Source organism: Hydra viridissima, unplaced genomic scaffold (genome assembly GCF_058129835.1).
Source record: "Hydra viridissima isolate aposymbiotic clone 2 unplaced genomic scaffold, HvirCarnegie_v1 scaffold_1, whole genome shotgun sequence".
Taxonomy (NCBI): Eukaryota; Metazoa; Cnidaria; class Hydrozoa; order Anthoathecata; family Hydridae; genus Hydra; species Hydra viridissima.
The window spans coordinates 27,089,092-27,148,210 of record NW_028324300.1 but is presented as its reverse complement, the minus strand read 5'-3'; the positions used below and the strand labels follow the sequence as shown (position 1 = coordinate 27,148,210).

Here is a 59,119-nt window from a genome sequence, read left to right as displayed (position 1 = left end):
GATGATGGTTTTGTTTGAGCCTTTTATAAATGAGTACCTTAAGACGGAAGATTATGAAGAGATTTATTCCTATTCGCCTTACGAGGAGAGATATCATTACAAGATTTATAGTTTTGAAAATGATTTGAACTTTAGCATTATTCGTCGAAAGGATGAATTTGAATTGAAAACAACGTGTGGAAGGATTCATTTTGAAAAAAGCGGCATGGTGGAGAAGGACATATTCGAGTATGCTCAGAGAAAAATAAATAAAGTCAAAGAGCAGAATAAAAGATATGAAGAGTTTTACACGGATGAGAAAATGATCTAAAAAATCGCAGATTTTCCACGTATCATAAAATGATATAAAAATTTTTTCTTTCTATTAAAAAAGATAAATTTTGTGACGATTGAAAATTTTGACGAGAGCAATTTATTGGTTGGAGATATTTACGCAGCCACAAAGCCAATTCAGTATCAAAAGATTCCGTTGTATTATGAGTATGCAGCTGGAAAAGGTCCTTTTATTTTAAAAACTCCCGTTTTGTTTTCTCTGGATGTGTTTGAAAATCGCAGTATGGAAACGAAAGAGCTGACTGGATATTCCATGTCTTTTGTTGCTTTTGACGAGAAAAAGGGCATGACAGCAGAAGAAGAAAAATTTATGGAGGTGACTGAAAAAATATCAAAACTTCTTCGCGAGCAAATCATCAAAATGACGCCATTGTTGAAAAAAGGAGGAAGAACGAAAAAAAAAAAATGACTGAGGATTTGTCAATTTTCAAGCAAAAAGGATCAGGATCTCCTATTTTTTTTGGAAAGCTGTTTACAAAAGAAAAGAACATTACTTCATTGTTTTACAAAAAGGAGAATAAAAAGCTTGTAAAAGCAGATCCATTGGAGTATGTTCGTCAAAGGTGTTTTGCCATTGCGCCTTTGAGAAATGAATGTGCTTTTATTGGACCGCAGATCGAGTCCATCCAAGTCAAGCTTCCAGAAGTAGCTATTACTAAAAATGCTCCTTCTTTTCAAAGCATTATGAACGATTTGGATTTGGGAGAGGCTGAATCTGATGAAGAGTTGTAAAGCGATTTTTAGATTCTTTAAATCCAGGAAAATTCTTCGAATTTTTTAAAATTTACGCGAATTTAAAAATGATCAACGTCGAAGGAATGAAATTGCCAAACGAGGCTTTGACTTTTTGAATTTTCAGCTCATAAAGGCAGCAAAAAAGCTGAAAATAAGAAAATTTCGGGGTGTTTTTGTCAGAGACGAGTTGCCTAAAAAACCGAGAAGAAAAGAATGTGGAATTATTAATACGGGAGACTCAAGCACTAGCGGGTTTCATTGGGTGTGATGGTATAAAGACAACGATAAGAAATACAGTTTTGATTCTTACGCTCAGCCTCCTCTTGTTGAATTGATTGACTATTTGAAAAGCCCTGTTCATTACAACAGCGAAAGAATTCAATTTGGCGATACTTCTTATTGCGGTCACTTGTGTCTTTACGTTTTAAAAAAATTGGATGAAGGAAACGACTTTAAAGACATTGTTAATACCTTGTGGTAAGAAAGATGTAAGAGAAAAAATAAAATCCAAGACATAAAAATTGATTGACAAATTTGGTAGAACAGAATTGGGGCAGTATTTATACAATCATTATTCGACCGCCCTTACAAGCGATCTGTATGTCAGGACAGATGGAAATAGCACCATCACTGCAGACATTGATTTTAACTCTCAAAAATCTGGCAGAACCGACCACTTCTCACGACGCCGCCACAAAAAATTACGTGGACATGCATTCGTCAGGAGGAACTGGCACGGTGATTGGAGAAGCTGACTTGGATTTAAATTTTCACTAAGCAATCAATTTGAATGAACCGACAAGTCTTCACGACACCGCCACAAAAAATTACGTTGACGTCAGCTCGAGCATGCATGTTAAAACAGACAGATCAAGTACCATTACGGGAGATTTGGATTTGAATTCTCACAAGTTGATTAATGTGACAGATATGACTGCTTTAAAAGACGCTGCGACAAAAGGGTATGTGGGCACTAAAGTAGCATACGCCAATATCTTTTACACAGACATTAATATGACGGCGCACAAATTGACCAATTTGGCAGAGCCCACTTCGTCCTCAGATTCAGCCACGAAAAATTACGTGGACACACATGTGTCTTCGGGCGGAAATACTGTGGGAACAGCAGACCTCGATTTGAATTCTCATAAATTGATCAATGTGACAGATCCGACAAGCGAGCAAGATGGAGCGACAAAAAGTTATTCTGATTTTTCTTTGCAAAAATCCAACTTTTTAGGGTTTGTTCCGAATTCAAGCTTTTCGTCCTTGGGTCAAACGTTGCAAGTTTTAGCAGGAGGAGCAACCAGCGCGACAACAGTTTTCACTTACTCAGACGGTTCAGGAGTTCAAGAAGATTATGGCTGGCTTTGTATGGAACCGGAACAGGAGTTCCTGGGCTAGTTTTCCTTCGAATATTTACAGATGGTGAAATTAACGTTGGGAATTATTCAGAAACCACTGAAGGAGTAGGAGTGGACTCGACCGCCCTTGCTTGCGACTTGCCCTTTTCTCCTCTCGGCGGACCATTTTACTCCAATTCTTTGCAAGGATGCAATGTTTACAGCAGCACCTCATTGGGAGGATATTTTACGCTTGACATGCCGTTCAGGTCAAAAATTTGAATACAATTGTACAACAAAAATGCTTCTCCCATCACTTACTGGATTCAACCTTTCATTTCCACATTCACCACCCTACCTCCATCTTTGTCGTTTTACAAACTTTACTGCAGGACGTTCAGATATTTAAGCACCACTTATGGAAACGAATATGTTTTGCTGAACACCATAGGAAAAGGAAATAGTGTTTTTCTGAAATACATCAGAGCACACATTATCGGCGCTTCTGGAAACTGGTGGGAGTCCAGAGTCAGAGTGTATGACGGCAATTTACCTCCTGGTAATGGTACCGTTCTTAGTCCCTGAACATCATACAGCACAAACAATTACACCAGCTTGTCAGGATATTACGGTGACAGCAAATGCATCTTTTCCTCGTCTGGATTGGAAGATTTTTATTTTTCTTCGTGGGACGGATCAAACGCGTCTTCGTTCAACAACAAATCGACTGGACTGCTGTATCAATCCAATGTTTCCTTTGCATCCACCACCACCATTTCGTTTTCCAGAAATTTTGCAGAGGCAGATTCCATGCCTAGCGTTGCAGCGGGTAGAAGAATTGTCGTCACGCTCAACTCGGGAGACGCGGAAGTCGGACAATCAGGAAGCTTTTACCTTTACTCGGACAAGTGTATTATTACACCTAACTTGTGCGCATGCGCATAATTATTGTTACGTATATGTGAAAAAGTGGTTTAGCTGAAGCATAAAAAATGTGATGAAAAACGTTATAAATAAATTTCAACGCAAATAAAAATGAAAATTTTTGCATTGAAGAGTTTGATCCGGAAATTCAGCGAAATGTCATTCACGTCTTCCCGACAAAAGAAGGAAAAATTTTGCAACGACTGAGGACTAGAGAAAAATTATTATATAGATGGTTTCTTGAAAAGAAAAAAGAAGACGAAGAAAGAAGATTGAAAAATAAAAAAAGATCTTGTTAAAAAGTTGAGAAGAATAGTTTATTATGATAAAAAGAAGTTAAAATCGACAGTGTATTTTGACGAAAGTTTAAATCATCCTCCTAGAAAGGTGCGTTCCAGATGTGAAATATTTGCTCAAAGCGACATTAAACTAAATCGACTTTCTAAACAAAAGATTGTTTTTATGTTTGGAATTAAACTTGATGATGGAATAGCCTTGGTGAATTTGTGGCATAGTCTAGATTTAAAGCTGAATTATTTTAATCACAGCCTGCTTTTTTCAGAGTCTGTAGATCAAGTCTTTATGGATATTTATAACAAAAGCGACAAGGACGTCGTGATTAAAAAAGGAGAAAGTTTATGTCTCGTAAATTTCTTTTAACCATGAAAAAGAAATTTTATTTTTTCCTTAATAAAATGGAGTATAATAGTTATAAAGAAATATATCCAACTCTTCCAACAGCTCCTGTAGATGAAGTAGGACATCTTTACCGTCTTCAAAAAATAAGCGAAATCCAAAAAGAGATGGACAACGAAATGAAAAAAAGAGTTCATCTTAGCAAAAATTATCATCGCGTTTTTAGAATCATATCCAATGTGGACAATTCGATGCAGGCATTGTGCATTGCTTTGGGAACTACGGGAATTGGACTTTTGGCCACCGTTATTGCCAGTCCGATAGCGATTGCGCTCGAGGGTGTTGCTATTGGAATGGGTTTTTTATCCATTGTCGGAGGCCAAGTGAACAAAATGATTCCATTAAAAGCGGAGAAGCATGAAAAGATAAAAGTTTTAGCAGAGTCAAAATTAAACACCATCAGCGAGCACATTTCCAAAGCGTTGATGACTGGAAAAATAAGCGATTCAGAGTTTCAATTGATTCTTGGAGAGCTTCAAAAATTTAAAACCATGACAGAGGAGATGAAAACAAAAACTAAAAATGGAATAGACGAATTGGCTAAAGAGTCACTGATTCAAAAAGGTAGAGAAGACGCCATTCAAGGGTTCAATAATTTATTTAAAAAATCGTATAGTTTCCATGGATTCGAAGAATCTAAAAAAAATTGACGGATCATCCAAAAAATGATCCAAAAATAAATTTATAGCGTATTTTAAAAACTAAGACCCGAACAAAAGGGATAAAGTTGTGAAAGAAATTAATGATAGAAGAAAGAGAATTTATCAGAACAGCATCAATGACACTATTTCAGATGTCAATTTTCAAACTGATTTCAGCAAACTGTACAAGCCGCTCATCGAAAAAAATGAAAAGCTGATAAAAAGAATAGACGGCAGAGTGACAGAGCCTGTTAAAGTGATTGATGAATCAGCAGAAGAGTCTATTAATTTGGGTTATATTTCGTCTAAATACTTAAGCATGTACATCAAGGAGTCTTCCGATCGAAGAAAAAATAGATATTTCGAGGCGAATAAAAATGGAGGTAAAATGTACATTGGTAAATTGGAAATGACAGTGGATGGAAATGATATCACTGTTGGCGGAAAAAGTTATAAGGGGACAGAAGGTCTTTGGGATCTTGTGATGAAATCTGATCCTCAAAAAGAATATAGTCAAGTCACTGAGGAAGATTTTCAAAATTACTGAAAGATACTCATAGGCACTGGCGCTATACAGCATGGACCCACAGGGAGCAAAAAATTCAAACAGATCATTGCACCCATTTTTGAAAAATTTAAGAGTGAAAAGAGAGGTAAAAAAGGTTCAGGAGCCACCATTCTTCCCAGAGATCCGAATGCGCTCGTGCAAAGTATTACAGAAGAAATCATTGTTGATGAAGAAATTGAGAGATTTGCATTTCACGAATACGAACCGGTCAGTAACAATTTTAATACTGCTGGTGAAATAAGAATCAGCATTGAGCAGCAAGATTTGTTCACGCTTCCCTCTGAGGCGTACCTTTTGGTTGAAGGAAGACTGACAAACATATGTGGTTGCTCTTGCAAACAACGGCATCATGCACCTGTTCAGTCAGATTTCTTATCAATTGTCAAATCAAGAAGTAGAAACCATATACAGTCCAGGTCAAGCCATCACCATGCTTGGTTTTCTTAAATATCCGGTGGAGTATCAAGTATAGGAAGGAATGAATCAGATGTGGCAAAGAGACACCACTGCTAATGCCGATCTTGCAGGCAACAGCGGATTTAGATAAAGACAGGACTTTATTATTAAGCAGCCTGCAACTAAAGGAACATTTTCATTCTGCATTCCGTTGAAGCACAGTTTTGGATTTTGCGAAGATTACGAAAAAGTTCTTTACGGATTTAAGCATACGATTACTCTTGTGAGAAAAAGCGACTCTGATGCGATTTTTAAGAGCGCTGAAACTGCCGCGAGAAAAGTAGACTTGAGCAAATTGTCTTTGTTTATGCCTCATGTCACTCCCTCTTTTATGGCAAACAGCAATCTTTACAAACTCATTAAGTCAAAAGTGGATGTACCGTTGTCGTTTAAATCCAGACAGTGCGACACCATCGCCGTTCCTGTGTCCAATACATTCAGTTGGAGATTGAGCGCTAGATCTGCCAGTGAAAAACCTAGGTACATTATTGTTGGATTTCAGACCAATAAAGACGGCAGTCAAGATTTAAACCCTTGGTAGTTAAAAAAGATAAGTTACTCTCCTCCTACTTTGATAATTTCATGCTCTAATTTTCCAAATAGTCTTGGGGATAGTAAGAAAATCTTAGGGAAAAAAAATCTGTCATGCAATCGAAAAACAAAGCTGATTTAACCTTAATGACTTTATACAATTGTTTGTGGGGTTAGTTTACAAGAGTGGTAACAAACAGTTTATACTTACATTAGCAAACTCAAGGTTTCTTTTGCTCTAGAAATATTTATCATTTAGAAATTAATTTTTTCAATTTAGTTCTTGTACGATGTAGTTTAGCTCACAAGTTCACTGTCTGCAAAAAATAAGAGTTAATGTTTACGGTGATTTCCGTGAAACTTTTAGCAGGTGTTAATATGCACACAGTAGAGTAGCTATGCATAATATCAAAATCATTCAATTGACATTTATAATTGAAAGAGTGCACAAACTTGTAAAAAAAAACTTGGACAATAATGAAAAGGTTCCAAGAGGAGTTTGTGACAACTGTTGAAAGTTACTCCAAACATTTGACAAAGGAGACAAAACTTGGAAATATGGAAACTTGGATCTACTTTCAACAAGTCAACAGGAAACAGAATGATTGAGCCGTACTTTGGTCAGAAGTTTGCTGCTGAAGGAAAGAAACTTCCTGAATTTTTCACATTGTCAAAACTCAGCATTTCTAAGGAACATGGCACAACAACAGAGATCACTGATTGCAGCTGCAGAAGAAGTTCCAGAAACCTACAATAACCTTAGGAATTTGCTTGATTGGAGCTATACACTATTTGAGGCTCATCACTTTATGTGATCTCAAAGTTGCCTAACTCTTCTGTGGAATTCAATCACATTCAAGCTAACACCAATGTTGTTGGTGTGACATTGACTCAGAAGATCTTTCCAGCAAAGTAGTCTGAAAGTGGAAGTCTGAAGTAGAATCACAATAAGCCTCTTGAAGCTCAATCAAAAATAAGCAAGGCCAAAGAATTCAGCTATTTATTTGAAGCTTCTTTGGTCATTGGTGAAGACATGTTCTGTGTTTGATGCCACGCATGAAGCTTTATCTTCTTTTGAGCATTGTTAACCACCTGTTAAAGAGCCTGCTACAGTGCTGGCCGGAAACAAGATACAAACCTGCAAAGCTGAACATTCGAATGCAATGGGTCATGCAGTCAATGTTCAGGGAATGAGTGCTGCAGTAAGCTGCTGCAGAATGTTGGCATCCTTTAAAGAATATCTGAAAAGTTCTACATTTTTCAAGTTCAAAACTTCATTAAAACTTTCAGACTCTTCACAAATGTTGTCAATTCATGATGTGGACAAATTTTAAATGACTGTTTCCTTGAAAAATTTTTTATACTTTAAGCAATTATACTCCACTTGCTCATTATTATGACACTCTTAAAGTGTGTGCAATTATTTTTCCTTGTACTAGAATTCATCAAATTCTATGGCACTTTACTTGGATTATTTAGCAAAGAGACAATAGAAGCAATTCATTCAAAGTTCTAAGATTACAGGTAAAATTACAAAAGAAAAAAATCACATCCAGAGTATGCCTTAGAGCTTTTGCAGTTAACTGTTGAATACAACAGAAAACTTTTGTAAAGTCATTGAAGAAACTTTTCAACTGTATTTTAAGTACATGTACATAGAGGTTTTTAGTTAGAAAAAATCCTGCCAATAGAAACAAGTGTATAAAGTTGGAATCATTTGCACACTATCTTGAACTCAAATGACTGTAGTATACGTCTATTAAATTTTTTTTATGTAAAAATACATCTGCTGTTTTTGTTATTCCATAGAAAAACTTTATTTATTTGTACTTTTAACTTTTGTGTAACATTAACTTTGTGAAGGAAAAATGTAGCTCTCTTGAAACTTGTGACTAAATGGTGTTTTTTCTTAAAGTCTTAAAAATCTAATATCTCTTAGACAAAATTAAAAGATTTTGAAATTCTGCATAGCGGTTGCCCTTTGTGCATATTTATACCCACAAAGAGCTTTCTTGGGAATTGTCTTAAATATTAACACTGATTTTTTACAGGTGGTGAGGTAGCTTTAGTCCTATACCATTTTCTTGGAACAAACTTAAAGTTTTTTCTCTAGTTCTCAGTTATGCTTTTGATAATGCGGCTTTATGTACTTCTATCTTGTTCAAAAGTCTTTTTCCAGGTGTATTTTAAAAGTATTTAAAAGGTGGTTTTATAATAAGAAAATTTATTTAAACACCAGAACATGAAAAAAATTAAAATTTTTGAATAAATATTTGTAAAACATATTTGAACTTGAATACCTGGCAGCCATTAATGAAAATGTGAAGCTCAGAACATCCTTATTTTACTTTCTGAAAATAATTTATGAGCTTGTTTAATATTTAATTAATAGATAGTGGTTTATTTATTTCTTGTAATTTTATAGTCTAAAGTTAGGTTTTTTAATCTGGATGTTTTTTAATTATTCATATTTAAGTTTATGATATTTGTCAATCTTAAGTATCAAAAATATCATAAAAGGTTACCAATCTCTTTTTTGAATCAATGAAATGCGTGTCATAAAAAAAATAGTATTTTCAATTCAACAACAATATTGTTATGGTCATATCACAATGTCCTAAGTTGTTTTGTCACATTTTAAGAAAACTAAAAAAACTAAGTATCATCAATATTACAATGTTGATGTTACTTTTATAATAATACTATGTTGATGGTACTGAATTTTTCATAACATTTAGGTATTTAGGTGTTGACAAATAATAACAAAAAAAAAATAACTTTTTGTATATCATAGAGATGCAGAAGGATAAAAAGTAACCTTAAATAAAAGTTCTTCGCTCAAGTAGTGAAAATGTGTTTACCTTGAGTTATTACATCTTTGAAGTTTAATAGAAATCTGATCAAACTGACCCATCTACCGTAACTAGATTAAAGTTTTTTAATGCAATTAACACTGTGCACGGTTGTAACACGGTTGCATGTGCTACATGTTAGGGCAACTATCTTTTGGTGGAAAGTTATAAAAAAGGCTTTTAAAAAATACTTAAATAATAAAAACTTTTTGCCATCACCAAAAGTGCAACGTTTATGACAAAGTTTTCTTTTTAAAAAAATCCTAATTTTTATTATTATTCTCTGAAATTGTTTTTTCTTTTTGGTTTTGAATCCACAAACTCATTAGTAGCATACACTAACTGTATTTTGCCAATCAGCTCCTTGTGAGAAGATATTACTGCCAATAAGTTGCTAATAGTATTGCTAAAGTATTAAATTGGTATTGCGACTAGATCAAAGCTAAGTTGCACTTTTAGCTGCTCCAGTGAGAACTTGTTTTTTCAACTTGATTAGGTTTTCTATGAGGCTTTGTTCAGCTCAATTCGGTTGTGATTTGTGACTGCATCATTTCAAAAAATGCAACGTGACCCCTGAAATAACTTATAAAATAAAAGACAAATCAACAGAGTAAATGAAAAAACAGTTAAAGTCAAGGAAATTTTGAATAATAAATACTCAGAATTATCAGGATTATTATTTTAAATCCTAATAGTTACTAATAAATAAAAAAACTTCAAAAATAAATGTAGAAGCTTCAAAAATAAATGTAGAAATTTGTTCTGTTATTTTCTTCAGTATATTGCAACTTAGATGAATGTAATTTAGGAGTCTCTAAATCTTGAGGTATGTTTATTAGGCATAACTAGGCATGTTTAAAATTATGGTCTGATAAAAAAAAAGGGTAAATTTTTAAGTTAAACTCTCCACAAACATTTCTAACTACGTTTACAACTAGAAGAAGAAAAGTTTTTGTTGACCTGTGTAATAGCTATTATTATTAAATTATATTTTCTAGAAATGTTTGAAAAATTTGTTTGTTTTTTAGGTCTTTCTTTGCAAAGACTTAAACACAAGCAAAGAATTTGCTTTAAAATACATACAAACTGGGTTACTTAGGAACGACAACATTAAAGAGTTGGAGAAAATTAAAAAAGAAGTTAATCTTTATAAAAACTTTAATCATGAGAGAATTGTAAAGTTTTTTGGTTCTTTTCAAGATGAAATCTCCCTCTCTATAATTATGGAATATATCGAAGGAGTGAGTGGATTTTATAGTCAATTTTATTTAACATTTTTTATTATTGAACTTTTTACTATAATATTGTAGTTTTCCTAAATAGAAAAAGTTCTTTAATGTTGTATCATTGAGTTACATTTCTCGTTCAAAGGCTTTTGTCCAAAGTTAATGATACAATTAATTAAAAACAAAGTTTTAAGAAAATAATATCATTTATTTGGCTTTATGTTCTAAGTATTCAGTGGATGGTTGATTATTATAATGGTTTTATTGTTTAGATAACTTTTTAGAGATAAGGTTTCATGCAAGATTTTCTTGTTTTTCATACACAACTTGTCAATACTTCTCCATTACACTAACTACAGGCTAAAGGAAGTCTTTGATGTATGTTTGAGTACTTATGGTTTTTCCCTTATCCATGCAATGGTTAAGGGAAAAACCATAAGTGCTCAAACAAAGATTTTAACATGGTGGTAGGCATGTAGGCTAAAATTGGCCTCACCAGACAACTGTTCGCTGGGATTCTTTAACACCCACCCATTTCAAATTTGATTAGTTGCAGCCAATGTGTCAAGTATATCCAGGAATGCTGTCCATCAAAAGGTCACACAATTGTAATTACTTTTGTTGAATTTGGTCTAATTCTGTTGGCAAAAAGCTACATTTGTTGCTTTTGGGGTTGTCTTAAGCTAATTTGAAACCCAGCATGATACAAGCATTTGAAGATAAAGATTATTATGAATGATTCATTCAATGTAATCATCGAACAACAATATTTTGACATGTAAGTTGATGTAAAGAAATTAGAGGATCATCGTTGATGAGTTGCCATTTGGTCTCCATGTTCTGTGGCATGGTGGTTGTAATTGGAGCTCCAGGTCTTCAAGGTCCTCTATACTGTGTTTAAATTGATTAATCCATCTCCAAATGGTTATGTACAAAAGAGCACCATCTGAATACATATAAACCAAATCTTTAAGTGATTTTACCAGTATATTGCGAACCAATATGTACACTCCATAAGACATTTTCTTTTTTTTCTTTTGAAAGTGCTTTTGCTAGAAAGTCTAAAAAGCTAACTTCGTATGCATTCAAGTTTCAAAATAAAACTTGAAATGCCCATTTGTTTGCTTTATTTTTACGTCATATGATTAGTTCTTTGAGAAAAACATCTGGATACCCCTAAGTTAAATTTAAAGTTTTTAAGCCTAAAATGTTGTTTTTATGATTGGAGTTTCTGTATTTACAGATTGATTTCTTTGCTTTGAGACAGCAGCAAAGTTGCACTTTTAGCAATCTTACTTAAATAGTAAAGTAGAAAGAAGAATATCAGATGTTGAGTTAATGTATTTCTTTTAAAAGTTTTTAGAAATAGTTATTTAAAAATCGCACTTTCTTTTTAGGGGTCTATTCATGATAAAATATTAAAAGATGGTGCTTTAGAGGAAAAAGAGACATCATCTTACATTTATCAAATTCTTGAAGGGATTGTCAACTTGTGTAATTCCGGAAAGTTCTAGAACATTTAATGACGTTAGGGATTTAATAGCTTTAATAGTTTTTACCAAAAAGAATTGTAAATATGTGTTTGTGGTGATTTATGACGGTTTGTGGAAGGATATTTTGGGAAAAGCATTGAGTATATATGGAGGAGAAAAATTTGTAAAAAGACAGTTTTAGGAGAGAAGATTATTGCTATTTATTAATTTGTTGATTGCGAGAAAAAACTACAAGCTAACCGGGCCATGGAACCAAGTATGAGATTATTTGATATGTTTGAAACGTATGATGGCACTTCGGATGCTGCTGTCTGGATTCAACGAACGAAAGTGATTGCTGAAATTCAAAACTTAAAGCTTGAGCTACTTTTTCCGATTCTTCTCAGAGAAGCTGCTTATGCAGTGTACGATGCTTTAACCGCGAAAGATAAAAAAGATGAAGTTGAAGTCGAGCGTGTGTTATTAGCGGCGTTTTCTGTAGATGCCTACACTGCATATGAACTGTTTACAAAACGAAAATTATGTAACGGAGAAAAAGCAGACGTGTTTTTGGCTGATTTAAGAAGATTAGCCTATCTTGCTAAATTATCAGAGGAGTCTGTGCGTTTGGCGTTTGTTGTGGGTTTGCCAGAAGTCTTATCATCAAGATTTCGAGCCATAATGGACCCGATTGATGTAATGTTACCTAGAGTGAGAGCTGCTTTGAACTGTGCGAATGTGATTGACAGTGATGCTGTTAGCGCTGTATCTAGACGCCATGCTACAAAAACGGCGTTAGTGTGTTACAACTGCAAAGGTTTGAATCACATCGCAAGAACTGTTCGCTTGCAAAGAACTTGTCTCCGAAGACCGTTAGATGTTTTAAATGTGGTGAGGAAGGACACATTGCATCAAAATGCTGGAAGCTGCAGGAAAACGATTGCAGGAGCGAGGAATCTGCGCTACCTCGCTCCTGAACAACGGTGGAATAAGCGCATTATCTGTTATTCGTTTGAAAGTTAACGATATGGTAGCGATGGCTTTAGTAGACACAGGGTGTTCGAAGACAATTTTGAATAAAAAATTCCTGCCCAAAGGCCAATTTATATACTCGAACTCTCAAAAGGTAGTAACGTTTGAAGGAAAGGTTCATCAGTGCACTGAATCAGCGGTCGTGATTCTTGTGGTTGATGGCATTAAAGCACGTGATGAAGTTATTTTAGTGGATTTCCAACCTTTTGGAGTTGATATGATGCTCGGAATGAGTTCCATTAAATTACTAGGAGGAGTATCCATTTCTCCTTTGGGAAAAGCGAAGTTTGGGTTGAGTTACTGTGGGGCAGCAGTTTCGAACAAGGACAAAGTCAAGAAAATTGAAATTAAAAAGAAAGATCATGAAGCAATTTTTAATGGTGTTGAGTGGAGAGTCAAATGGAAATGGAGAGATGGAGAAGGCCCCAACCGATTGTATAATAAAGTAGCACAGTACAGAATTCCACCATTCGCTAAAGCAGACTATGAAAACGAACTGCAGGATTGGATTGATCGGAAGTGGCTGTTAGAGTATGACGAGAATGAATTGGGGCCGCCCAAAGGGCAGATTCCCTTAATGGCTGTTATTCAGGGAAACAAAGACAATAAAATCCGACCTGTTCTGGACTGGAGAGAAGCTAACAATTTCATTGAGGCGTACACGAGAGATGCAGATGTGTGTGGCGAAAAGCTTAGAGAATGGAGAAGAATGGGTAACAAACCAGCAATCTTAGATTTGCGTAAGGCTTATCTTCAACTAAAAACTGATAAATCTCTTTGGCCGTTCCAAACCGTGATGTTTCGAAATAAAAGGTATTGTTTGACACGACTTGGTTTCGGATTGAATGTTGCGCCAATGATCATGAAATCCGTTGTGAGTGCCGTCATTGATCAAGACGAATTAGTGAAGAGTGGAACGTCCGCGTATGTAGACGACATTTTCGTAGACGAAAGTGTGGTGAGTCTTGATTATGTCAAGAGGCATTTTTTGAAATATGGTTTAGAGAGTAAAGAAGGTGAGCAGATTGGTGATAATGGAGTTCGAGTGTTAGGATTGTGTGTGCGCAAGGTTGGTAACAAACTGATGTGGTCCAGAGGGAATCGAGTTGATGCTATTTCTCGAAAGTTAACCAGGAGAGTAGTGTGTTCAATCTGTGGACAGTTGGTGGGACATTTACCTGTGTGTGGTTGGCTACGAGTGATCTGTAGTCTCTTAAAGAGGAAAGTTGTCAGTCTGACGAAGGGTTGGGACGATGAAGTTTGTGATGAGAGCGTGAAGTGGGTGCTCCAAGAAGTATTTGCTGAGGTGGAACGTTGCGAACCTGTTTGTGGTGATTGGGCTGTGCGTGGTGATGAGGGAAAAGTGTGGGTTGATGCTAGTTCTTTAGCAATTGGGGCTCTTATTCAAGTTGGGGAAACTACTGTGGAGGATGCAACATGGCTGCGAAAAGAAACGTCTGATGTTCATATAAACATGGCAGAATTAGACGCCGTGATACGAGGAATGAATATGGCTCTGATGTGGAAGCTGAAGAAAGTAACTGTTTTTACCGATTCCGTGACAGTATTCCACTGGGTTTCTGACGCCCTTTCAGGAAAATCAAGGTTGAGATCAAAAGCGACGGGTGAAATGCTGATTCGAAGAAGACTGAGCGTGTTGCAACAGCAAATTGAAGAATACAATGTTAGCGTTGAGGTAAAACTCATTCCTTCTAAAGATAATTTGGTTGACGCATTAACAAGAGTTCGCAGCAGATGGCTCAACAAACTGACTGTGTCAGAGTGTCAGAATAGTTGTATGGGAGTTGCAGCTACGAAGGCTGAATCTATATCCGATATACATCAAAGAACTGGACATTTTGGAGTAAAAGGAACGTTAAACTTTGTCCGTAAAACAATTCCGACTGCTACTGAAAACGATGTTCGAAATGTGATAAGAAATTGCGAACCATGTCAGTCAATAGATCCAGAGCCAATACGGTGGGTAAAAGGGAAATTGGATGTTGAAGGAAACTGGGAGAGATTGGCCATGGATATCACACACTATGGTACTGACAAGTTTTTGAGTCTGATTGACTCAAAAACTTGTCAGTACCATAATGTGCGGACCTTCAAAATACGCGTTGTGGCGACAATTATCAAGCTCATACGGAAGTGTTGCCATAGTTCGAATAATCCGTCTTATTTTTTGTGAACGTGAAGCACCGTCGGAGATATTGACTGACAACGAGCCGACCTTTAAAACTAAAGAGATAAGGAGTTTCCTTGATAGTTGGGGAGTGCAAATTAGATTTAGAGCCGCTTATTATCCAGAAGGAAATGGAATTGTGGAAAGAAACCACCGTACGATCAAGAGAATAGCAGAACGATCGAAAATGTCGATACCGGAAGCTCTGTATTGGTACAATGTCTCAGTCGACAAAAATGGTGCAAGCCCGATGGGCAAAATATACAGCTATCCTATTGGTGTGAAAGGATTGGGAAGAGAGAATTTTCCTATACGAAATGACATGGACGAGATATATCAAATTGGCGATAAAGTCTGGCTAAAACAACCAAATGCGAGGTGCCATACTATTGGCAACCAGCTACGATAACTCGAAATGTGTCGAACCAAATCATAGAAGTGAAACACATTAGACCTCGAAATGATGCTCAATCCTGCATTATCCCTGACGTGGAAATAGAGATGAATACTGAAATAGGTAAAGAGAACGCTGAAAATCAAGGAGAGCAAATTAAAGAAGTATTAGAGACGAACGAGGAAAATATTGAAGCTGAAGATAGACCCCAAGAAATCGACACGGTTTTACGACGGAGTGGTCGGGAACGGCGCGTGCCTTCGAAATACTTTGATTGCTATTTGGATGATCCGTAAGGATCAAGGAGGAGTGTAATTCCAGAAAGTTCTAGAACATTAAATGACATTAGGGATTTAATAGCTTTAATAGTTTTTACCAAAAAGAATTGTAAATATGTGTTTGTGGTGATTTATGACGGTTTGTGGAAGGATATTTTGGGAAAAGCATTGGGTATATATGAAGGAGAAAAATTTGTAAAAAGACAGTTTTAGTTAGGAAAGAAGATTATTGCTATTTATTAATTTGTTGATTGCGAGAAAAAACTACAACTTGCATGCTAAAAACATCATCCACAGGAATATTAAAGGTTTTTTCTTAGTTTATGATAGTAAATGTACGTTTAACTAAACGTAAACTCAAAGTTATTATGATTAAACGTGAACTTAAAGTTAAAATTATCTTTAGTACTGGACACAAGTATTAAGTTTAGTACTATATGCTAGAATTGTAAGTATTGGACACTACTAGTATTTTAAGGTACAGTATATTTGTTTGTAATACTAAATGTACGTTTGACCAAATGTGAACTCAAAGTTGTATAAATTATCTTTAGAACTAGCCACTAGTATCAAGTTTAGTACTGAAGACTAGTAGTATTTTAAGGATAGAAGTAAAGTATTAGTTTTGATCAAGTAAATGGAAAATGGTATCGTGTGCAGAAGATTATTAAAAAATTTTCTAATGAAATAACTTGGACATTTACAAGTAAATTTGAATAATAGGTATTATACCATTTATACACCAGGTAAATGTTTATTGAAAATGTAATTTTATTGTGAATTGCAATTAATTTGTACTTACACAGGTGCCAATAAACTACTTTACTCAGTTGGTAACTGTAAAATAGCTGATTTTGGCATTTCGAGGTGGATACAAGTAAAATTATTTCAAATAAGTATACTTTTTTTGTACAAGTTAGTTTATTTCTTAGTAAAAATGTGTTTTTATTTTCTAATAAATTATATCTTTCAGACAACTAGTTCTGAGGAAAAGTGTAAATCTACTCATGGATCACTCTACTGGATGAGCTCTGAGGTTATAAGAGGTCTGGTATATGGTAGGAAGACTGATATTATGGTGAGTACAATTAAGGATCAATAATTAAATGTAAGAGCTACATAAGTGCTGTACTTACACGTTTTTCTTTTTTCATTATAGGTCGTTCGGATGTACTGTTATAGAGATGCTAACATCAAAACCACCTTGGTATGAATTTGAACCATTTGCTGTCATTTTCAAGATTGGATAAGGGCCAACAATACCCATTCTCCCAGATGGTTCCTCAGCTGCATGCAAAAAGCTTGTAGATGACTGTTTAAATAGGTAAAAATGACCGTTTCTTTTTCTTTTTTTTTTTTTTTATAAATTTTGAATTTTCAAAGTTTTTAAAATACTTTATCATAATTTTAATGAAAGCGCAAACTTTTTAATTTCTCATTTAGAGACCCAACGTTACGACCTACGGCAACAGAATTACTCTCTTACGCCTTTGTTCAAAGATGATGAGATACATATTTACTTACTTTAATGTAATTTTTGTTGTGGAAAAATTAAATAATTTACTCGTTCGCTTTATCATCACTGTCATCGCTGAAATTCTTATGTTCAAATTTCATTACAATAACTTCTTTTATTTTTGACATAATCTTGTAAATTATTTTGTACTTGCACGTTTTTGTTTTCTCATTCTTTCACAATTTCTTTTTGTCAGAGTTTGAAAGGCGGACAAGTGAAACTTGAATATTTGCGTATTTATTTGCAAGATTTCAAAATTGTCTTGTTTTATTTATTTTTGAAATACATATAGAAACTTGAAATTGTTTTGACAAGTTCACTTTTGATAAATGGCAAGTAAGCTACATATTTTTGTGCTCTTTTTCTTCTGTGATATCACGATTTATTAAATTGCACAACGTTCAAAAAAAGTTTACATTTAAAAAATGTATGATATAACAGAACTTGGTCCTAAAAGGCGGAAGTGGCCAAGATTAAGGTATTTTTTTGTCTTAATATTAATTTTTTAAAGAGTACACAGTGGGCCAGGTATATGGGACATGGTGGACAAAACCTAATTATTACCCAATTGCTCCCCAAACCCATTTAGATATATAAATAATCATTAATTATGAAATAATATTTATTTTTATCAAGAATATTTTAATTTTTAATAACAAAATTACAATTAATAGGCTTCGTAACTTATTTTTTTTTAAATCAACCGTCTTTTTTAATTTCAAATAACAAATTGTGTTTAGCTACAAAGAATAAGAAGAAGGTGGAGCTGATTCCCTCAGCAAAGCCAGAACTTCACTGGGGATTTTTTTAAAACTCTTACTATTTTTCTTGTGACCTTTTCTTAATAATGTTATGACAGGATCACTAGATACAAGTAGTCTGTTAACCAGGTCGCGATTTGTGTTCTAGAAGTCTCTCTACTGAAATCTTCCCTAAACTTTTTAAAATCCTTGTTGTGGCCCTCTTGGGCCTCCTCTGACATCAATCCAATTATCAAGTACTTTCTAGCAATGATGGCATGGCCATGAACTAAAATTTTGTGTACTGATTGTGACATGTAATACCAGGAATACTGAAATATGTAAAGTTTAAGAGCAGTAATACAAAACTCTTTAAATTTGACAGTATCAATTTCAAATCCAGATGATAAAGTGACTAGAATGATATAAAAATAAAATAAAAGAATAAAATTTTGGCAGTTAATTGTTAGTTTGCAAAGGCTCGTCGGGCGGTGTTTCCATCATTACTGGTACCTACAAATTGCATATATATGATAGTTAACCTGATGATTTACATACAAGTATTTATGTAATTTCAATTGCCAGATCCTCCACTTTTTGGTAAATCCACCAGTCCCATTTGGTTCATAAATTCTGTCTGGATACGTTTCTTCACTTGCTTAACATTTTCCTTATCTTCAATAGCTCTAGATTGCCACTTTTGAGTTTCCAGCTTGTATCCAATATGTAATACCATCTCAAAAAACCTAATCCAGGAATGCAGGCTAGAAAGACCATTTTTCAGTTCTAAATTACTAGCATTGTCCAATTTCAGCACCATTTCTAAGTTATTCATGTTTTTTGGAGACACCACACACAGAGCAACATTGAGTTGAATTAGTCACATCAGACAGAATAGTTTAATTTTGCCATCAATCATGGTCAGTTCAATAATACTTTTGACAACCAGTTCTTTTCCACCAAAAGTAACATTAAAAATACCACATATTTCTATTTCAGATTCTAAATATTTTGCTTCTTCTAAGACAACAGCTTTGCTTTCTTTTTGAAAAGAAAATCTTATTGGACGACAATATGCAGTAGATGATGGCTTGTCATTACGCCATAATAGTACTTTTTTGTTATTGCAGAACCCACTGAGTTCTAGTGGTGCTAAGCAGGTAATGAACAGAGATTTTTCTTTTTTTAAGTTACGATCTCCAGCTTCCTCACTAGTCACTTGCTTGTACACGCTTTGCCCAGTAGCCCCATTAAACCCGGCCTTTGCAACGCAAAGTCAACCAGGTCAAACCACCCAGCATTGTGCTTATCACAGGAGCTTGCACCTCACAGAGTCTTTCTACTGTATGCTTTAGTAATTCTTGTAGTGATACTTGTGCTGAATAATCATCAACAAAGATGCTCTCTGGATAGCAGTTAGCTTTGGACAATCTTATGTTGTTGTATGAAGGATATATATGGCAGTCACATTCTTCAGCTTCATTTCTGATAAGTTGGTTGGTTGATTTTGACCATGCCACCATCTATAATTAAACCCAGACCTTCATTAGGTGTATACTTTTTAAATTGACTAGAAGGTTCTGATATCTCAGCAACTTGCTTGGCAGCCTCATAATTGAACTCATCTCTTAATTTAAGCCTTGCTGAGTGGAGCAACTCATCAGTAGTAAAATTATTATTTATAACATCATTGATTCTTCTTCTTTTGGTTTTGTCAGATGCATCTTCAATTGAGCAACTTGGTCTTCCAAAAATCAAATGTGATTGACTAGAATTCTCAGACTCAGATATATTATTACTGTATGTAGATTTACAGTCCTGAGCCAACCAATTTTATTTTTACTCTCAAACTTTATATTTCCCCGGTTTGCATCCTTCCATTTCTTTTGATACACTTTTAAAAACGCAGCACATCCAGTAGAACCCAATTTCATAGAGACTAGAATAGCTTCTACAGACAAAGAAAATGATCTATCACTAGGCTTTAGTTGGTCATGCCGTATATGTTTATGGACATCACTTATCTTCATACCAACTACAAAATAATAATTTTAACATTATTAGTACAACTACTATAAACTAATATAACATGAATATAGCCATTTTTTTCATTTCAGCTACATTTAATTAGGCCAGTTTAATATAATTGACATTAATAGGCTGTTCCAGCAGGTTCTAAACTATATGCGCCACTTTTAATATAATATTTTAATATTATAAATAAGAATCTTACCTTTATATTTCAAAATGAAACTGTGAACTTAACACAAGACCTTGGAATATGTTATCGTATTTTTCGTAAAGCTAGAAAATTAAATTTTAATAATGTGTCAATTAATTTCGCATATATTAAATAGTTTAAAAGTTATTTGTTGTTATAGTTATAGATGATATATTTGTTATAAAAATTAATATTTAAATTTCTAAATATATTCAATTGTAAATGATAATTGTACATTTATGATATACTATCAAACTACAAATAATGTTTTAAACAAGCTCTGTAGGTAAAACTCAATTAGCTCAAATTTAACAACTAGTTAACTACAAGATAAAACCTGTACTGATAATAGTGTCTAAGATAATGGTTAAAGATTCTTTTTAAAACAGCAAATATTTTTCTGTTGCCTTAATCTGTTTTAATCTTTTTTCTCTAAGTCCCATTAAGAGGCATCTGTTAATACAGATTACTTTGAGTTTTAATTTTTTCAGTTTTTTGATTAACTGCATAATATCCGACCTGTAGTGGCAGCATTATTATGTAAACAGATAAATCAAAAAGAGCCTGCAAATATACAAACAATGTTTACGAAAGAAGAAAAAGATTATATTGATGTTTAACCAATCCTAACAAAAGGTTGAGTTTGAAACATGACGATAAAAATGTCAGCGATCCCACAATTGCGCTGAAAGCGCTAATAAAGTTGTTTAAACTTATTGTAAATGATGAAATAAAATATAGAGCTTTGCATTTTTGATAAAATTTATCATCTTAGCATAGGTGATGTTTTAAGTTTTAGACTTGTTGGTACACTAGAAAAAGAAATTGTAAACTCACAGAAATATATTTGTGAGAATAATTTTTTTACTAATATAAATGAATATTGAAAATACGCCAGCAATCCACCCGCAACAAATTCAAGTGAAAGCGGTGTATCACTATCATAAATAGAACAAACCTTTATTAAAAAATGTAGTGATACTGTGGTGGCAGAGTTTAAGCATGAATAATCATAAAATGTTAACAATCCAACTTGTGCCTAAGATGCTGCTATTAAAAATTATCTTGGTAATAATACATAGCTTGTAAAAAAGATTGGTGGTAAAATAGAGTGGTCCGTTGGAATTAATAGAATAGCATATTTGGCAAATCTTATTGATGATCAAGGTCGTGCTAATAAAAATTATGTTGATAGTTAAACACTGATTGTGAAAAAATCTGGCAGCACAATAACTGGTATTGTTACAAAAATGTGTCTAAGTTTATTAAAATTTTGATGATGCAAGCTGTTGTACACTTGAAATCAGCAAGAAGATAACCTAAGTAGAATCTTCGAACATTCTTGAACTCATTTCTCTGTATAGAAACGAGTTTTTGTAGTTTTTCCAGTAAAATCTCGCTACTCCACAGTGAGCCAGGTGGTAGACAAAACCTCAAAAAAAAAAAGTTCGAAATACTTTCAACAACTTAGTATATTATGTATATAAGAGCATAATATATGGTTCCAATATTTTGTTTATAGTTCCACGTTCATCTAATTGAAAATCTGCTTGATAATTTTTTTCGAACATCAGCATAAATTTTAATGTACTTTCGTTTGCCGATATGGTTATAGAGTATTGATCTCTAGTACTATTACAATGACCATTCATTTCCATCTGCTTTTGTATAGCACTAAAAATAGATTTCCACTCATAACTACCTTCTGGTATGTAAATGACATTCCACGATACTCCGTTTAATGAATACTTCAAGTAGTTATTTGTTGAGCAACGTTTGGTGATGAGTTGTACGTTTCCAAACTAACCAATCCACATTTATTATATTTATTTTTGTCTAGCTATAATGGAGGGTTAAGTTTAGATCTAAACAGTGTCTTATTTTTCGACAATATTATTTGCATTCTTTCTTTAGATACTATTTATTATTCAATTCAGAAATAGTACATTTATTCTCATCTAAAATTTCTAACATTTTGACATTGATTTCCATCTTTATATATACAAAATTTTTCATTGCTTTGTAAAGTATTAAATCCACATCTATACTTTCCATTTGCAGTTTAAGTATATTAATGGATAACGACAAATCCATGTGGTTTCTATCAAGTCATTTGAAATAATCTCCAAAACTCAATAATTGAAATGTATCAACAAACATAAAATAGTTATGGGCAAGCTAGATCCAATCCACATTTTTATGTTTTCCACGAGTATATTAAGCCTCGCATTCATGTTAGAACATCAAATGACATTGAAAAAGTCTAAACTTGTTTGCCTACAAAGTATGCCGACAAGATGGTCAACTGCATTTACTATGATCAAAAGAAATAATGATCTTCAAGATGTTTTGCGTATTTCAATTTCAGATGCTCGAGTTTATGCTACAAGTGCACCTGATAAAGCAAAACTAAATTCTGTGAAGAACACTTTACATGATACTGTTTCCTTTTTGTCAATGAGTATGTTTTGCGAGCAATTACTGGCATCACTTCGAAATGCAGTTAAATCTGCAGAAGGAGATCTTGTTCGTGCATCTGTAATGCCTCGTTTATGGAACTACGTTGCCAACAACATTAAAGAAGTGTTATTAAATAGTGACTGTGAAATTCCTCGAGATGAAATAAAGTTAATAACTGAAGCTGTTGAAAGACGTAGAAAATTCAGTGTGCGTGATATTCAAAAAGCAGCAAATCTTTTGGATCCTAGATTCATGGGAAATGATTTGATAGAATCAGAAAAAAGCCAGGGTCTCTCAACCATTGTCAAAATAGGATTAGAATTTCAATTATTAAGTGGGGAGATAATGAAAGATTTTATGTCTTTTAAATCCCAATCTGAAGAGGTTTATGGCAACAAATTGATTTGGGAAGCTGTTGATATTACCATTGACCCATTGCATTGGTGGTCTGCATTCTGTAGAGGGCAACCTTTACAGAATATTGCATTTAAGCTACTATCATTACCTGCCTCATCAGCTGCAGTTGAGCGAAGCAATAAAGAGTACGCACTGCAAAAAACAAAGAAGCGTAACAGACTTTCAAATGATCTAAGCGCAACAGTAACAAAAGTTGCATATAACATCAAAGTACAACAACCTTTGAGAAGGAAAAAGAAGCAGACTCATACAGCGCTCCAGTTCATCGATGGTCCTATAGATATGAACTTTTCTTCCATAATAACATTAAAAGGTAACTGTGAAAGTACATAATCATCACACATATGCAAAGTCTTTGTTTTGAATAATTGTTTTTCAATATTTTGGTTCTGATGTAAAAGAGTATTATTCATTATGTAACCATTTCAATATACAATGTAAAATGTTCTTCCTTCACCTTTAATGAAAATATTATAACTTATCAAAATTAAATTATACATAAGTACAAGTTTCTTTAGATTCACAACCACCTCGTAAGATCCAGCGAATTGAACCGGTCTCAGTGGTATCTTCATTGGATAGCTCTGATTCTGAATCAGATGGTGAATTAGTCACAGAGGGTTTCGAAGAAAGTAATTCTGACGAAGATAATAATGATCAAGCTGAAGTTGATTTTTGAATTGGCAGTTAAATAATATCTTTATTTTATCATATGCATTATATTTTATCATACAGATGTAAGTATATACTTTGTGAAATGTAAATTTATTTAATCTGTTGCCTATTTGTTTATACAATTCCAGATGAAGTCTTTTTTATACACATGTAATCGAAAAAGTGTTAGTAACTCCAGATTGTAGTATATAATCCAGTGCCCGATCTAGAACAACACGGACTTTAGGCACAACAGAATTTGGGGGCCCTCTTGTGTCCTCATTTATCGAACCCTGAGGGAGGAAAATTTGAGTTGACATATGACCAGCTACCCAAGAATCATCGCGGCCATCAAAAGATTTAACTATTTAAAAATTGAAATAAATATTTTTAAATTCTACTGTTTCGTCACAAAATTCTGATGGGCTAAAAAATTATTAAAAGCTGAAAATTAGGGGGACCTAGGCCCGGGCCTTACGTGCCTTTTGGAAGATCAGGCCCTGGTATAGCCGGCAGAATAAACATTTAAAACCAGCAACATGAAATAAAGGCATTTGGTGTAGTGTCTATTGTGAAGTATGTTTTAACAAGGCAGGGCTCTAGCTAGGTTGATGCGGTTCAACGGTATCATTAAGGTTTTGGTCTGGTCTAAATTGACCTAATATACACTTTAGGTCAAAATTAAAAAACATTTTTTTTTTTGTAGAAGGTCAAATTCTGTCATAGGGCTTTGTTTTCTTATCTTGCATAGAAACCTCTTTAAAATTTCACTTATTGTACAATGTGGAAAATACAACAAGAACTTAAATGAACTGCACATCAAAAACGTTGTGTTTCAATTATATATTTTTTGAAAAAAAATTATTTTTGGTAAAAAAGAATTGTTGGAATAGCGAGTAGAGTTGTGTCTTAATATGATGATTAATGTAAAGGCATTATCAATTACAGTCAAGGAGAATACTAATTTTTGTTTATTAATTTTTGATATAGTCTTATATTAAAAATACAACCCTAATAAAGTTTTCATACAACCCTCTCTTAACTTTTCAACTCCTTAACATAAGCCTTAAAGAATAGAGCTGTTATGCGGAGAAACAAGTTAAGGGCAGTTGTGGCGGTCATTGTACTCAGAACTAATCCCTTACGAAGCGAGCGGTCTACCACTACACCGCTATTGGCTTTTACAAATAACAAATGTTACTTGAAAAAAAAAAAAAATTTAAAGGAAAATTTACCCATACTATTTAAAATTTACTGGTAAACTTACCGGTAAGTTTTACCGGTAAATTTTGAATCAAAGTTTACCGGAAAATTTACATCACTAAGTGCATCTGATTGCATTTGTCCTAGCAATACATAAGATACACCGCAATTCAATAAATACTTGGCACAGCTTGCTAATCTTTTAGAAGTTTTTTGCAAAGCACTCACAGTATCCATTGTTAACTTTTTCTCTCTTAATTTTGAATTTACGCATTTAAAATTTTCAGCAAGATAAGAAATATAGTTCTCTAAGAAATCTATTTGCTAATCACTGACTGAAGTAATAGACTTTCTTCGAATATCATTTAATCTAATATATAGACCTTTTGCTTTACTGTTGAACATAAGCCATCACTTGACAACTGTTTCAGTAAAAAGTACAGTATCTTTAGCTTCAGGAATTTTTACACGTAATGCTGCAACTGTTTCATCACAAAAAACTTTGAGAACTAATCCTTAATTTTGTCGTTCAATTAGTTTTGGTGACTTGATGCCTAATATAACTTTCTTGCTTAGAATCTGTTTCATTATTAATAACATAACTAACAGCATTCTCCAGTTAAGAATAATATTTAATAATTCCTTTGTTTAAAAAAGTTAATTATCATTGACTTCAAATTTTTTACAATTGAATTAAATTGAATATCGTCCATTTTTTTGAAGTTTTTGAACTCATCAGGTAAACTATTTCGTTCAGGGCACATTAACCCAGTGACATCTCGTTTTCTAGACACTATTGGAATACAAGACACTGGTATACCTTTAAAGACTGATGGAGGATGCACTGGAACAAAACTACTACCTTTGACTTTTTTTAATTCTGCATCTTTAGGCTAGTGCTCAGCACAAATTCGCTTATAATCTGTAAACACCAAGTTTGCATTTGGAAGTTTTTTAATCCATAACTTGCGATCCTCGGATTTACAGACAAAGACATATCAATTTTATCTTCACCATTTTTTAAAACGCATTCAAACATTGGCTGACTCTAAAACATTGCAAAAACAGCCAAACTGATCACTTTCAGTTATAATTTTCCGGAGTGCCTTTATTGCATTTATAAGACCCTGAATAAAATTCTTCAACAGATACTCCAATATTCACTACACAATCCCATAATAACTTTTTCATCTAAACAAGAAGAACTATTAATTACTATTAGTTAATTAATTCCAGTTATACTATTACAGCTCGAAGAACCATAACCTTATTTTCTCTTCACTTACTTTGAAATTATAGGAAATAATTTCATTTTTGTAAACTTCGTTTACGATTTGAGTCTGATCATTTTCTGGCGATATCAGAAATTTACTTCAGATTAAAGAAAGAAACAGTAAAAACACGAAGTTTTATAAAACGAAACAAAATACAGAAAGAAACTATTTCGTTATTTATTTGAACAAAATACAGACACAATTATTTCTTTAAAGTTAAATAATTCTGCAGACCTGGAATCTCGTGACTCATTCGGTTAAAAGTTCTAAAAAAAGACTGATTTTTTAAATAGTAAATTCTACATAACAAAAATAACAAACCTTTCTTTTTTTTACTTTTCATAATAAAACAAGTCTTATTTTTCCTAATTGTCAAAAAAAAAATCAAAATTCCTTCGTTCCTTTGTGTATTTTTAAATGCCCCCTAGCGTCAGTAATCTGCCCCCGAACGTCGATAATCTTAAAAGTGAATTTTATTTGCATGGTTTCGTCAAAACAACATTTTTTTTTTTTGAAAACAAAAGAACAACGTTCTGACTGTATAACGCACAAGTTTTTGTTTACAAAGTAAGGTGAATTCGCATTGTATAAAACATTTAAAATAGGTTACATGGAGTTGTTTCACTATTTGGTAATTTCCAGATCCACGGATATTAGGAAAATCTATATACGAAAGATCGCCGTGGAGAGACAATTACAAAAATTTAAAGCTGCCTGATTAAATTGTTACAAATTAAGTTTAGAATAATTAATAAACTTCGCCTTAAATGTTTAAATTATAATGAAGCGACACTCTTTTATATAAAGTAAAAACTTACTATTAATAATCGTTTGATAAAGAAACAAATGTTATTCAATTTATCAAAGAGTTTAGTATAATTTCTTTTGAGTACTTCTGATTTATTTCAACAAGATTCTAATAAACAAACGTTTGTTGATTTATTTAATAAATAAAAAAGTCAATCTTTTTTTAACCATTTCGCGCTTTGCGTAGTTGGCCTGAGTTTTGTTTTTACATATTACATACAATTCTTTGTAGTACGACAAACAAAAGAAATAATTAAATCATTCAGTTACTATGACAATGTAAGAACGTTGTTTTTAGCAGTATCTTTAAAAATGTTAAAAACAATTCCCCAATGTGCTAGACCCCTGAATCAGCGGTCTATAATGATCAGTATCCAAACAAATTACATTCCAAATGAATTATATATATATTATTTTTATTTTACTAATTAAAATCAAATTTTAAATACGTCAAACTATATAAAAGCATTTTTTTATGATTAAACTAAAAAGGTAAAAATAAATGATGAGGAGGAAGCGGAACTGCTTTGCCACTGATTATGAAAAGTGAGTGGGCTTTTTTTTTATTATTACTTTAATTTTAATTAGTATTTAAAACAGAAATAAGTAAATTTAAGTTTAAGTATAAAAAATTTGTAAGAATGACATCTGAAGCAAAAAAAGTTAAAGATAGTAAACCAATATCTAAGAACTTAAAAACTTTTCTTTCGTGGGGGAAAGGATCAGTTATTGGATACACGGAAGAAAATGGCTTAGTTGTCAAAATATGGTGTAAGATTTGTGCTAGGAACAATACTGAAATTTTAACGGATGCTTTAGTTAAAGGAGTATCGAATAATTCTTTGACAGCGTTTACGGAGGGAACTTGTGTGGTGACAAAGTATCAGGTAAAATTAAAATAATTAGCTTGTTCTTAATTTGTGACTCCAGGAAATAATTTAAACATAATTTTTCTACCATTATATAACTTTTAACTGTAGTTATCTTATAATTTACTATAATACTAAGTGAATAAATTTTTTAGAGAATTGCTTAATTTGAACCGTGATTTTTTCTTTGATAATAATAAAGGTTGATCACCATCTTAGAGGGCAAAGCCATAGATTAGCGGTGCTTATTGATGATGGTAACTCAGGCTAGAAAAACAAATGATGAAAAAGAGTTGATTCTTGTGCGCGTTGAACGCGAGGGGACCCCTGCCTGTTTTGTAGTTTCTTTACTTGATAAGAACAGTTTGGGTGGTATGGGTGCCATTATCATTAAAAAGGCTATTGATAGCATTTTTATTAAAACCGGTAGTGTTCCTTTAACTGCGTCAGCTTACAAATACAAACTTGTAAGCGCTACGGCAGACGGAGCTTGCGTTAATTTTGGAATTTATAATGGCGTGTTAACACAATTAAAAAAAGTAGAATGTGGCTGATAAAAATTCACTGCGTAAACCATCGTTTAGAATTAGCAACAAAAGATGCTGTGAAAGATATTTCCCAGTATAAAGAGTGTGAACGCTTTTACATTTCCATATTTAATTTATTTCGCAATTCTGGAAAACTAAAATGCGCAATTAAAAAAGCTGCTGAGGCTTTGAACATTACATACTACACCTTACCTAAAATATTTGGAACGCGCTTTATAAGTCACAGGAGACGCGGCTTTACAAAACTTTTACATAATTAACCTTCGCTTATTGTGGGTTTCGACAATGCTCTTGCTGATCGCGATACTAAAGCAGATATGCGTGCTAAACGTTCTGGATTATCCAAACGGTTGCATGACTACAGACTATTATGTATGGTTTGTAGTTATTTGGACATCTTAGAAAAGTTATCACCATTATCATTGGTTTTTGAAAAACAAATGTTAATGGTGAATGAGTTAAAACCAGCAGTGGATAAAACAAAGGCAAGCTTAGCGGAATTAAGCAAGGAAGATATTGATAATATTATTGATTCATATTTGCTGAAGTTTATAATCAATGAAAAAGATGGTTCAACCAATCTTGTTTCTTCGTATTTCAAAGAAGGTAACGAATTAAAAAAATCAAACCCAGAGTTTATTGAGATTGAACTCAACAATATGGCTAATCTTAACTTTGAATGTATTCATTCTGCCATTAAAGTAAGAAAATTAGCAATTGAAATCATTCTGCCATTGTTAAACGATAGATTTAGTTCGCTGTTAAATCCCATACTCGAATTAATGGATTGTTTAGATCCGCAAGTATGGACAGCAGAAAGCATGCATGGTGATGCCAGCATATCTTTATTACTAAACGAATTTTTTTACCCTTTAGAAAAATTAGAAATGGATTTTAAAATGGTTCTTTCGGAATGGAGAGCTGCAAAACTAGTAATAAATGCGCAGTACACCATTGCACTCACACCATTGCAAATATGGCAGAATATTTTTCTTAATCATAAAATTAAGTTTCCAAACCTGAGTCTTTTAGTTAAACTTCTGATGTGTATTGCTGGTTCTAATTCAGCTGTCAAACGCGTTTTCAGTATTATGACTGTGATTTTGACTGATAGGCGTTTAAAGATGAACCACTTAACAATGGAAGACTCTATAATCATAGCAGGGAATGACACGAATTTCACTCAACAAGAACGCAATGATATTTTAAGTCGCGCTGTGGATATTTTGTTAGATAAGCGAAGAGTTTTTTGCCTTGATTCAGCTAATGCTAGCATTGCCACTGATTATAGTAGCGAAGAAAGCTGCACCTGTGAAGATATAAGTTTTATATCTGAATCGGACGGAGAAACAATTTATTATAAAATGTTTATCCCACATAATTTTATATTTATGTACATAACTAAAGAGTCCTGAAGGACGAAACAATATTGCCTACTGTTATATCACACCCATTGGTAGAAGAAAAAAGTTACTCTGGCAAGCTCCAGAATATCCCTTTGGCGGAAGCAATTTTGACACTTTCCTGATATCAAAACTATAAAAACTGAAATCATCCATCACCGTCCTGGGAAGAAATTTTATTTTTAAATTTTTGCTTTATAAAAAACAGCAAATGGCAACTTTTCTCTGCATGAGAAAGAGCTCAACGTATTGTATTATTTTTTACTTTTTCTTTGATACTTTGATTTATTTATAAAACATTTATTTCTCCATTTGAATATTTAACATAAAATTCTTTTGATATACATTATCTGATGAACTATATGTAATGTTTTTAGAGTTTCCACAAAACCCATGATGGATGATGTGTTGAGCATACTTTTCATCAAGTATTGATTTTGCTGATAACAGAGTGCATCTTGGAATATGTGATACTTGCCGAATCACCATAGGAAAGAAGAAGAATGGAGCAGAAGCCAATATACCACCTCTTTTTGATTTCACATCTGTCAAAGTTCGACCTTCAACAAGAGACAACAACTGTGACTGCCTAATCTGCCAGATTGGTCGAATAAATGTTTTTGAAAAGCAGCAACTTGAAAAATAAGAAAAATTGCAAACAGGCCAACTTCAAAGAAGATGCTCAGACAGCCTCTCCATTATTGGAAGAGGCATCTCACACATCTGTAACACATTCACATTTCGAGAAAATATGAACGTGTTACAGTTGTGAGACAACTAGCCATCACGGATTCTAAAGTCTCTAAGCAAATTGCATCCACTATTGTTGCAGCCAAAGAATCCTCTCCACATGGGATAATTAGACTGTCTCATGCAGGTGGTGGTTGCCCCCTACCACTAACTAAAGGTAATTTAAGTATCTTTCTATAAGTGAAACATATAATAGACTTTTAGTAAAGTCAACTGAGTGAGAAAATTGCTTTTTGCTAGAGTTAAAAAAATTTAATGGCATTACTATGAATGTAATTCAATCAAGATAATAATGTGATGTAGTGATAACGTTCATCAAGAGCAAAAGGACTCTTTGGTGATGGTTCTATCTTGAGCACGCAGGATCTTGTACAAGTGCAAGTCAACACAGGTCTGTCAAACACAAACATGAAGAAGTTTGCTTTATTATCCTTCACGTGTCCAAGGGTCAGTTTTTGGAGCCTAACTTCCATGAAAAATTTTGTGATGCAGGAAAACAACTCAAAGATCATTTCATCCAACAAAAATTGAGGTCAGTAAAGATTGTTTTGGATTGCAAAGATCTTGCAGATCTTCTCAATGATGTTCTGTTGAAAAGACAAATTTATTCATCACACATTGTAAAGCTTGGCCTTGATGGTGTTGGTGGTTTCTTGAAAGTAAGTTTGGGCATTCAAGAGACAGAGCAGTGCATGGAGGCAGGGTCACCACCAAGCAAGAAAGTTTTAGCCACACCAACTGCCAGGGACAGTGGAGTCAAGAAGCAGCTGCTAGTTGCAATTGCTGAGGATGTGCCTGAAAATTACAGTAATATTCAAAAGATCCTCAATCTTCTTGTAATCGAGAAAGTTGACCTCCTTCTCTCAACAGATTTGAAGTTAGCCAACATTGTTTGCGGCCTTCAGTCACATGTCAGCTCTCACTCTTGCACATGGTGTGATGCCTCTCACAAGAATTTAGCCCAATGTGGCACCCCTCGAACATTTGGCTCTTTGAGACGATGCTTTGAGGATTTCAATGCAAGTGGTCAGGATTTGAAGAAAGCTAAGAAATTCAAAAAAGTTTTTAACTTGCCACTTCTAAATGTACCAGAGAGCACACTTGTCTTGGACGTCACTCCACCAATGGAACTCCACTTATTTCTAGGTGTTGGAAACCATCTTTACAACATTCTAAGGGAGTCTTGGTCAAAAGTCTCAGCTTGGCTAAATGATCCACATATCAAACCACAGCCTTTTCATGGTGGGCAGTTTGCTGGCAATGAATAAAGGAAAATGCTTAAGAATATGGATCTTCTTGAGAGAATGGCAGAACAAGATTGCGCATTTGACATGTTTGATATAACTGACACAGCGAAAATTTGATTTTGTGGTTTCTGGATGCTTTGGAAACAAATTGAAACCTGACTATATAGAAAGAATTTCACACTGAATACTTGTCTCTGAAAAGAGGAAGCATCATTCCAAAGATTCATGCAGTATTTTTCCACGTAAAAGAGTTCATTGAAAAACAAAGGGAACCACTAGGAAAATACAGTGAGCAGGCATTAGAAGCTTTGCACCACAACTTCAAATTACACTGGAGTAGATACAATAGGCCAATTGATCATCTTGAGTATGGGAAGTGGCTGCAAACCTGTCTGGTTGACTACAACAGCAAAAGCTTGTTAGGAAGAGAAAAGTATGAATACTAGAAAATAGTGCACATTTTCTAATACTTCAATGAGAAAAACTGCTTTTTTCACTCTTGGATAACTTGTTGAGTAAAAGCTGTTGTACTCAACCAAAGCTTAAGGATCATTGATGAAACTATCAAAGATGCAATTTTCCATTGTAGTTTCTTCTGATTTTGCAGATTATTTTATAGAAAAAAATACTATTTAAAAACTTGATTTGTTACATAATCTTTTGCAATTTTTTGTTAGACCTTTTGTGTTTTTTATGCTAATCTAGAATAAAGAATATTTATAATATTGTAAAAATGCCAAAAAATGTAGAATACCGTCATTTTCAAACTTTTAAAAATAAGCAAAATTTTAAGCGTACTTTTCTTCTGCGGTCAGTGATAGATGATTTCAGCTTTTATAGTTTTGAGATCAGGAAACTCTCAAAATTGCTCCAACCAAAGGGTTATTCTGGAGCTTGCCAGATTAATTTCTTTCTTTTGCCAATGGGTGTGCTAAGTTATGTAAAGTAACTTTTTTTAAAAGTAATTTTTTTTTTTACATCAAAATAAGTAAAAGTCCCATCCTTATGTTAAATGGCTTAAAAGAAACCACATGGATTTGTCGTTATATATTAAACAACTTAAACAGCAAATGCAAAATATAGATGTGGTTTGCTACTTTATAAAGCAATGAAAAATTTGGTATATATAAAAATGGAAATCAATGTCAAAATGTTTGAAAGCTTAATTCTGAGTGGTTTAATAATACAGCATCTAAAGGAAGAATGCAAATAATATTGTCTAAAAATAAGACACTGTTTAGAACTAAACTTAACCCTCCATTATAGCTAGACAAAAATAAATATAATAAATGTGGATTGGTTAGTTTGGAAACGTACAACTCATCACCAAACGTAGCTCGACAAATAATTACTTTAAGTAATCATTAAACGAAGTATCGTGGAATGTCATTTACATACCAGAAAGTAGTTTTGAGTCGAAATGTATTTATCGTGCTATACAAAAGCAGATGGAAATGAATGGTCATTGTAATAGTACTAGCGATCAATACTCTATAACCATATCAGCAAATGTAAGAACATTAAAATCTATGCTGATGTTGGAAAAAAATTATCAAGAAGATTTTCAATTAGATGAACGTGGAACTATAAACAAAATATTGGAACAAGCTCTGTAGGTAAAACTCAATTAGCTCAAGTTTAACAACTAGTTAACTACAAAATAAAACCTGTACTGATAATATTGTCTAAGAAAATGATTAAAGATTCTTTTTAAAACTGCAAATACTTTTCTGTTACCTTAATCTGTTTTAATTTTTTTTAGTCCCATTAAGAGGCATCTGTTAATACAGATTACTTAGAGTTTTAATTTTTTTTCAGTTTTTTTATTAACTGCATAATATCCGACCTGTAGTGACAGCATTTTTATGTAAACAGATAAATCAGAAAGAGTCTGCAAATATACAAACAATGTTTACGAAAGAAGAAAAAGATTATATTGATGTTTAACCAATCCTAACAAAAGGTTGAGTTTGAAACATGACGATAAAAATGTCAGCGATCCCACAATTGCGCTGAAAGCGCTAATACACAGCAAAAAACATAACGCAAAAGTAACGGTTACATAACGGTAAACGAAAATTTTGGCGTTATGTTTACCGTTATATTAAGTTGAAATTATGATGAAAGTGTTATAACGCGTATATAGTGCTTAAATCATTAGTATGGTAATATATATTTGTAAAGCATTAAGGCGGATTCCACGGAGCGAATTATTTGTGCGAAGCGATTTTTTTCGCGGCTCATTTTTCGCCGAATCAGAATTTTTATTTCCAACATCAAGTTGGCACGCTTTTTTTTTGCTAGAAAACATGTCATTATTAAGAAAAAGGTTGTTATTGATTAGTACAAAAATAATTGTTTTAAAGATACTGCAAATGAAGCGAGAAAAATTAAAGAAACGATTTTGGGTAAGGAAAATTTATGTCGAACGCCTACAGAAAGGAGAGTTTTTTTAATTTATTAGAACAAGATTTACGTTTGCACGAGCTGGAATACTTTTTAAAGTATTTTTGCATGTCTCCAACAACTTACGAAGAGTTGCTTGCGTTTGTAGAGCCTATCATTGTGAAACAAAGAACTGTAATGAGAGATCGTAACACTTAGATTCGTTGTAACAGGAAATGCTCAGTGTACTATTGCTCCAAGTTACAGAATTAGTGCTTCCACTATCAGTAGAATTATTAGTGAAACGTGTGCAGCCATTTGGAATTCATTGAAAGAGAGAAATGTTCTACCCGTCCCATCAGAAAAACATGAATGGAAGTCAATTGCAAAAGAATTTGAAAATATTTGGGATTTTCCGCATGCTATAGGTGCAATAGATGACAAGCACATTATTATGCAAGCTCCCCATAATGGAGGGTCAAAATATTTTAACTATAAAAAAAAACGCATAGCATTTTCCTTCTAGTAGTTTCTAATGCTAAATACGAAATCGCTATGGTGGACATTGGTGACTCGGGAAGACAGAGCGATGGAATTGTTTTTAACTGCAGTCTTGGTTATGCAGTTGAAAATAATAAATTAAATTTTCCTGATCCCGACAATATTGGTATTTCTGAAAAAATATAACCATGTGTTTTAGATGCTGATGATGCTTTTGGTTTAAAAAAACACATGATGAAACTGTATCATAATAAAGATATTCCACTAGATCAAAGAATATTTAGTTACAGACTTTCAAGAGCCAGAAGGGTTTTAGAAAATACATTTGGTATTGCAACAACACGCTTTCGTATATTTCGCAGGCCAATTATTGTTAATCTTGGTAAAGTTATTTTAGTTACACAAGCGATTGTATCTTTGCATAACTTTCTTATGAAAAAAAGATTAGAAAATAATTATCACTAGTGTCCCACAAATTACACTGATATTGACGGTCCTGCTGGATTTAGACCAGGTGATTAGAGGAAAGATAATTTATGTTCGGCTACACTTCAACCACTAACATAATCAGGTTCTAACAACTACTCAAAAGATGCAAAACAGGTTAGAGACGACTTTAAAGAATACTTTAATACACCAGAAGGAGAACTGGGATGGCAATTAGACTTAGAAACTCGTAAATTTGAAAAAATGTCAACCAATCAGTTCCTGTCTCAATTAAAAAGTGAGCAAAAACTGAAAAATATTACTTCTGTAAAGTTTCTGAAGTTAAAGTAAAAGTATTGTTACTCTTAATAAAAAACAAAGTCGTTTAGATTGTGATTCAAATTTTTATTTGTTTAATGCATTTATATTTGCATAACTTTGATAACACATAAAAATAAAGCATGAAAAAATAAAAATGAAGTCATGAGATAAAAAGCATCTTCATAAATTTATGTAAATAAAGTTAAAAACTTATTATTAAAGGTGACAAAAAAACATCCCAGCTAACACAAAACGTTTGAGTACGTTCAAAGAACGTTAGAAACGTTCTTGGAACGTTCTAAGAACGTCCCCGACCGTTTCTAACGTTCTACGAACGTTTCTTGAACGTTTTGTGTTAGCTGGGATAATAATAAACCATATAGTTTCAGGGTAATGTCTAACAACTTTAAAGCAAAAAATTATGACAATTTTAAAGCTAATATTATTTAAAGACAAATATTATACCGTTGATTAATAAACAACAATTGAAATGTTGGAATTCATTTGCAAGGTTAACTTTTTACAGTTGGCATATATGCTTTTAATCATATATTAACCACTGTATCACTCTTCAACAATAGCTTTAAATTTTGAGTTTAAAAATAACAGTTTTTATGTCAATCTAAAAAGATCAGTTCATCTAAAGAACTATTTCATGGAGCATATAAACCTAAAGGTTTTAATATATATTCATATATATACATATGAATATATTAACCTAAATTTCTGAGTAAGCATATTTTAAAGGATCTGATTGGTTCCTTATTTAAGCGAATAAATTCGCCACAAATAAAGTTGAAATCCGCTTCAACTTTTTTGCGAAACGAAAAAAATCGCCAGGCGATAAAATTTATTTTTGTGCGCATGCTCAGAAACATTCGCTGCAAAAAAAATCGCGTCGCGCGAAATAATTTACTAGTTATGTGGATTTAAAAGTAATAAATGTAAACGGTGTTAATCTTCAAAAAGTAATTTATAACCCGTAAATCGATTTTATTTGTTATCACCTTCGGATCAATCACTTTTTGGAGTAAACGCATTTATGTGCCATCTTATTCATGAAAACGAGTAAATATTGCAAATTTTATATAGAAAGTTAAATTAAGTTTCTCAGATTTAAACATTTAGATAAACGCAAAAAAAGCATTTTGAAATTTTCATAGCTAATCACTAACCAGCTTTGGTTTTGTAGGAAGGTTTTTGGGGCTTTTTGCCTCATATCTAAATGATTTATCTAACAAGTATTAACGTTAAAAATGAAATAAAACACTAATAAATCTTTTCAATAACTTTACTTAGGTGTAAACTGTGTTTGCGTAATAAAAAATTCAACTATCGATGAACAATTACAGCAAAGGAAGAGATTTTAATTTTATTTAAGAAAGGTTAAAGTATTTTAAATAAATTTTACATGCTAAAACAAAATCTGAAATTCATGCAATTTTATAAAACTGACATTTCGTGAAACTTTTTAATACAGTTAAACTTTTAACTGTCTATGTTTAAAAACCTATAATTTAATGATTGCAAAACAAACTGCTAAAAGGAAAGCTATTAATAAACATTTTTCTGTGCATCTTTCTAACAATCCACTTGCAAAAATATTGAGTCGCGGAAATACTTGCTGAATATGAATTATATGAAGTTTTTTCTAAACTGAAACAGAATATTTCTATTAAAAGCTTTATCACAAAATTTCTGGTTTCAACTTATGGTGTAAACCTTCTCTCGGTTCGAAGTCATGACATGTATTGAAATTTTATTTTTGCTTTTTTTTTTCGGATTAGCCAGGTATATTTATCACTTATTGTATCGTGGTAAAATGTTTCTGGATGAAGAAAAAAAAAAAAAAACTAAACTTTTATGCTTGAGAAAGAATTGCCTCAATCAACCTGCACTTTACCTCCAACTTTTGATTGATTCATAATTTAGACATGAGTCAATTACTTTAAGGTCAATTACAAATACAATTACTGGAGGAATCTTCAATTACAGTTAAAATTACAATTATAATCAATTACTTCAAACTCATTTAAAATTACAGTCATGAAACATGTAATTACAATTACAGTTACAATTACTTTTCTTTACATTTATTGCGTTTTTAGTCAATGCCTACAAAATTACAAATGCAAAACTACATAAAAATGTCATAAATAAGTACCCAGCTAGCCAGCCTATAAGGTACCAGGGTGGGTCCCGGCCGGGCCACAGGACGGGGCCCGTATGGGTAACCTAGCCGGATCTTGCCGGTTTTTGTCCGCGGGATCCAGAAGGGACCCGTCCGGGAATCACGCCGGAAAACACAAACGGGACCCAGCCGGGACCCAGATGGTATTCAGCCGAGATAGCAAACAGATCCCATACGAAACCCAGTTGGTATTCAACTGGGATGACCCACATGGATCCCACACTTATCAAAGTAATTTAGGTATAATGATAATAATAATAATAATAATAATAATAATAATAATAATAATAATAATAATAATAATAATAATAATAATAATAATAATAATAATAATAATAATAATAATAATAATAATAATAATAATAATAATAATAATAATAATAATAATAATAACAATAATAATAATAATAATAATAACAATAATAATAATAATATTAATAATAATATTAATAATAATAATAATAATAATAATAACAATAATAACAATAATAATAATAATAATAATAATAACAATAATAATAATGATAATAATAACAATAATAACAATAATAATAATAATAATAATAATAACAATAATAATAATGATAATAATAATAATAATAATATAATTCGATAAAATACAACCCGGGTAACTATTTCGCAGCGCTCCAAATTATTGCGAAACATGATGAAATCCTACATCAGCATCTTTCCCATAATGGTATCAGTCTTACGTCAGACAAGTCTTACGTCTTTTGACTTTATTATAAGTTTCTTGACTATGTACCAATTCCTGTCATATTTGGAAGGAATAACTGTGAAATTGCTAGGCCGCACTGTGGATATTATCATGACATACCATAAAATTGCTGAGGTGAAATCTGTTTATAAAGACATTTTAAGAAACACGGACGAAGAACTTTCGCGTGTCTACACCCAAGCCGAACAAATGGCACGCTCTGTCAACACCGAACCAACAAAGCCAAGGACTGTTGGACGTCAAATAATGTGCAACAATGCTCCTGCGATTAATCCTGAGGAGTATTATCGACGAATTCTCGCCATTCCACTCCTTAACCACATAAGCTCAGAGTTGGAGAGTAAATTTTCTGATCTTTCTATCCTCTCCTCTAAACTGTTGGGGCTTGTACCATCTACTCTCTGTGAAGAGGGAGGAGCATCTCTTCAAAATGTTGTCGAATTTTATGCAGAAGACTTACCATCTGCTGATTTGTTTCCCCAAGAGTTGTTTCGATGGAAGCATTGTTTCCAAAACAAACCTCCGGAAGAATGTCCTTTAACTGCAGCGCAAGCATTAAAAGAATGCAACGAAGAGTTATTCCCAAACATTTTCATTCTTTTAAAATTTTATTGTTCAATCCCAGCGACCAGTTGCCAATGCGAACGTAGTGTTAGTGCATTGTGCAGGCTCCATATATATTCAAGAGCAAGTATGAAGCAAGAAAGACTCTCTGCACTTGCATTAATGCTTATCCACTATGGTAAAGTCATCGACGAAGAGAAAATTGTTGATATATTTTTACAAAAATATCCTCGGTGTCTACAATTACGATCTGTTTTGACTGAAATTATTTGACTACACACAAATTCAGTGTCGGTGTTTATTAAGCTTGTGTGTCATTATAAAGTTTATATTTGTGTAATATTTTGGAAGTAATATATTTGATATGGTGTAAAAAAATGGTCCACTTTTTCAAATTTCGCACCCTCCCACGAAAAATCCTGCGTGCGGGCCTGTGCTAAAATAGGTCTTTAAACAATATATTGGATTGAAAGTAAGCTGCGTATCAATAACAGTTGCTTATCATGGTTTAATGAGAATTTCTGGATTACGGTTTTTTAATATGAACCATTGCTCTTTAAGGTTCTAACATTAAAAAACAAACAAAATTAAAAAAAGAAATAAAAAAGCTTATTTTTATAATAAAGGGTAGGGTTTAAACATAAACTGTTTATTATAGAAATGATTTTTTATCAAACTTTCGTTTTAAATTTTAAAGATTGAAGAAAAAACCGAATTCATTGTATTAAATACATTAATAGAATCAAAATCAACTTTCTAAACATATCTCAGCAATCCTTATTTGGGGCAACTCTTAATATTTACAGCAATTCTTGAAGGCATCATGCATCGCTAACTATATTGGATTTTAGACGCAATTTTGAATCGAACAAAAATTTGAGGCAAAACTCAGGTTCATCGAGGTAATTTTTTCTCTAGCATAGAATTTTAGGAATTGTTTGTTGTTGTTTTTTTTATTATCCGGAAACATTTTGCATTGATACAATAAGCGATAGATTTATACCTGGCCAACCCGAAGAATAAAAGTTAAAATAAAACTTCAATACATGTTATGACTTTTTTAAACCAAGAAAAGGTTTACAATAAAAGTGAAATCAATAAGAAATTTCTTGATAAAGCTTTTAGTAGAAACTTTCTGTTTAAGTTAAGAAAAAACTTCATATTAGCAAGTATTTCCGCGACTGAATGTTTTAGCAAGTGCATTATTAGGTAGAAGCACGGAAAAATTATTTGTTTATTAATAGCCTTCCTCTGAGCAGCTATTTTTGAAATCATTGAAATATAGATTTTTAAACTTAGGCAGTTAAAAGTTTAAATGTGTTTAAAATGTTTCATGAAAATTGTCATTTTTATAGAAAGTTGTATGAATTTCAGATTTTGTTTCAGCAGGTAAATTTACAGATGTTATTTAAAATATTTTAACCTTTTTTCAATTAAGTTAAAATCTCTTCCATTTGCTTTAATTGTTGATCAATGTTTAAAATTTTTTTTTACACAAACACAGCTTACACCTACGTAAAGTTATAGAAAAAATTTGTTGGTGTTTTATTTCATTTTTAATGTATATACTTGTTAGATAAATCATTTCGATATGAGGCAAAAAACCCCAGAAGCCTTCTTACAAAAGCAAGGCTGGTAAGTTATTTGGTATAAAATTTTCAAAATGGTTTTTTTGCGTTTACCTAAATGCTTATTCGTTTATGCTTATTCGTTTATGCTCACTCGTTTATGCTCACTCGTTTATGCTCACTCGTTTTCATGATTGAGATGGCGCATAATTTCGTTTACTTCTTTTCATACATAGACTGATTGATCCGAAGGTGATCACAAATAATACCAATTACGTATCACAAGTTATATTTTGATGATCAATACCGTTACTTTGTTACTTTTTAATCAACATGGCACTAATAAATTATTTACTCTATTTATACAAAAGTTAAAGCCGTAAAAATAAATTGCTTAGTTTTTAGTAGTCGCTATAAGTGTGCAAAATCTGGCACCTGTTAGGTAATTTCGCATATAAAAACACACCGACACCACAATCACGCATAATTATTGAATTGGCATGTCCCTCCATTACGCCAAATTATCACTAATTAATTTTGTTGAAAATTTTTCCAATCACTGATCATATTTTACTAATTTCCACAACTCATGTGTGCTGATACTGCCTTTTTATCTTCTCAACTAATTTGTTTGACATCTTGGAAATAAGCAGCCTTTTCTTCTAGCAATATATTCAGTTGTTCGAATAGAATGATAAAAATTACTGTTTGGAATATATATGTATATGTACAGTAGCGTCCAAAAGTAATTGGACAAACACCTTTTTTGTTATATTTTCTCATTAAGTAAACATTTTTAAATGAAATTTCGTGTAAGCGTGTCAAATTATACAACAATCATGAAAAACAAAACAAAAAATCTCTTTTGGGAGTAATTACTCAAAATTTTGCTAAAAGAATGGAAATGATTGACTCATAAGTAATTCGACAAACTTAATTCTAACAATGTTGATATAACTTAGACTATTTTAACTTCTTTTCCTGAAGGCAGATTTTTATAAAAATATTTAATGATCAAAAATTTGTAATGGGACATAATAAATATTTAAGCGAGGCAGTGAAAAAGTTGATTGTACAACCATTTAATAACGGTAAGACTGTGCGACAAATTTCAATAGATATGAACATTCCACGATCAACAGTTGGTTATACATTAAAAGTTTTTCAGCAGGACGCCCGAAATCAACAACTTTTCGCCAAGATAATGTTGTAGTAAGATCGTCAAAGGCAGATCCGCGCAAGAGTGCTAAAGAAATTCATAGAGAACTTACACAGTCACATCAAATTTCTTGCTCTTATGCAACAGTAAAGTGACGCTTAAGACAAAACAAACTTTTTGGCCGTCGTCCTGTTAAAAAACCTTTTGTTTCTGCAAAAAATCGTAGAGCACGGTTAAAATTCTCTAAAGAACATCTAAATTGGACAGCAAATCAATGGTCGAAAATACTATGGAGTGATGAGTCAAAGTTTAATATGTTTGGTTCTGATGGTATTAAATATGTTCGACGTCCAAAAGGTCTTCGAAATGATGTTAAGTACCAAGTTCTTACAGTAAAGCATGGTGGTGGTGCAGTAATGGTTTGGTCATGATGGAGTAGGTCCAATCTATCGAATTCAAGGCATTATAGACCAAAACATGTATAAAGGAATAATCAAAGACATAATGCTGCCACATGCAAAAGGCAAAATGTTACGTGGTTGGACTTTCCAACACGACAACGATCCAAAACACACCTCCAAGCTAGTCACGGAATTTTTAGATCGAAAGAAAGTTCGTATCTTGGAATGGCCGTCAATCTCCGGACCTGAACCCAATCGAACATCTTTGGGAACATATTGAGAGAAAAATTAGTGTTCGGAAACCATCTTATCAGCATGATTTGTTTGAGTTGATTAAGCGCACTTGGGTAGAAATATCAAATGATGTTTTAATTAATTCGGTTGATTCAATGCCACGTAGATGTAATGCTGTCGTTGCGGCAAAAGGTTTTCCAACAAAGTACTAGGATTATGCTCAGATTATATACATTATGCAACAGAATATAATACTATGTAACATTATATATCTTATTTAACAGAAATCTTTATAAAAAATGCAGAAAATTTATCCTTTGTTGAGAAAGTTTTATTTTTAAACGACATTTAGTTTGTCCAATTACTTTTGAGCCAACCATTTCCATTCTTATAGCAAAATTTGGAGTAATTACTCCCAAATTAGGATTTGTGTTTTCTTTTTCATAATTGTAGTATAAATTGACATGCTTATGCAAAATTTCATTTAAATATGTTAACTCGATGAGAAAATATAACCAAAAAGGTGTTTGTCCAATTACTTTTGGACGCTACTGTATGTATATATATATTGAAAGCTGTATGAGATTCTAACCCACCTTCATTAGCCAATAAATCAATCTTGACTTCAGAAGAAACATTGTTCTAAATTTCGAACTTAATTCAAATTTACTCTAACAACCAATAAATTATACAATTGTATTGTGTAGGTATTTTGATTGCTTGTCAAAATAGTTCTTTAACTTTGTTAATCACCTTTATTCAGAGGTGTTAATGCTTTTTTTGAACAAAATCCACATGATGTGGCAAGTTTAACACAAAAAAACTGTGGTGCCATTGTAAAATTGAACTTGATTTTTCTTTAAGTTATTACATTTAAAAAGTTTTGTTGAAAACCTGAATTGTTAATTTTGAGTTTTTGTTTTTAATGAACCTTCTATTATTAGTACTGTTCTTATAGAACCTTCTATTATTAGTACTGTTCTATTATTAGTACTGTTCTAAAATGGATGATATTTTTGAGTCATTATGTAGTGAGATTAGGAAAGACTAAAAGAAGTTTGGTCATTAATTAAAAGTAAAAGAAACTGTGCTGGATTATATTAACAATTGAGAAAATTACCCGATTTATTTACCCGAAAACTGGGTGATTAAATTACCGGATCATCGGACCAAAATTTTCGCGCAATTGGGTATTTTTTTAATTCTTTTTTTTTGTTTCATTTAAATTTAAATCTTATTTCAATTATTTTATTATCACTTTTATTTCAATTTCATAATTCCACCTTCTCCATGTAAATATTAGTTTTTAACTAATTAAAAAATAATATGACATGGGGTAGGTGGAACAAATACTCTATGTATGTGTTAATTCCACCTTCTCCATATAACGGGTTGTTACCAAATATCCGGATTGACTTTTACTGACTTTTAAATGCCACAAGCTAAACTATTTTTTTCATTCTTGAATCCATTTTAAGGCTTATTTAATTCTCTATAAGTTTATTTATTTGTTTTTAGAAAATTATTAAAAATTAACAAAAAATTGGTGTCCAAGCAAGAAGAGGTAAGAAAATGGATTTATGAGTTCTACTTGAACAATAAATCGCAAGGTATAAAGCTCACAGTAGATCACTTTAATACTGAACAAATTGCAAGAAACAATATCTATGATACAACTAAACGTTCTGAGAACAATTCTGGACACAAAAGAGTGCATGGAAGTTGTCGTGTGGCCAAAATCATGACTCCAAAAGTAATTAGTCGTCTGAAAAACATGTTTGAACACAGTTACTGGGTTTCGATGAGGCAAGTCGGTCGAAAATTTAGATGCACTCTTTCACATATCATTCAAATTCTTGCCATGTACACTGATATCAAAACCTATATCAAAGATAGTATACCAGACCGAAAAGGGGGCTAGAAAGAGCGAATCAAGACCGTCATCGATCGCCTTTAACGCAATTTTCATAAAAAATCGGTCGTCCTTGATAAAGAGTCTCACTTTACGTTGTCGCAATCGACTATCAACTTAAACGGCACCTACTACTCCAGTGACAGAGACAATACTCCACCGAGCGTTAAATGTCGCAAAGAGCGCAAGTTCGAACCCAAGTCGCTCGTTTGACTGGCCCCTTCTCACAAAGGTCATTTCGAGTCATTTTTTGTCCCACCGGCCTCGCAGTCATTATAGCCATTTGCGATGAGGATTGTATTAAGAGGGGTTAAGTGCCGTTCCTCAATGCTCATCATACAGATTGAAATTATGCGTTTTTGCCGGATCTGGGTATCGTGTTATGCCAAAAACGTGACCGACTGCTACGAGGCCCATGGTAACAATTTTATCAAAAAAGTTGACAATCCGCCAGCCGTTCCGGAGTGTAGCTCAATCGAAGACTTTCGGGCTGTTTTGAAAGGAAAAGTGTTTGAGGGTAACTGGCAAGCAAAGACGTAAAGCAACTGCAAACCAAAATAAAGCTTTGTTTGAAAAAAATTGACCTTGACCTTTTTCACTTTTTAGGTCAACTCGTCTTAGAGTTGGCCGAGTCCGATATTATAAATTTAAGACAAATTTTCTTGAAATAAGTAAAGAACTAATAGTATACTCTATTTAATAATATTTTTATTTAATCTCTAGCTTATATACTAAGGAATTATTTGCCCTTTAAAGTCAGTCCAAATTTTTAGCAAACATCCGTTAAGTATTAATTTTTAATCAGTTAAAAATTAATACTTACGTATTGTAGATGGAATTAATACTCAATTCTCAACAGTTTTTTTTTGTTTTTTTTGTTGCTATCACCTTTTGCTATCACCTCTTAAAAATCAATGCAAGTAAATGATTTTTTATTTATTTACTTTTATATTTAATACCCGATTTTGTTACCCGATAATCGGAACTTCCTGTATTTCGGAACTACTCACTGGTCGGCTAACAAAATTGGGTTTCTCAAAATGGATTTCAAGGTCTTCTCTTTATTCATTTAATTTTGACTATTTTATAGTCTTTCCGTAAAGTTTACATATCTAAATCTATAGTCAATTGTTTATTTGGTGCCCTATTCAAATTCGCAAACTACAGTCACTTGTTACATTTAGGTTTGCATTTGGTATTACTTTTATCCACATTTGCTTTTCTTCTATATTTTATAGTAATCGAAATACTAAGAGCTTCAAACTATCATATACAACCATAAATGCAACACTTTTTATCCATATCTTAATGTTACTAAAATGGCGACTATAGTTAAGCGTTATGTTAAATACGCCTCAAGTCAAATACGCCGCTTGGACGGTGGGAAGGCCTGCAGTATTAATCGCCATGGTTTGCAACTATTTAGAAACGAAAAGAAAGAGCTTAGCTGGAAATGTGTTTTAATATTCCTAAGTCAGAAGACATCAAAAACGAGAAAATACCGCGACGGAGATTTTTTTCAATTTGTGGGCACTTATTACGGCACTATCCCGTTTAAAACTGGGTTAGAATCGCATGAAGCTTTACAAAACGTCATAGTCATGGAGAAGCTTGGGATCATTTAATTGGGGATCATGTACAGTCATGGTTGGTCGAAAAAATGCGTCGATTGGAGTTTAGCAATCCCATAAACGGTAATGGGATGCTGACGGGATTCACAATGGAGCAATATTGAAGTGTGATTCAAGTAAAATGGCTAATCGAGTTGTTCTTGGATATAATAGTGCAATAATTGAGGATGCAGCCTGGCTAAAAAGCATCTATGATGTCATGCATATTAATAGTACTGAGTTAGAAGCTTTGGTACGTGGGGTAAACCTAATAGTCAAGTGGGATATAAAGAACCTATCAGTGATCACTGACTCAGTAACCGTAAATGAATGGCTAAAAAGTGTGCTGACCAAAAGTTTTAGAGTTCGATATAATGGACTATCAGAAATGCTCATTAACAAAGCCTTTTATTATTACGAGATTTAATAAAGAAATATGAAATTAACATTGTGTTAAAGTGGGTTCCGTTCCCTAATTACAAAGCTGATGGATTGATAAGAGTTCCAAAGACCTGGTTAAATGAAGTTTCACGTAAAGATATCAAGGAACTATGTAGGTTGAATGTTGATGATGAAAATCGTAAATGTCACATAAAGCATCATTTTGACGTTAATCGGACAATTTTTGAAATGCAACGAATAATCCCACAAGTAATGAGAAAAGATGTTGAAGAAAGTGTGCGCTCTTGTTGTAAGTGTAAATGAATCGATCCAGGACAATTAAATTGGGAATACGGAGTGCTAAAAGTTCCTGATAAATGGTATTGTTTTTCCTGTGACATGACTTTCTATAAAGGGTCACAATTCGTAATAATGATTGACTGCGGTCCGAGTCGATTCACACTATAGAGAAGAATGTCATACGAAGATATCAAAAGTTTTCTAGCTCAGTTGGATTCTGTATTTTGGAAGCATGGACCACCACGAGAACTATTGATGGACAATATAGCGGTGTTCAGATGGATTGATCTCTCTTTATTTTGTGGGAAATGGTGTGTACTAAAGATACATAGATGTGCATATAGACTTGCAGGAAATGGGATTGTGGAACGTAAACACCGCACAGTAAAATGTATAGCTCTGAAGGCACAGATATGTCTGTTGCAATCAGTATTTTGGTATAATTTAACACCAACGATTAAATTGCAAGAAGACTCTACACCTGCTTCTCAAAAGTACAAATGGCGTCTACAACTTCAAGGAGAGAAGAACACTGAAACTCAGGAAAAATCAACGTAGGTTACAAAAACCTAGAGGATTGGAGAACAAATTTACGTTCGTCCCGTAGACGCAAAGTGCACCTCAATATGGAAAATTGGCAATATAACCAACGTAATCACAAAAAAATATATTGAAATTAATGATGAACCAACACATGTGCTAGACATGAGGAAAGTTCCTGCATCAGATTATTAAAATGAAAATAAGGAAGTGTTAAGTTTGAATAGCGAAGCTAGTGAATTATGAACAGCGAAGATAGTGAAAATGATGGCGAAATGGATGATATAGGTATCTTCACTGTCAGGGACGAAGAGATCCAAGGGGCAGATGTTAACGATGACGGAGAAGATAACATTATAGGTGATGAAGTGTTGCCAGTGATAAGATGGACTACCAGAGAAAGAGGGATGCCAATATATTTAATTGACTATGTAGCTTAAGAACTTTAATTTTTTGGGGGGGAATGTTGTAATAGCTTATTGTAATATTTCATTGAACTTATAAAAAAACATTAAAGTTGTAATTTTTTGATTATTTCTCCAACAACTTTAATAAAACATAGGAACCAGTGATTTTTTTACAATTGCCGGATAAACTTGAGTACAAAAAAAGTCATACATTATGCAAAGTTTTCCTGGCCAAACCAAATTTTTGAAACCCCATTTAACTGGCTTCTTGGGATTATACTGCCTAATGCCACTGTTTTTTGTTTTAGCTGGTATTATTTGCTCATCAATGGATTTTTCGATTTCAGGTTCTATCATTATGCAGTTATTTCTAACGTTATCCAAAAATGGTTGTATATTAAACAACTCTATTGTTTTTGTTTTCTACTTCGTCTTTTCATGAATTATCTTTAAAATAAAAACATTCTCTTATATACATATACCGGTTTCTTCACATAACATCAGCTAATGGAGGCAGACTTGGGTCAATTGTAATATATTTAATTGTAGTTCAATTACCTCTACAGTTACTTAAAATTTTAATAGTAATTGAATTATAATTATTTGTACATGTTATTGAATTGCAAGTATTTATATTACATTTACTTGTAATTGTACCTCATAAAATATAATAACAATTTGAATTTCTACATGAAAATGTATTTAACTTCAATTAAATTACTCAAGTTTTTTATTTCAACTGCCCAATAAATTTGTTAACTTGGTAACTTTACAATAGACATAAGCATTTGTATTCCAAGTAATTGCTTAATCTCGCCTGAAGTCGTAACTATTGACTGATTTTTTTGGACAATATGTAAACTGGTTTGTTCAGCAATAACCGCGTTTAGTTCATTTTTGCAGAACATTTGAAAGTAGTTGTAAGGCGTTAAGCCGTCTGTATTAGAGAAAATCTCTCACCGTAAAATTCTGCATTAATATTAGACTGTCTCTATGAGCGCCATATATATCTATGGCTGTCATATTTTGAAAGATAATCAATTTCTATATTAATATGATCTTACATAGTTTAGTTCCCTTCTTCCATCGCAATATCGTCTATTTTTAATGAAACTTCAAATTATATTTGATTTTTTGATTCACTGTCTTCAATGTTTGAAAGTTCAGAACATGATCCTGGATCCTGGATATCAGTTGTGAAAGATTTTTTCTTTGACGTATTTACAGTGAGTCCAAAAATTAATAGACCACCCTTGCATAATTACTTTATATTTGCTGTCATGTAAGAATTAATGGAGAAAATATTGTATTTATAATAATTGTATGATCTATTGTTATAACTATATATATTGCAAGTTTCAGCTTTTCTATTACTTTTGTTCTTGTTTTAGAGGAAAGAAAAAAATTTTTGTCCTTCGAAAACAGGTATTTCATCAAATCTATTATCCTGGTGGGTAACTTTTCATTTTGATGGATTCTAGTAATCTATTTGGTACTGAATTGACAAGTTTATGAAGAACAGACAAATTGACGTTATTCCATTTGTTCTTCAAACGGTTCCAAAGCTCATAGATATTCTTCAGCTTGTGTTTCTTCATCTTCCGTTGTTTTATGGGATTGAGATCAGGTAGGAATGAAAGCCAAGCTTATATTTGAATATTGTTTTGCTTTAGCCAATCCTTAACTAGACCTGGCAACAGAACCCCCAACATGCTTGAATGTTGCTAGAATACAATGTGAATCAAACTCTCCCTTAGGTGTTATCCATATCATTCCCATCAGACTTGAACAGATTAAATCTCGATTAATCGGATCAAATGACAGTTTCTCAAAACATAATCGGCTTGTTCAATATTGTTTTGACGTACTTCAGGCGTTTATCTTGATTACACTTATTGACTAATAGTTCCTTTCGTGCTACACGACCAAAAACCCCAGCTTCCTGAAGTCTATTTCGAATGGTTTTGGCGTGTAATGATATTCCTAATTCGGTCTCGACCTCGATCATCACAGCATTGGCAGTTTTACGTCGATCAATCTTAATATTTCATAATACCAATTAATCTAATGTTTCAGTTGTTATTCTTTTGCGACCATGTGCGAATAAATTACCTACACAAATTGTCTGTTTATATGTCTTAATTATGTAACTTACTGTCCCTCAAGGAAGTAATGTCTTAGCAGCAACATCCCATTGAGAATCACCGTTCTGATAGCGCTGAATTACAAACTTTTGATGATCATTAGAATGTTCTTTCTTTTTAGGCGCCATTTTATTTAATTGTCATCCAGTCAAGAAATCCACCAGTATTAATACTATGATTATTGGTTCTAGATATAACATTGACACATTTCTGTAAAAAAAAAATCAAGAATGTTCTAGAACTTTTCAAGAGAATTCTTCTCTTTCCTTTCCTCTGGGCCAATAAACTTTGTATCTACTATTTAAACAAATTTATACTGTTTTGTCAGTAAATCAAGAACAGAATTTATTGAAAAGCTGAAACTTGTAGTATATATACTAATGGCCAGGTTTTTTTTAGGAGGGTGACAAATTTTTTGCTGCGGCCCACTTTTTTTTAAGCAAAATTTAAGATATTTTTTAAAAACATTATAATTAAGCACAAAATTTCTATGTCGTACAAATTTATTTACCCCATAAATTTATTTCTGTCGCGCAAATTTCAGTTATTATGGAAGTAAAACTATGCAGCTTGCTTATAAAATTGATTGCCGGTATAAATTTATTTCAGAAAAGGAGATAAATTTACAGAAAAGAAAAGAAATTTATTTCATTTTACTTATTTGCTAGGTAGAAAAGGTAATTTTACCGCGGAGTTTTTTACTCAATTGTAAACTAGTCTGAAAATATATATCAAGTGTTAAAACAATCAAATATTTAAGGAGCTCTAGTGGGGGAGTTCAAAATACTTAAACCCATAGATTTTTGGGGCTGATTTTGTTTATTTTTTTTTACTGATATTTTAATTTTTTCTATAGTTACTAAAATTTACTATACCAATACTGCGAAAAGGGAAAAATCTGAAAAAAGGGAAAATGCTTATAGGCACCACTTAGTCCGAGCGTCTGAGTACCTTTAGCCGTGCCTTTGAAATGTTCTCATACTATTAACTTTGCCAGCTGTAAGCAACCCTTAATACGGATTATTAATAATTAATCAATAACAATTTAACTTATTATCTGAAATGTATTATTATATAGCCAGATCGACAAAAAGGCTAGAATAACAACCTAGCCAAGAAGGGAACGAGAAAAAAACGGAAAATTAAGTTCTTGGAAGCGTTCTAAACCCACTCTTGTAATGACGCTCAACGGTGTCCTCTTTTGACGTTTTAAAGACGTTGTGTAGAAGTTCCGTATAAGTACATTTATGTTTCGCTGGTTCTAAAGATGTTCTTTGGAAGTTCAGATAAAGATCCATATGCGTATAAAGTTGATCCTGATACCCCAGATGACATTTAGACTGGAAAAGACGACTTTAAACCTTCAAAAGACGTTCAGAATGTCTTTTAAACGTTGAAAAGACGTTTGTAAGGAAGAATATATAAAAAAAAAAAAGTAAACATAGTTCAAACTTGTCAAATGAATTGTTTAACTCTTAAAAATTTTAGTTTACAGTTCGAAAAAATCAAGTCCTTACAAACTTCAAACTAAAAAAAATACTGACTTACCTGCTTCGTCTAAACAATGATAGAACTCTTTTACATAAACAAATGATATTATTCAGATTCTCATTTCTGGATCAAGCAGCTAAAATACATGAGTAACTCAATTAAACTTCAATAAAAACCTCTTCAAATTTAAAAAACAAACATATGAACTTTTTTTTTTTTTTTTTTATAACTTTAAGTAAAAAATCTAGAAAAATATACATAGGCGCTTGAAAATGTTTAAAAACTGGGGGGGGGGGGGGCAGAAATGGGTGGGGCTTGGAAGGGGTACTCCTCCCTGAATGGGGTGTTTGGGGGGCGTTATCCAACTGAAATTTTTTTAGGCATAATTAACCCTGCTAAATGCAGATTTGCAGTCCTTTTTAAATCATGGTATTTAAATATTTGGCACAAAACAAAGTCTACCAAAAACAATTGCAGTTGCTGTGAAAAATGCCCAAATACGGATGGACGTTCATGTGTTTTAGCCAACAACTCCTCCATGAGTGCTGTAATGTCAACCTTGTCTAGGTAATCTTTGTTAATGTGCATTAAAACGAGGTGAGTGAGGCGACTCTGTGACATTGTTGACCGCAGCCAAGTATTAAGCCGTCTCAATGCACTGAAGAACCTTTCAGAACAAGCTATGGATATTGGAACAGATAAACACAACACAGCTACCTGTTCCACCATGTCTAATAACCTGCGGATACTTGGTTCAAGTTCTTTTAAAGCTGCTGCTAGCTGGTGAAAATCTTTAGGCAGTGACTTGTCGTTAAACAACTGTGGAAGCAGTTGCAGCTGTAACTGCAACATAGGAACATCGATATTATTTGGCAAACTTTGCAGTAGCATGCTGGCTTGTGTGGCTGCATTACTTGTGAATGTGCATAAACCTATCAAAATAACTTCTGTGCTTGGAATTTTATGCAATCCTTCTTGGTTAAAACGGCGCTGTAGTTTTGCAACTGAGTGATCAATGGCTTCGATGAGACTTTTCTTCCAGATAATATCTGTAGTTAGTTGTTCTACATTACGGCTTTGAGCTCCATGCGAGAAACGAGCAGGAGCATTAACTGTGGAACTACGCTTTGCCTTAGGCAGCTCGAGATTCAGTGTGGTAGCTTTCTCGATGGCCTTCCTGCGTAATTCTGAAGCAAACTCATCACTATGTAAGTCTTAAAGTTGAGCCATAAGGAGTTAAACACATTTTTCAGCGGCTGATGTACTCAGTGATGGGCTCTATAAAGATTTGGCTACCAATTCAAATTTGAAAAACAGAGCATCGCATAATAGGACTCCATAAAAGGTTTGTGCTTTAGAAACTTGCTTGGCTAAGCCTGAGATTTTAGCGATTGCATCAACACGTACTGACCTGTCGCCTGCTAGCTGAGACAATATTTCATAAACTTCTCTTAAGTTGTCATAATTCTACTTATGACTTTTGCCCTAATGCACCATCGAGATGGACATAAGCTGACCAAGTTCAGAACAGCATCATCTGAACCAAACAAAGATTCATACAATGCCTTTCTCTTTGAAGACTCTTTTATGATTGTTCCAACATGACGCACAAATTGAATTGTGTCAATAACCACTTTACTTCAAAGCAGACCTCTTGTAAAACAAGATCCAACGAATGATTTGCGCAGTGAACATACACTGCCTGTGGGTAAGTTTCTCCGACACGAGCTCTTACTCCAGATAAGTGTCCGCTCATGTTACTGGCTCCATCAAATGCAAATAGCCAACTAGTTTATTCATGGGTATTGTGCAGCGGGTAAACACATCAATTATGGCATTAAACAATGTTTCAGCATTGCTGTTCTGGCAATTGCAGAAACCCATAAAGTATTCCTGTACTTTTAAGTTAGGGCCTACATACCGTATGCTGACAGAAAATTGCTCATTACTCGCCACATATGTAGTTCCATCAGCTGTAAGGCCAAGATATTAGCACTGTGATATATTAGTGACAATGCTTTGTTGAACTGAATGTGCAAACATTTGAATAATTTCATTTTGTATTGTGTCTGACATCCATGTGTCGCGTTTGTTTAACCACTCTTTCACAGAGGGTACATCTTGTACCCGTTCTAGTACAAGCTGCCATAGGTTTCCATCATGATGTTCTCCTCCTCTCAATGCCAGACCCTGTCGTCCTAAATATTTAATGCTTGAAAATATTAATTTCAAAACAGTTCGAGCGATGGCCTAAGATGATTACACTTGTTCACTCAAAATAGCAGATATAGGAGTCTGTTTGGAATACAGTATTTTCTCTATGGCTTCTTTGTGGGCGGATGTGAATGAATTGAAAATTTTTCGGTTTCTTTTTTCCAGTTGGAAAATCCAGAATCAACAAAAACATTAGCTTGTCGATTGCTTAAAGTTACTAGTTTCTTATTCACAGCTTCCAAGCAGTTGAAACACCAAACAGAATCTGTCTCAGGAACATAGTGTAACCATGGCCATTTTGCAAACCAAATACTTTTACAGGACCTTTCATACCGATCTGATGCAGGTTTCTTAGTTGGGAATTTGTACGTAGAAGGGGGTTGAAAGGGATAAAGGACCAGGGGTGTACCTGTTACTGCCGGTACAGCAGGTTTGCTTAACTCAAACTTTGCAGAGAAAGTGGATGTGGTAGACACAGATGGCTGTGTTGATGGATCAGAATCATTCCGTGAGGATGTAGCGGTTTCACAAGCACAATCACCAGTTTCAATTTGGCCCGTGTCTGACCTAAAGGATTTGGATATGGATATTACATTCATTTCACCTATTAGTATTTGTTAAAAAAATATATTTTCAGTAGTCTTGCGATTATGGAATGTTGCCGTAAAATGATCACACTGCGTATGCTAGCTAACCTAGGCAACTACTTAGTACAATCGTCTGTTCCATGATTTAAATTTAACATATTAAATGCTTACTAACCTCGCTTTTGAAGAGAAGACGTCTATAGTCTTTAAACGGGGCTTCTTTGCTATTGACATTGATTGATTTGTAAAATAATTGTGCGATTAAACATTAAAACAAATTTTGCTTTTTTAAATTTTATTTCATTTTCATGGAGTCTCTATACTCTGTACAATGAAATTTTTTTACTAATCGAATTCTATTGAAAAATTCTTAATTTAGTTCTCTTTTTTGTCATGGATAATGACTTTGAAACAATAGACTTTCAAAAGTTGCGTTTTGACGTTTTCAAAACTGAAAATATTTTTTTTGCGACTGATTTATATGAGGGCGATATTTTCTTTTATAACAGAAAAGTATTTGACTCTACATATTTTGTTATTAAAACTTTTAAAGCTGAATTCCAAACTAACATAGGAAAGTTCACGGTAATACACTTCAACATCAGGAACTTAAATAGAAATATTGATAAGCTAAAATATTTTCTTATCGAATGCAAAAGTTCTTTAAAAAAAAAAGAACTTTTGCATTTTTTTGAATGCAAAAGTTTTTTTTCTTCGGAGTGTATAAAATTATCGCTGTTTTGAATCGCGGATAGTGACATTTTGGAGGAGGGGGGGGGCAGAAGATATTCTCTCCCCCCGGTGCAGAAATGTTGGGTGGGCAGTTGCCCATCCTGCACCCTATGTTCCAGCGTCTATGAAAATATAGTAGAAGCTCATAAAATATACTAAAATGCCTAATTAAAATAAAAAAAGGATAGCATAATCTTTTCAAACTTATCACAAATAACTTTTTCTATTAATAACTAATGGAAAACTAGAACTAAAGTAAAAATCTAAAAAGATTCGAAGTTATATTAAAAGTCAATTATTAAATAATACATGCCAGATATTTCCATGCACTAATAATTTTGAAGCTTCTACCACTGATTCATAAGAAATGTGAAAATAATTTTTACAGCTATTAAACTGAACAACTTTTTGAATCTATTATTAGGCAAACTACAGGAACATTAACAAACATTAAAAATTGCACTACATTCACATTTATGAACTGTCTTTCTCAGATATGATCTTGGAAATGATTTAAATTCCTTAGCTTTAAAGCAGTTGTGCAAATGCTGGCGCATCGTAGATTGATTGTACAAAATGGATGAAACATTTTGTCTCATACAAATATCTATTGCAAATGCAATTGCAAACAAGCCACAGTCAATTCCTCCATTTTTTTAATGACATGGTTGGTATAGACACATAATTGTATTTTTAGAAGACGATATAATTCAATTAATTTGCATTTGTACATGCAAAGTTGGCATTTGTCTCTTCATTGAGTCAAAAATTTGAACAATTCCATCACTGCAACCATGTGTGCTAATCAATAGCCAGTGAAGCGATCCGTCATGCAAAATTTGTAGCATCTCCTGTGACTGTTTGCTGAACATAAGATTAGTTCCTAATAGAGTGTCTTGCATAGCTTAAATACCAGAAAATTGATTTCTTTACATTGCTTGAGGAGCATTCATTTCAATTTCTATTAACATGTTATGATTCAGAATACTCTCAAATGCAGATTCACTAACTGGTCAATGTTTTTAACATATGACATATGACATTGTTTCTGGGTGACAACCGAATGGCAAATCTAAATGTGTTGCTTCTTAATGTTGAATATTAGTTTCTGTCTTGACATGGATAATAAGGTTTAAGCTGAGAAACGTTAACTTTTGTCTTCAAAATTTCACCGTTTAGGTTTTTTAAAGTCCATTGACTTTTCACAAATAAAGCAGTTAGAGTATATGGCCCTAACCACTCCTTTGATAAAGGCTCACCTTTACGACCACGCTTTCTTGCATTTAACTTCATCACTTGATCATTAGGTATAAATGTAAATGTATCTTTTTGTAACTTTTCGTAACTTATTTTCATGTATTGCTTGCACTGCTTTTCTTGAGCAACTCATATTTTCTCTAACTCTTTCCATACAGCTTCACAATCATTAACTAGCTTTTCTACTGTAAAATCAGATATACATATTCATAAGATAAAATGAAGTCACGTTGTAGATTTCTGGCATGATATGTTCAGCCCATAAGCAATTGCAGATGAGTAACTAATAAATTATCAAAAAAGAAAATAATAATAAATGAAATAGTACATTTTAGAGAAAATGAGTCAAAATTATAAAGACTATCAAACCTATCCCAGTCATTCATCTCATTATTGGTATAGTTGCTTAAAGCACGTTTAAAAGTTTGATTTGTACTTTCATCTTGACCATTACTTTGAGGATGGTATGCTGATGTCACAAAATGTTTAATACCCATTAATTAAAAAATTTTGTTGTTAATCTATATAAGAAAAAAATTTAAAGTAATTAATAAAAAATTTAAACAGCACAAAGAAGACAAAAGTTTTAGAAAACCATATAGCATTTATATCATTTAAAAAGTCTCTTCCCCGGTTAGAGATTACTTTTTTTGGTGGATCATACATATGAAATGTGTTAACCAAATCAGTAGCTAAAGCAAAAGCAGAAATTTCAGGCAATGCCCTAGCAACAATCCATTTGGTAAATAAATCTGTTTTTGTTAAAACATTTTTTTTACCGTTTAATGTTTCTGTTAATGGACCAATAGACCTTTTCGTAATTAAGCGGCAATTATGTAATGTCACTTGATGTAATGTTTTTCTCGGGAGAGCAAAATAGTGAGAACGCTTAACTTATTCTTTATTATTTGTTTCAAATAAAGTAGCATGTTTGGAAATACATCATTTAATATAGTTTTTAACAAGCCACTTAAGAATTACTAAGATTTTTTGAATTTACCTGTCAAACAGCTTATTAGTTTTTTAACTGTTCGTGGGCTAAGTACAACTGGACGTAAAGTCGAGCTTGTTGCTAGAGCATTTACTGCAATCAAATAAAATATAGAAGTTATAGAAACAGCAGAAGAACAGGAGAAAAACTTTAATCAACATATGCGGACAAACTAAAAGCTTTAGACCTAATGGACATGTTTTCTGTTTTCTGTTTTCCATAGGAATCTCTGTTCCTATGGAAAACAGAACAGATTTAGTAACTGAATGTCCTTGTATAACAATGAGAAATATCTTTTCGTATATTGTTAAAAAAAAAAATTTTGATTAGGAATGTATTAGCAAATTCAAAAACCATAAAGCATGTTCATTTTTTGATAGTGGTTTTTTAGGCCCTATAATGCACTTCAGGTTTAAAAAAGATGTTTGTTTGTTTGCATATTCCGAAGTGTGTGGTTCGCAGAAAATTAATGAAATAAGAAAACTTTGAATTGCCTTTAGTAATAACAATATAACTTCTACTTTGTTTTTATGTATAGCTGGAGCTTTTGAGGTTTGTAATCATGTAATTGCCACCCTTTATAAAATGTAATATGCTGATAACAAAGATTGTTGGAATCCAACATTCACTGAATAAATCTTCTCGAAAAGATATCAATCCATGTTTAATAACTGACCTAGACAAAATTCATATATCCGAGCCTTCTGCTGTAATACTTAAATCAAAAATTAAAAAATCTGATAAAAATGTTGAAAGTATTTCTGATCTTGAGGAGTTATCATTTAATATACTTTCTGACCATCCTATCACTGATGAAATAACTTTGAGCAAAATGTTTTTAGAAAAAATGGCTTTAACCCAGGAAGCAATTAAAAATGTAGAGTATCATACAAGGTTTCATTACTGGTTTCAAATGAGAAAGGGGAGGATAACTGCATCCAAACATCACAGTATATTTACCAAAGTTTACACCCTTGTTAAAAATACCAGTTCTAAAAAGCCTAAAACAACTCCTCTTGTTGCTGATATTTTTTACCCAAATAAAAAAAAAATTATTGCTGCTTCTACCAAATGGGATAATGCTATAAAAAAAATTTTATGCAGAGCACGAATCAAAAGTGGTTACAAAGAAGCGGAGCCATTCACTAGCAAGACCGCGGCGGAAGTCGCAGGTGCTATCAATTGCATATACAAGCGTGGTCCGCTGACGTGGAAAACCTGCTTCAGGTAGATCCTGGCTGCGAGTTTCTCGGTGCTACTACCCAGATCCTCAAGAAGTGCGATGTACAGGTGCGGGTAATAGCTGCCGGAATCTATCGCGAGTAAGGGATAGTCGAGCGTTTCAATCTCCCTTTTGCTGAGAGACTGTTTGGTGCGCAGTACGCTAAAGAGATGTTGTTGACGTCGCAGGCTATTCGGAAAGATTGACAGAGTGGGTGAGGTCACTGCCATCAGTATTAGTCTCCCTCAACGACGAGCCAACCAGATTATTAGGTGTTAAACCTAAAGACACTATCAATGCTGTGAAGGTCTATCACACACCCTCATAACCAGCTCGGATGGTTGTTGGTCTCAAGGAGCCTATATTATCCCCTTGCTCTCTCGTGTGTTATCTATACGCACCAGGTGAGCTTAAATGTGGGCATCGTCGCGCTACCAACCCTATCTGCTCTATTACTACACTATAGATTCAGTCCTGAGGCATGAGAGGCAGCCCACCCTTTATAGTCTCACCGATCAGCCAGCCAGACGCTTTGTCCGTGAAGAGTTATACGTAGTCCCTCATGGGACTGATTTACCACTGAATAGACATATGCGGCGTAAAGCAAAGTTTTTATAGGCCAGAGTCCTTTCACCGTGTGGGTCTACCCATTTTTTGGTATCAATTGGGTTAAGAGAGGTCTTCACTTCCTCATAGACACCAAGCTTTGCGCTTGACTTCGGATTGTGACTTGCGTGTGTCTCATCGCTTTTTGATTTTTTAAGCACTCATCATAGGACTCGTACCGAAGATTTATGTCAACTACACTCTAGCCATCGTCCTTAGCTTTCCTGATATTTTTTCTGGCTTCGAGCACCGAATATATTTTTGGTCTGAGCCCGATGAATTCATGAATGCGGCGTCCCTTAAAATCATCCTTGAGCATGCCTACAACAATTTTGTTTTCCTGGTTGAAGCAGAAATGGTTCATTGGGTAATCAATAAACTCGTATATATCTGAGCTTTTCCGCATATCTTCATAGATATCATCTGTCTCGAGCTCAAACATTAAGTTGTCCATGTCA

General features: G+C 33.2%; 3 protein-coding genes and 2 pseudogenes across 4 annotated transcripts; all 5 read left to right on the top strand.

The window, feature by feature from the left end:
* The first annotated feature begins 12,804 nt into the window (after positions 1 to 12,804).
* On the top strand, positions 12,805 to 15,003 carry LOC145192828 (uncharacterized). The gene has a single exon (XM_090077580.1). The coding sequence runs from the start codon at positions 12,805 to 12,807 to the stop codon at positions 15,001 to 15,003; it is 2,199 nt and encodes a 732-aa protein (XP_089933706.1).
* Positions 15,004 to 15,498: 495 nt separating this feature from the next.
* Positions 15,499 to 16,919, top strand: LOC149894214 (mitogen-activated protein kinase kinase kinase 2-like; annotated as a pseudogene).
* A 5,704-nt stretch (positions 16,920 to 22,623) lies between these two features.
* LOC149894213 (uncharacterized) lies at positions 22,624 to 23,702 on the top strand. The gene is made up of 2 exons (XM_090076203.1): positions 22,624 to 23,336; positions 23,542 to 23,702. The coding sequence occupies exons 1-2, from the start codon at positions 22,688 to 22,690 to the stop codon at positions 23,700 to 23,702; spliced, it is 810 nt and encodes a 269-aa protein (XP_089932329.1). The 5' UTR covers positions 22,624 to 22,687.
* A 3,900-nt stretch (positions 23,703 to 27,602) lies between these two features.
* LOC149894212 (zinc finger protein 862-like) lies at positions 27,603 to 29,793 on the top strand (annotated as a pseudogene). The gene is made up of 2 exons (XR_016449028.1): positions 27,603 to 27,848; positions 28,033 to 29,793. The product of XR_016449028.1 is annotated as a zinc finger protein 862-like (transcript).
* An 8,638-nt stretch (positions 29,794 to 38,431) lies between these two features.
* On the top strand, positions 38,432 to 39,178 carry LOC145191535 (52 kDa repressor of the inhibitor of the protein kinase-like). The gene has a single exon (XM_080068648.2). It carries the CDS (start codon positions 38,432 to 38,434, stop codon positions 39,176 to 39,178), a length of 747 nt encoding a protein of 248 aa, XP_079924774.2.
* Positions 39,179 to 59,119: the final 19,941 nt, after the last annotated feature.

Excerpts from the sequence above, each read along its gene's own strand:
- LOC145192828 (XM_090077580.1), top strand. The coding sequence starts at position 12,805 with ATGGTAGCGATGGCTTTAGTAGACACAGGGTGTTCGAAGACAATTTTG.
- LOC149894213 (XM_090076203.1), top strand. The coding sequence starts at position 22,688 with ATGCCTCGTTTATGGAACTACGTTGCCAACAACATTAAAGAAGTGTTA. Across the intron at positions 23,337-23,541 it reads TTCCATAATAACATTAAAAG|ATTCACAACCACCTCGTAAG; the intron begins GTAACTGTGAAA and ends AAGTTTCTTTAG.
- LOC145191535 (XM_080068648.2), top strand. The coding sequence starts at position 38,432 with ATGACATACCATAAAATTGCTGAGGTGAAATCTGTTTATAAAGACATT.